At 43.9% G+C, this 71,337-nt stretch overlaps 5 protein-coding genes and 2 pseudogenes across 5 annotated transcripts in view; 2 read left to right on the top strand and 5 right to left on the bottom strand.

Moving 5' to 3' along the window:
• Nucleotides 1–408, bottom strand: part of LOC147957207 (putative F-box protein At3g25750) — a 1,182-nt gene extending 774 nt beyond the window's left edge. Inside the window, exon 1 of the mRNA XM_087534785.1 lies at nt 1–408. This exon is cut by the window's left edge and continues 774 nt beyond it. Coding sequence (XP_087390911.1) covers nt 1–405 — 405 coding nt within the window. The 5' untranslated portion in view covers nt 406–408.
• A 16,543-nt stretch (nt 409–16,951) lies between these two features.
• On the top strand, nt 16,952–18,643 carry LOC147957206 (uncharacterized; annotated as a pseudogene).
• An 854-nt stretch (nt 18,644–19,497) lies between these two features.
• On the bottom strand, nt 19,498–22,110 carry LOC147957205 (putative F-box protein At5g55150). Its single transcript, XM_087534789.1, has 2 exons — nt 21,890–22,110; nt 19,498–20,913 (listed from the first exon to the last, which is right to left on the bottom strand). Exon 2 carries the CDS (start codon nt 20,898–20,900, stop codon nt 19,734–19,736), a length of 1,167 nt encoding a protein of 388 aa, XP_087390915.1. The 5' UTR covers nt 20,901–20,913; nt 21,890–22,110; the 3' UTR covers nt 19,498–19,733.
• A 3,200-nt stretch (nt 22,111–25,310) lies between these two features.
• LOC147957204 (putative F-box protein At3g25750) lies at nt 25,311–26,492 on the bottom strand. The gene has a single exon (XM_087534790.1). The coding sequence runs from the start codon at nt 26,487–26,489 to the stop codon at nt 25,311–25,313; it is 1,179 nt and encodes a 392-aa protein (XP_087390916.1). The 5' UTR covers nt 26,490–26,492.
• A 16,541-nt stretch (nt 26,493–43,033) lies between these two features.
• On the top strand, nt 43,034–44,725 carry LOC125518150 (uncharacterized; annotated as a pseudogene).
• Nucleotides 44,726–45,579: 854 nt separating this feature from the next.
• Nucleotides 45,580–48,192, bottom strand: LOC147957203 (putative F-box protein At5g55150). The gene is made up of 2 exons (XM_087534775.1): nt 47,972–48,192; nt 45,580–46,995 (listed from the first exon to the last, which is right to left on the bottom strand). Exon 2 carries the CDS (start codon nt 46,980–46,982, stop codon nt 45,816–45,818), a length of 1,167 nt encoding a protein of 388 aa, XP_087390901.1. The 5' UTR covers nt 46,983–46,995; nt 47,972–48,192; the 3' UTR covers nt 45,580–45,815.
• Nucleotides 48,193–51,392: 3,200 nt separating this feature from the next.
• On the bottom strand, nt 51,393–52,574 carry LOC147957202 (putative F-box protein At3g25750). Its single transcript, XM_087534776.1, has one exon. It carries the CDS (start codon nt 52,569–52,571, stop codon nt 51,393–51,395), a length of 1,179 nt encoding a protein of 392 aa, XP_087390902.1. The 5' UTR covers nt 52,572–52,574.
• Between the last annotated feature and the right edge of the window lie 18,763 nt (nt 52,575–71,337).

Here is a 71,337-nt window from a genome sequence, read left to right as displayed (position 1 = left end):
GATGAGATGCCCATAGGAAGAGCCAACAAACCACATGTTCTCAAAAGTCTTTCGAGGAATCTGGCAGCAATGGGATATGTTCTGCTTGGCTAGATCGATGAGCTTACAATTGCGTAGCTCATGGCGACCATTGCTAGAAGGGAGATGGCGAGATAGGTCAAGGAGATTGGGTTGGACAAGGAGAGGCGGGAGTACCGTGCATAAGGTTGATTTGGATGGGTATGACAAGAAAGCAACACGCCAAGAACGACATGTGCTAACGAACACAAATAGGTCGACATATGATCGCAACAGAGGAACGATGGAATGCAACAGGTCAACTGGAATGTCAGTCCAACCTTGGAGCCCCGACACACCAGAGGGAGTAGAAACAAAGGGGCCAGACAATTTGCTCGAGCTTTGCATCGTGGTAAACTCTCTACAAAACACAATATATGAAAGGTTAGAGATAATATGAGTTGATAAATAAATGACAGGCTAGAAACAAAACGAGTTGACTAAATGGGAATTGTAGGTAGCATGCTAGTAGAATGGATAAGCACATTTAAATATTCTTCATATCTTGTATATGACTCACACAGTAACATGTAAGAAAATTTTGCTAAACACTTGCACGGACAAAGAATTTGATTCAGTTGATTCTGCAGTGTTATATGAAGACAAGATGAACTGATTTCTACATGATAATGAGACTCATCAATATATAGAAGATGATAATAACAGTGCCGCAAGTTACTACCTTTTTTTCTGCTTGGTGCATAGACCGAACAGAACAACTGCCATTCTAGCCCTGTCGATAACCGACACGGGGATATGCTGAAATTCTTCTAGTGTAGTTGAACGACTTAGGCAGTTCTAAACTTCTAATCCCCCTGTCCACTTGCAGACTCGAGATAATTTCTGCACGGACGACTCAGACTATATCATGTATATGACTTACTTGTTACATGTAAAACATTGTTACACTTGGCATCTTACTAGTTACATGTACAAACATTGTTAAAACACTTGGACAGACGAGGAATTTGATTCTCGGCAGAGTTATATCAGGAAATAGAAAATGAACTTCCATTGCAAATGCTCCACTGAAGTTAAAACGTGTTCATGACAGTGAGACCATCTATCTGTATCTTAAGATGATGATACTAAAATGGTGCCACGAATATAGAACAGGTGCAGTCCTAGCTCTGTTGATGCCCAATACAGGTGGCGGTGCGGATACGCGGGCTAAAATTCTTACAGAGACTTAGGCAGTTGTAATCCTCTTGTCCAGTTTGCAAATCACCCAAACCAGTTTCTCCTCAGAACCACCAAATCTGGTGATTTATATAGGGTTCTGATACTTGGGAGGAAGAGGAACCACGACGCACCTACAGTACAGGCTACAGCGATAGGCACAGGAGAGATTGAAGAAAACTGGGGTTCCACTCATGAGATGAGGGAGAGAGGGAGAAGGGAGGGGGCGGAACAAACCAGACCTTGTAGAGCAGGATGGGATGCAGGCGGTCGGAGATGACAAGGCGGTGGAAGTCTGGTGCCGGCGGCGTCTTCTCCGGCGGTGTCGCCGCGCTATCTCTCTCTCCGACCTGGCCCGATATGGGCTTCTTTTTTTCTCTTTTTCCTTTTATTATCAGCCCCATATGGGATTCTTCTCGCCACTGAACTTTTTGTGTTCGGCCCGGCTGAAAAAACAGAGCATAGCAGAACAGCGGCCCCTGCTGACTCCTTTCCTAGTAAACGTGGTAACACCCATAAAAAATATCCTAAATGCTAAAAAGTGCATGGATGCTGGTTGTCACGTTCGAGCACACACCCTTGAGAACCGTCGGATCGCGTCCGCGCCTGCGCGGTCGAGGCCAGGTTTTTTCCTGTTGGGATGGACGTTTCGTGGCTTCACCAGGACAACTGTTCACCTGGCAGGGCCCACCACTACCCCCACGTCCTACCGTTGGCGCAGATTTCGAAACTGCTAGGCACCGCTATTCCACGGTTCTCTCCGCTCTCTATTCCCCAACCCAATCCTCTCCCTCCTCGTCGCCATTCTCGCAAGTTCGACCGCCCCCCTCCCCTCCCCCCCCCCCTGACGGTTGCCGGAGAGCGGAGGACGTGCGCGGTGGCGGTATGCGTTGTGGCTGTGTTTGAGCGGCAGAGCTGCGCGAGGGCGCGGTGGTGCGCACGAGCCCCGCAGAATAAGGCGGAACGGGGCCAATCTCGGCACCGAAGGGCAAAAGGGGCGCGCGGTGAAGGTCGCCGGCGGCGCTACGTGTTCGGCGGCCGAGTCGTTCTTCTGGAATCCCGAGGTAAGCACCAGATGGACCCATCACCACCGTTTTTTCTGCTCCCGCGGTATGGATCTAGGTACTCGATGTTGCGGGGGGATTGGGATTCATGCGAGCAGGGAGATGGATGTAATCACGCGTTTATAGATGGTAGTGGTTTGCTTCACGTTTCACGGCAGGGACGAATCGCGGTTCCTCGTGGTGGGGATTCATGCCGTGGGGATGTCCTGAGGATATTGGTGGTTGGTGGTGTGTTGTTAGATTTGTTTGGTCTGAGATGGGGATGGACAGGTATGGGGATTTGCTTGGCAGTTCATGTGTATGTTTTTGGGATTTTTTGTGGAGTTGCTTCGATATTGTGTAGGAGTTGCCTGATTGAAGCTGGATGAGTTGGTGAATTAGAGCTGTATTTTGTACTAGTCGTAGGGGGCGTCCACCGTGTTGCTTCGATATTGTGTGGGAGTAGCCTGATCAACGTTGATTGAGTTGCCGAAACTTAGAACTGTCTGATCAGTTTCAGGGTGTTCGCCGATTTTTTTTGCTTTGACATTGTGTGGGAGTTGCTTGATTGATTCTGGATGAGTTGCCGAAACGAAGAGCTGTCTGATCTACGAGTAGTAGGGCGTTTCGCTGAGTTGCTTCGATTTTTTTGTGAAGGAGTTGCCTTAGCAATGTCGGTGTTTGAAACAGAAATTGCCTGGACTTGTTTTTTTTCATAGTTGCTAGTACCATGTAGATTTTTGAGGTTATTTTTCTTAATAACTTGCCAGAAATCAGTATACAAGTTGCGCGTGACTACGAACCACAGTTGCCTTTCATCAGGAGTTGTGTGTGTTCGTTTCATGCATTGCTATAATGGTTCATCAGCAAGCTCTAGGAAATGCCTTTTTTTCATGTTTTGCTAGCAACCTATAGTGTTACAAGTAGTAAAGTTCTTTTTTTCTGTAACCTGAAAATATCGTACTATGTGTTTGCAGTGTCGAAAATGTCCGAGGCAAGGAACAAAAGTGATGGTCAGGATTTACAAGCAAACCCAGATGGTGTACGAGAAACAGAGGTAAGAGCTTGAGTGTGGCACGGGGTGGCGGTGGTGCTGTTGCCATGTTTGAGTTTTTTCTGCTTTTTTCAATGCGAAACAGATGAACTCATTTTCCCCCAATGCAGGCACACTCATCAGAGCAACAGAACCCAACAAAGATTGGCTACAAGCGTAGGCGCACTAAAGAAATAATTTGACGTGGGAAGCGCCCGTCAGACATAGCTAGCAACGCCAGTGCACAAGATGATGATTTAGAAGGCAAGGATGTCACACAAGAGGAGGAATCGAAGCCAAAACGCTAGAGAACAGGCGGAAATGAGGTATTTACGCATCATGATTTGTCATTTCCAGACTACATTTTTAAGGCTGTATGATTTATGTGTTCTTTTCGAAGTTGAGTGATGATTGTGCCAATTTTGAGTAATGAGTGTATGTTTTTTTGGACTAGCTGTTTAATCATCGTGTGTAAGCAAGGCCACTAGCACTATTGAGCATGTTGAAGTTATAAGAAAAAATTATACTCTTCTGGATGGGACGAAACAATTTTGATACTTGCTAATTTTTGTCACACAGAGATTAGACTTAGCCCATATTTCTTGCTTGTAGGGTCGTAGGAATAGGGCATCACCAGCAAGGTTGTTCAAGCAAAGATCTAGTGCAATGTCAGAAGGATGAGGTAATTCGAATAGAGTTTGGAGGTCTGTTGCATATTGCAACATGTAGCATGCCAGGAGACTTGAGTCAGTGGGTTATGAAGCATTACGACCCTGAAATTTCCCAACTTGTCATCCCAGAGAGGGGCAAGATTCCAGTAGATGCAGCAAGTGTTCACAGGATATGGGGTCTGCCAAACAGGGGGAGGAAGGTTTGCTATGAGAATAGAGCAGATTACACATCCAAAATGTACACAATCTTCAAGATCAATACCAAAGGCTCACCAACACAAACATCTTGGTGCAAAATGATTAAGGAAATGGATGGTGCAGCAGATAACAATTTCTTGCGTGCTTGGTTGGCGGTCGCCTTCTCCTGTTTCCTTGCTCCTACCACAAGTTTGAACATATCCCCACGGTGTTTTCCTGCTGTGATGCATGTGGATGCGATAACAAAGACCAATGTATGCCAGTTTGTAGTTGATCAATTAAAATTGGCATTCGCGGGAGCAGGTGATAAAAACGCAGTCTGCTATTGCGTCATGCATTTACACTAGTAGAAAACCGGCCTTTTGTCCCGGTTCATAAGGGCCTTTAGTCCCGGTTCCCGAACCGGGACTAAAGGGTCGTTACTAATACCCTCACCCTTTAGTCCCGGTTCAAACCAGAACCGGGACAGATGGGCCTCCACGTGGCCTGTGCGCCGAGCCCAGGCAGGAGGGCCTTTGGTCCCGGTTGGTGGCACCAACCGGGACCAATAGACCTCCACGCGTCAGCATTTCTGTGGCTGGGGTTTTTGGTTTTTTTTAAAGGGGGGGGGTTGGGGGTTTTGGGGGGTTAATTTAGGTATTTCATATATTGTGTTAGATAGCTAATTAATAGAGAGAAGTGTCTTCTCTTATGTCCGTGCTTGGTCGACGCTACGTACTATACATACGTATAGAGAGGACTAGGCACGCTAACTAGGTAGTAAGCAAACGAAGGAAACAGAAGATCGTCATGAACATATATGCATACAGAGAGAAGTGATATCGACCACCTCTCCTTCTCCGAGAGATTGGTCGAACAACAAGTTCTCGTATATCTATCGTCCGACACTACCGGCTACATATATACAATAATTATCTTTTACAAATATAATCTCCTACATTATGGACGCATGGTCCACATAGTATTCTCCGTCTTCAGCGATCACGTGGTCAAGAAAGAATGCCGCCAATTCCTCTTGAATTGCTCGCATGCGATCTGGTTCTAGGAGTTCATCCTGCTGCCGAAACATCTAATTTGAAGAAGGGGTCAATACATATATATATGAATGAATGAAACTCAACACAAATGATGGTAATAAAAAAAAATTGTGAATATTATTTCTTACGCACTTCATATTGTTTGTCAGAGTAGCCCCGCTCACAGGTCGTGTGGCGGATGGACTCGCAAACGTAGTATCCACAGAAATCATTCCCTTGCTCCTGCCACAACCACTTTACAAGAAATAGAGGTCAATCAAACAGATAAGCAAGAATGCCAAATGGTATTGATGAAACTAGTGCTTGAATCAATAGCTAGGAGACGCGCGGAACATGGTACTATAGTACTTACTTTCGGGTATCTAAATTGCAGCTACTTCGGCAGTCCCGAGGATTTTGTGGTGAATTTTCTCCAAACCCTGCCAGACAAAAGAAAACAATTACTTGATATCAGGAAATGAACAAATTTGCTGATATGGTGGATAATGATCGATTTAACTTACTTCTCGAGGATTGCAGTCATGTCCGCATACTCCTGGGGATCTTTTCGTCTCGAGTCCAAGACAGTTACTACTCCCTGCTCAAGCCTAATCTCCAGGAGAATATAGTGGAAACTGCACACGCATGCATAACTCATCAATTACATTACTATAACCTGGACTAATATATAAGGGAAACCGAATATGCACAAGACAGCACTCACTTGAAGTTGTAAGGAAAGAGTATTATATCTTTGTGTTCATTTATTTGGAATGATCGTAGCAAGCTGGCCTCGGTTTGTGCGGCATGATGTTTAACCTGAACTGCATCTATGAGATTTGTGTTAACGAACCCAATATCACCGATTTGTCTTTTCTTCAATTCGGCGATCTTCAATCTGCATAATATAGTGAGGATAATTATAAATACATGCAATGAAAGAGCTGAGCTATATAGAGAGACTTAATGACAGAAGTAGTAGTACTTATAGACAGTAGCAGGTGACCGTTGCTTTATCGAGGGCCAATTGATTGAAAAACTGTAGGATAGGAAGTACGTCTAGAGGGGGGGTGATTAGACTACTTGACCAAATAAAAACTTAACCTTTTCCCAATTTTAGTTCTTGGCAGATTTTAGCAACTTTAGAACAAGTCAAGCAATCATCACACAATTCAAGCAAGCATGCAAAGAGTATATAGGCAGCGGAAAGTAAAGCATGCAACTTGCAAGAATGTAAAGGGAAGGGTTTGGAGAATTCAAACGCAATTGGAGACACGGATGTTTTTCCCGTGGTTCGGATAGGTGGTGCTATCCTACATCCATGTTGATGGAGACCTCAACCCACGAAGGGTAACGGTTGCGCGAGTCCACGGAGGGCTCCACCCACGAAGGGTCCACGAAGAAGCAACCTTGTCTATCCCACCATGGCCATCACCCACGAAGGACTTGCCTCACTAGCGGTAGATCTTCACGAAGTAGGCGATCTCCTTGCCCTTACAAACTCCTTGGTTCAAGTCCACAATCTTGTCGGAGGCTCCCAAGTGACACCTAGCCAATCTAGGAGACACCACTTTCCAAGAAGTAACAAATGGTGTGTTGATGATGAACTCCTTGCTCTTGTGCTTCAAATGATAGTCTCCCCAACACTCAACTCTCTCTCACAGGATTTGAATTTGGTGGAAAGAAGATTTGAGTGGAAAGCAACTTGGGGAAGGCTAGAGATCAAGATTCATGTGGTCGGAATGGAATATCTTGGCCTCAACACAAGGGTAGGAAGTTCTCTCTCAGAACATATGAGTTGGAAGTGTAGATGTGTTCTGATGGCTCTCTCCACGAATGAAGAGGAGGTGGAGGGGTATATATAGCCTCCACACAAAATCCAACCGTTACACACAATTTACCAATCTCGGTGGGACCGAATCAACAAACTCGGTCGGACCGAAATAGTAAACCTAGTGACCGTTAGAGATTTTCGGTGGGACTGACATGCAACTCGGTAGGACCGATATGGTTAGGGTTTGGGCATAACGTAATCTCGGTGAGACCGATTACACAAACTCGGTGAGACCGATTTGGTAATTAGCTAACCAGAGAGTTGGTCAGGTAAACTCGGTGGGACCGATTTGCTCTTTCGGTGAGACCGAAAAGTTACAAAAGGGAAACAGAGAGTTTACATTGCAATCTCGGTGGGACCGATCTGCTCTTTCGGTGTGACTGAAAAGTTACGAAAAGGAAACAGAGAGATTGCAATCCCATCTCGGTGAGACCGAGATCCCTATCGGTAGAACCAATTTGCTAGGGTTTGGCAGTGGCTTATGACATGTGAAACTCGGTGGCGCCGGATAGAAAGAATCGGTAGGACCGAGTTTGGTTTAGGGTTTAGGTCATATGAGGATATGGGAAAGTAGCTGAGGATTTTGGAGCATATCATTAAGCACATGAAGCAAAAGGCTCATTATGCAACACCTCATCCCTCCTTGATAGTATTGGCTTTTCCTATGGACTCAATGTGATCTTGGATCACTAAAATGTAAAATGAAGAGTCTTGAGCTTTTGAGCTTGAGCCAATCCTTTGTCCTTAGCATTTTGAGGGTTCCACTTTCACCATCCATGCCATGCCAATCATTGAGCTTTCCTGAAATAATTGTCTTGGAATAGCATTAGCTCAATGAGCTATATGTTGTTATGAATTACCAAAACCACCTAGGGATAGTTGCACTTTCAATCTCCCCCCTTTTGGTAATTGATGACAACATATAGATCAAAGTTTCGACAAATGATAATAAGAATGAATTATATCGTCGCTTTGAGAAGTATGTGATAAGTAAGAGCTCCCCCTAAATTTGTGCATATTTAAAATTTGCTTTGGACTGCAAATGCACAAAGAGTTAGAATTATGGGTTACTCTTCCATGTCACATACATCTTGGTGGAGCGCTCAAAATGATAATAATGAAATACATGCACTCATCACCAAGGAAAAGTGAATGATCACATAAGATAGATAAGATATATCAAGCATGCATAAGTGTAGCTTATGATCAAACACATGATCATCAATGTCTCACAAGCATATCAAAGTATCTCAACCAAAAGCAAACAATGTTTGAAAAACCACCAAATAAAGCAAGAGAGAAAAAAAACAACACTCTCTCTCTCGAAGCCTATGATCTATACATTTTTCTCCCCCTTTGGCAACAAGTTACCAAAAAGTTCCTAGAAAATGCATAGTGCTAAATCGACACTCAGGCTTGATCTTCTGGTGGTGGTGGAGTCTGGATCACTCCAAGGACGAAGGCTTCCGTAGACGTGGTTGGAGCTGGAGCTGAAGTAGATGCTGGAGCTGGTTGGGCTGGTGCTGTGGCTGGAGCTGAGGCGGTGGCTCTTGTGTCAGGAACTGGCACTGCACTGGACCTCTGAGCTCGTGGCACTCTAGCAAATGCATCAGTGGTAGTCTTCCCTTTCCTCTCCTGCATGTCATCTTGAAGCTGCTCCACTGCAGACTGAATCTCTGTCACTTTGACATCCAAGTCATAGAACTTTTGTTCTACGATCCTCTCTAAGCTCTCCTAATTCTGATTGAGGGTGGCCAGTCCTTTCTCTATCCTCAGGGTGGATGCAATCATGTAACTGAGCTGCTCTTGCTTGGTTTTCAAGAAGTATTCAGATGCCTCCTCTTGAGTTGGCATCTTTGCAGCTTTCTCCTTCCTTGCCTTCTCCTTCTGTGCTTGTGCATGGGCTGAAGATGGTTCATCCTTGTTCATCACAACTTCATTATCTTCAAAATCAGGATGAATAGGCAGATGTTCCTTATCCAAAAGATATATGCCTGTGCCCATCTTGGAGTTGATCAGCTCCTGGATCTGAGGGGCATATCCACAGCTCCTCTTCTAGTCTGCTGCAGTCCTCTTAATCGTTTCTATCATAAGGCTCATGACTTTGAATTTCTGTGGCACATCAAAGATATGAAGCAAGTTGATTGCATGACCTCTGATCATCTTGTGATCACCTGACTTGGGCAACAAGGTGTGCCTCAGTATCCAGTTTATGGTAGGCAGCCCTGACAGAAGATAGTGTACAGATCCAAACTTGAAAGTGTCAAGTGCCTTGTTTGGGATCTCTTTGTACATGTTAGACATGGAGTTGTGGTCCATCTTCTTCTTGGCATATATGTCCAAGTCATCCTCATTTTCCTCTGGGGCATTGATAAGCTGTGCCCACTCAGCAACTGTTGATTGGTACCTCGTACCTTCAGACATCCATACAATTCTGCCATCTGGATAAAAATGTGCTGTGGAGTAAAACTGCATGATCAACTCTTCATTCCACTTTGTGAGCTTTTGCCCAACAAAGTCAGCTACTCCACATGCCTTGAAGCTGTCTTGCACTCCAGGGTAGTGCTCTTCATTGTCTTTGATGTATTCCCAGTCGACCCATCTCATATCACACACGATTGGCTTCTTGTCCAATAAGACTGTCTCATAGAAGTCCTGCTGTTCCTTAGTGTGGAACCTGTAGTCAACAGCAGTCCTCCTCCTGGTAGCATAGGGATCCTCTGCTCTCCATTTTCTAAGCCCAGAGTCTCTTCTGATCTTCATATCCTCAGCCACAGGATGAGCATCATTGTGGTCTGGGATCTTGGGCTTCAACTTTCTCAGAACTTGGCCTTCCTCTTCTTCTGCAATGTCAGGCACTGGGGCCTTGTTCTTCTCAGCAGCTGGGATGCTCCTGGTATTCCTCTTTGGAGCTGTCTTGGCCTTTGATGCAGCTTTAGGTGCTTCCTTGGGCTTAGATGCAGTTTCCCCTGATCTTATAGCATCACCCATTAGCTTGGGTGCCTTAGGTGCTGGTGCAGCAACCTCTTCTTCTTCTTCCTCATCAGAAGAATGTTGTTCAAATTCAGCCATGGGATCAACTTTCTTGCACCATCTGCCTCTCTTCCTTTCCTTCTTCCCTTTAGCAGCTACTGGCTCTTTGGGTGCAGGCTTCTCTGGAATCTTTGTTGAGGCTCTGGCCTTTGGCATAGGCTGCCTGCCTGCTGGCCTTTTGACCTTTAAGCCTGGTTTAGTGCTTTGCCTTGAGCCATGCTCTTTCTTGAGTTCAACTTTCTTGGAAGTTGCTTCCTCCTCTGCCACATAGTCCTCATCCTCTGATTCTGAGGTTCTTTTCTTTCTTTGTCTTGTGGCAGCTTTTGGCAGGTTGCTAGGGGTGCTCCTGCTGCCTTCATCTGAAGAACTGGAGGGACTAGTGCCCTCACTCATCTGCACTGGCTGTTCTGACATGTTCTGGCTATCACTTTGATCTGACATGATGAACAAGCTGACTGCTGACCCTGTAAATAGTTTATAGATGAGGTAGAGTGGATGAGCTTCACAAAATGCAGAGATTTTTGCAAAAGAATGATTCAAAAACTTAGTTTTAGTTTCCCACAGAAAGCATTTCGGATCTACCGATTTTTAAACTCGGTGATACCGAAGCAGTTTTTGGAACCTAAACTAGTGAACTCGGTCAGACCGAGTCACAGTTCGGTGGCACCGAGACTGCTAGGGTTTCACAAAGTTCCAAAATCGGTCACACCGATTAGTAATACTCGGTCAGACCGAGTCTCACTTGTGCAATGGCATAAGCCAAATCGGTAGATATGATAAAGGGGTTGTCAATCCCATCACGATCACTTACGAAAGTGAGATCTGATAGATATGATAAGATAATATTTTTGGTATTTTTATGATAAAGACTAAAAGTAAAGAAAGCAAAATAAACGGCGCCAGAAATAATTAACTAGTTGACGGGAGATTAATATTATGGAAAATAGACCCGGGGGCCATAGGTTTCACTAGTGGCTTCTCTCGAGAGCATAAGTATTACGGTGGGTGAACAAATTACTGTTGAGCAATTGATAGAACTGAGCATAGTTATGAGAATATCTAGGTATGATCATGTATATAGGCATCACATCCGAGACAACTAGACCGACTCCTGCCTGCATCTACTACTATTACTCCACACATCGACCGCTATCCAGCATGCATCTAGAGTATTAAGTTCATAAGAACGGAGTAACGCTTTAAGCAAGATGACATGATGTGAAGGGATAAACTCATGCAATATGATATAAACCTCATCTTGTTATCCTTGATGGCAACAATACAATACGTGCCTTGTTGCCCCTACTGTCACTGGGAAAGGACACCGCAAGATTGAACCCAAAGCTAAGCACTTCTCCCGTTGCAAGAAAGATCAATCTAGTAGGCCAAACCAAACTGATAATTTGAAGAGACTTGCAAACATAACCAATCATACATAAAAGAATTCAGAGAAGATTCAAATATTGTTCATAGATAAACTTGATCATAAACACACAATTCATCGGTCCCAACAAACACACCGCAAAAGAAGATTACATCGAATAGATCTCCACGAGAATCGTGGAGAACTTTGTATTCGGATCCAAAGAGAGAGAAGAAGCCATCTAGCTAATAACTATGGACCCGAAGGTCTGAGGTAAACTACTCACACATAATGGAGAGGCTATGGTGTTGATGTAGAAGCCCTCCGTGATCAATGCCCCCTCCGGCAGGACGCCGGAAAAGGCCCCAAGATGGGATCTCACAGGTACAGAAGGTTGCGGCGGTGGAATTAGGTTTTCGTGGATGCTTCTGTTGGTTTGGGGGTACGTAGGTATATATAGGAGGAAGAAGTACATCGGTAGAGCAACGTGGGCCCCACGAGGGTGGAGGGCGCACCTAGGGGGGTAGGCGCGCCCCCCTACCTCGTGCCCTCCTGGTTGCTTTCTTGACGTAGGGTCCAAGTCCCCTGGATCATGTTTGTTCCAAAAATAATGTTCCCGAAGGTTTCATTCCGTTTGGACTCCGTTTGATATTCTGCGAAACACTGAAATAGGCAAAAACAGCAATTCTGGGCTAGGCCTTCGTTTAATAGGTTAGTCCCAAAAATAATATAAAAGTGTAAAATAAAACTCATTAACATCCAAAACAGAATATAATATAGCATGAAGCAATCAAAAATTATAGATACGTTGGAGACGTATCACACCCCTGCCCTGACGTGGCCGCCCTCTGCCCCCGGCCTCGCCGTCGCTGCCCTCTGCCGTGCCTCGTCGTCGCCGCCCAGTGAGCCCTCCCTTCCCCCGCGCCGCCGCCCCTTCTTGTCTGCTTGCCGCTCGCTGCCGCCACCGCCCCGGCCTGCTCTGCTTTGCCGCGTGCCGCCCCGGCCTGCTCTGCTTTGTCGCGCACCGCCGCCGCCGCCCCGGCCTGCTCTCTGGTGCTTTTTTTCATACACTTTTTTGTTCATTGATGTATGTATGTTGTATGTATATGTATATATATGCGGATGTATGTATGATCCATGGATATGTATGCATTGACGTATGATTTTTTTTGTTCATAGAATTTTTGTTGTCAATTTATGTATATGTTCATATATATATATGTGCATATTTAGAAAAAATTGTGTTGCAAAAGTTACATTTAAGGTTAGTTGATTTAGTGCATTTTAGGTTATTAGTTGTACTGTTAGTGCATTTAGGATAGTAGATTCTAGGTTAGTGGATCGGAGAGGAAAAAGTAAAATAATGAAAAGGAAGAAAAGAGGAAGAAGGAAGAAGGAAGAAGAAGAAAAGGAAGGAGAGGAAAAAGGAAAATAAGAAGAGGAAGAAGGAGAAGAAGAAGGAGAAGAAGAGGACAGGAAGAAGTGGAGAAATAAATAAGAGGAGGAAAAAAGAAGAAGAAAATATATTATTCTATTTTTTCTTCTTCTCCTCTATTCCTTTCTTCTTCTCCTCTTTTTTTCTTCTTTTTTTTCTTCGATCTTCTCCTCTATTCCTTTCTTCTTCTCCTCTTTTTTTCTTCTTCTTCCTCTTCTTATTTTTTATTGGGTATGTCGTTGTCGATATACCCCCTCCCCGATAATTTCGACATGAGGGGGAGGGGGGTCGATAAATAATAGAACTAGTTAAGCTAATTTATTTTATTTCTAGTAAGTGCTTAGTAGTTGAACTAGTTGATTTAATAAAACTAGTTTATTTTACTATAGAAGTAGCTTATTTTTAGTAAGTACTACTTTATTTTATTTATAGTAATTAAGTACTTAGTAGTTGAACTAGTTGATTTAATAAAACTACTTTATTTTACTATAGAAGTAGTTTATTTTTAGTAAGTACTACTTTATTTTATTTATAGTAAGTGCTTAGTAGTTGAACTAGTTGATTTAATAAAACTACTTTATTTTACTATAGAAGTAGTTTATTTTTAATAAGTACTAGTTTATTTTATTTATAGTAAGTGCTTAGTAGTTGAACTAGTTGATTTAATAAATTTTACTATAGAAGTAGTTTATTTTTAGCAAGAAAACTAATAGAACTAGTTTATTTTTTAGTTCAAGCAATTATTCCCGCATCGACGTCGACGATGCCTATCCCGCATCCTCGCCGTCAACTCAGCGGAGGAGGCCTGCTTCATCAGAGGGGCCATGTCCGGGACTGGGCTCCGCCGGGCTGGTATTGGGAGGTGCTACCTTCCGGGGGGCGTAGGTTGGTGAGGAGCCAGCCCGTCGTTGACCCGATCCTTGTTTGGTGGCGGTCGCATGGGCCAGTGACGATGCCGAGGCTTCCGGACACCGCGGAGGTGGTACATCACCGTGTCAGCTAGGAGGACGAGCACGTTCGTCGCTACGTGGTTGCGTTGGAGGGCAGGTTCGACAATACCTGGCAGGTTCTTCAAGGATCTCACTGGAGTGATCTTGTGATGGTTCCTTCTCTTTGGGTGTCCACCGACCGCACCGATACCCGTCAGGCGCTACGGTTCTAGCTGTATTAGCGATACTATATGTATGATAGTATTCGAGGTGTATTAGTGATAATATTCGACGATGTATGGACGCAAGAGATGATGTAGTTTTGCTTATAATTGAATGCATGCTAATTGGAATACTACTTTATTTTACGATTTGGTTTTGCTTATTGAATGCTCAGAGTGGAACTTTGAATGCTAAAATTGGAGAGCACTATGCAAGCGTATGCATTTGATTAGTTGATAGCTTATAGGGTTTTTGTTTTTGCAGAAATCTAGGAGCCCCCTCCATCATCCCCGCTGCCGTCCCCATCACCGACCCCCCTCCGACCTCGAGGTGAGACCAGCCAAATCTCCATGTCAATATGAGTCCTATAGGATATTTTGAAATGTTTTTGCTCATATTTTCAACCACTGAAATGTAATGGCCATCAAGTTTGAATGCGCATATGATGTAGATAAAAACATGTATATTTCCATTCCGGCGAATTTTAGGCTCTCGATATGTCCTTTTTTAGAAAGATAATTAAACGATATTTCGGGTTGACTTTAAGTCTGTCGAGTCTCCACCATATATGAGAGGACGAAGAATCCCGACTGTTGTCGTGGGGGTAGCTTCTCCTTCGTTCCCGTGTGCTAGACAATTTGGTGTAATGCACTCGGGAACGAAAGGAGGAGCTACTATCACCGACGGTCGCAAATGTCAGAGAGGAATCAGTGAGGGAGAGTCTCCACCATATATATATATGAGAGGACGAAGAATCCCAACTGTTGTCGTGGCGGTAGCTTCTCCTTCATTCCCGTGTGCTAGACAATTTGGTGTAATGCACTCGGGAATGAAAGGAGGAGCTACGCCATCACCGACGGTCGAATATGTACACCACGTGAGCTGGGAGTTTTCAAGAAAAGACTCGACAGACCGATAGTCAGCCCGTGATGAATAATAATGATCTAATTTAGGTTTTTAGTACATATATTTAATTGTACAAGTTTAATATTTGAATTATGAACATAGGAAATGTCATACTCGGACGACGAAAGTCTCCCGGGGGAGTGCTACTGGTGCCACGACAACCGAGGTCTGTGCGACAGGCCTCACCTAGACGAAGATCGGCGCTTCAGCATTAAGCTTGAGGAGATCTTCAATATTAAAACGGTACGCAACGACGACAAGTGTTTTTTTCATAATTAAGCATGACTTCAACTATTTCAACGTGTAATTTTCATCTTTTACAATTCGAATAGCTTATCCCATGCCATGCAAGACGCTATGTCTTGGAGAGGATGGGTTTTGAAGACCATGAAAGGATGGAAACACAGAAAATTCACCTAAGGACCCATCATGGTATGGATTTCGAAGTAAAAATGTATAATTCTGAGAGCGTAACCCATTTTGGTTGCAAAAAATAGGAAGCACTTTGCAAGATTTATGGTTTTCATGATGATATACTTGTCACCATGGATCTTGATGATCCTAAAATCGAGCAAGACAATATGGACATTTGGGTCCTTGTTGATACGCCTCCAATTCTACCGCTATGTGAGTTTCTCAAACATAGTTATTAACTAATTTATATTGTTTATTTCAAAATAGTTGACAGCTTATTTCCATTGACAGCTTATTCTCATTCTTCAAAGAATGTGCGGAAGATGGTAGACAAAACCCACTACACGGATGGCTCCGAATTAACTTATCAGGAGAAAAATCATCTGATTGCATTTTGTACTGATATTGAGAATTACAATATCTACAATCAAACTCCTCAACATTATGGTCAATACGTGCCACTAGTGCACATGTTGAACTACGGTAACTACCATGGAGATACCCTGGTAAGATTTTTTTACTATTACGACATCCGTGCATCTTTTGCGTACTTCTAAAACTAGTACATCATTGCTAACTATGAAGTTATTACTATGTTTTTCAACAGAGAATCCCGATGGATTGCGTGCCTCATTTGATGTATCAAAATGGTAGCCTTGATGTTTTGAACATACATCCAGGTCATCCTACGAATCTGAACTGTCCATACCGGATTTCTAAAAGAAGTGGAGACATGCCAATCAAAAAATGGAAAAAATGTATGGACAGTCGTAAGGAAGTTCTTGGAAGCAAAAGGAAGCGAAGCGCAAGAATTGGAGACAGGATGATCTCCATTCTCCATAATGGAGAGTCAGGGTCTATATTGTTTTATGCTATTTTACCTTAAAAAGGGTATTTAGGTCCTACCTAATACTGATGATCATGTGCTAAGAACAATTAAGTAGGGTTGGTTCGATGACTATGAGGATAATGATCGTATGACTTGTTATTAATAACGAGTAGAAGTTGTATGATGATGATTAGTAGGACTTGTTATTATGATGATGCATGATGCGAGCACGAAGAGTTATTATATATCAGTGGGTGAAATGAACATGGATTGGATTGAAGTGAAGGCAACATGCATGTGGTGCATGTCGAAAGTAGTACAATCCAAACTTGATCAAGTTAGGATTAGTATTACTTTGGACATGAACCACATGTTGCCTTCACATCAATCTAAGCCATGTTTAGGCATAGCAGTAGCGTTGGTAAACCAAGCACGGAGATAAGAGAGGACAATTCTCTATGTTAGCTAGCTAACAAACTAAATTAACCCCCAGAACCCCTAAACCACCCCCTTTAAAAAAAAACTCAACTCCTGCCAGCTGCTGACACGTGGATGTCTTTTGGTCCCGGTTGGTGCCACCAACCGGGACCAAAGGCCCTCTTGCCTGGTCTTGCCGGAGCGGCCACGTGGAGGCCCATCTGTTCCAGTTCGTGTAAGAACCGGGACTAAAGGCCTAGGGCATTAGTAACTACCTTTTAGTCTTGGTTTCAGAACCAGGACAGATGGGCCTTACGAACCGGGACAAATGGCCCTTTTTCTACAAGTGGTGGTACGTACGTACAGGCGACCATGGCCGGCAGCAGCCGCGGAAGAGCGCCGGTCGACCACTCACCGCGGGCGCTGCCCACCGCTCTCAGCGCTACTAGGTCTGCACGTTCACCCTTGATTACCCCACCTTCTTTGTTGCTCGAGTCTTTGTCCAACTCCGTTTGGTACTTCTGATTTCATCTCAAGTTTATCTAGTTAATTATGATGGATTTTCCAAACTGAGATCCAGTACAAGGCTAGACGATGAACTCAACGTTGTTCAACTCTGATGTGGCTTGTCGTAGGCATTAAAAATCATGAAGCTTGATTATTTTCTCAATAAATCTAATTGGTCCTTCTTGTTTGCCTCACACAGCATTTCTGTATGAATTCTTTCTTCTGCTCTACTAACCTTAAATTTTTCACATTGAAAGAAAAGTCGCTGTTGCTGCTGGCAGGCCATCCGCTTCAGGCTCTCCCTCACCTCCTTTGCATGAACACCGTGATTGGACAGACCTCCTCGACGTCATGCTTCACCAAGTGATTGTTCTCCTGAGTTCATTCCATGACTTCCTCGCCTTCGCTGGCACCTGCAAATCTTGGCGCTCCACGGGCTCTTCTTTTCCATCTATATATACATCCACCTTTCCCCCGCCCCACCTCAAACCTGATGCCCGTTATGCTCGTCGACCGCGGCGCAGTGCCACGCGCATCCTTTTGTCGCAATGCAAATGGGAGCTTGTTGATCCTTCTAGGACAGCTTTGTCCCCTCGATGTTTGGCCCCGCGAAATGCTCAGCGGGTGTTAGGTTCCTCATACGGGTATCTTATATTCCCCATACCCGTACCCGCCCCGCAAAATGATCATGCGGGGATGAGCGGCAAAAAGTTCAGCGCGCTATTTAGGTTCCTCATACGGGTATGTTATATTCTTTGATCAGACACACTGCCTACTTGTCAATGCGTACACTGGCACTAAAACGAAATCTCCCAAACTCCAACGTGGCAACAAATTTGAGAACTACTATTATGGGATTCTTACGGCTCCACTCAATTCGTCCAACTCGTGTCTTCTCTCCTTTGTTCGAACACCTCTATGGTCCAGTGGAAGTCTGGAACACACTCATGGGTTGAGCAGCCAATTGCTTCTTGTGGTGCTTGCATCCTTCAGATCGTGTTCTTCAAAGGTCAGATGTTTGCCATCGGTTTTCTTCAGAGGATCCACATTATGCAATTTTTGCCTCAACTTGCCATGCATGAAGTAGCAGTTGTGAGGGGAGGGGACATGGTTACTGGCCACCATTTCAAGCCATGGTTGGTGGTATGTGGCGAGAGGCTTCTCCTGGTTGACCTATTGGTAGTCTCTGACGAACTATATGGCATCCAAGCGAAGTTTCGAGTCTTTCACCTTGACATGTCAACGGAACCAGCCAAGTGGGTGGAGATAGAGAAGTTGGAGAATTGGACACTCTTTATTACCTTTGATAGGAGGAACCCTACATTTTCTTGCATGAGCCCCGAGAGGTGGGGAGGAAAGAGCAACTGCATTTATGTTGCGAGACCTATTGAAGGTTTGGATGAACCTTGGACTGCGATCGAGCTTGGTCAACCAGTGCCGAGCAGAACCAGAGCCATTTCATCCAGTCTAATGAGACCGCCGGGGGATGATGGCCATTACAGTCAACTGGAGAACCTATGGGTGCTCCGGGGCTCTGTTTATGATTTTGGACAGTGAGCCATTATTGTTGAGAAATGATATTATCACACATATTATCACACACTTCATATAACGTGTATGCACCCGTCGTCCAACATTGCTTTGAGATTCCTGCTACATTTTGTTGTTTGGGCAAAGTTTGTCTTATTTCAGAGTATTACGTAATGTTTTATCAGCACTGCTATACACACGATGTCCTCTGGCCGATTTATGCACGATGTTATTAATCAAGCTGTTGGTGTTAGGAAGCAGCATCCACAACCTCATCCGATCCGATAATGCATCGTGCAGAAATCGGTCATGCACGTGGTGCACAAAGTAGTTTCGATGTTTTGATTAATTTCTTTCTTGTTTCAAAATGTATCATAATGCTTTGTTGTGTGCCGGCAAATCCACTTTGAAAAAAAGGTGGCACTTCCCATTACTGTTGCCAATCTTGGTGTTTCATGACCTGGCACCAATGGATTTGATACAATATTGTAATCTATGGTTTAAAAAACTCATCCTCGAATTTATGATACATCTTAAAGTTGGGCCAGTTTCTGCATCACAGTTGTTTTAGATTTGTCTAGATACGGATGCATCTAGCGTACTAAGCAGGAGGCAGTTACATGCAAGATGAACCAAGAGAACAGGTGAAACCTTACCAGGGTGGAGGGAGAGAGAGCCTGCCTTGGAGACAACGGCGATGCGGCGGGCGGTGCTTCTCATGAGTCCTTCTCCGGTGGTGTCGCCGCGGCGGTTTCCTCTTCCATGCTGCAAAATTAGACTGACTCTGAAGAGTCCGAGCATGTTCTGGACCCAACTATGATTCAGCAAAACTGCAATATGTCAAAGAAGATTTACGACAACAGCAGATGTATGCAGGCGAATCTGATGCTTTCTGGCAACAAAGTCAATTGGTGTGCAAGCAAAGCTGATTACTAAGTACATCTTTCTGTGCTTTACACTTCTCTTACAACAAAGTAAAATTTGGCAAGTGCTAATGCTACATGGCATCTCCTGTTTCTTATCCAACTTGCAAAAATCCATGCTCTGTGCTGCAAGGGGAAATTTTCGTCAGAGCTTGTAGTCTTGTAGAGCAGCAAGCCATAGTTGCACGCGATGATCACTCGCCATCTGAGTAGAATATGCTCGGATACACCCAGAGGGGTTGCAGATTGGGGCACCAGCTTCTATTGTATTCCATCATAGGACTGCCAGTTGGATCTTCCTCATCGCACACCCCATGCACAATAAAAGAGCGAAGGCCCGCATAGTACAGCGACTTGCTTCTTCCTCCCCAACGTTCTGGGCTCAAGCAAGAAAATGGCCGGCTCCTCACATCACCCCCAACAAATAGTGACCAATTGTCCAGCTGCTTTACCTCCACCCATTTTGCAGGTTTGGTTGACATGTCAAGGTGGTGTATTACAAATACTGTCCGGCCTGAAACATATGTGCTAAAACAGAAAACCATCATAAGCATGTCACCACAGACCACCAGCCAAGGTTTCTCATATGAGCTTGGGGTCAGGTCGCTGACAAACTCAGCTGTTATCTTCTGCAGACCAAGTTGGGGCGACAGCTGCAAAGTGTATATCTCATAGCAATCATCCATTGCGATGAACTGACCATTGAATTCCACAATTTGTTCTATCCATGCATGAGAAAGTTGGAGTTCAGACCAAAAGTCACTTCTGACCGGCCAGTCAAACAAAGATGTTGTAGTGCTGACAAGGAGGTGTGAGTTGGATGATCCAAGGGGAGCTGTCAGGGTGCCACTGAAGTAGATCTCCCTCTCAAATTCGCCGTTGAATGGGAGACGTGGAGGTGAAACCTTCGCACCGCTGAATACATCAACAACAAGACAATGTCCACCACGACAAAAAATTAGTTGACCATAGGAAGTGCCAGCAAAATGCATCTCCTGATAAATTTCTCGAGGAATCTGGCAGCGAAGGGGGACTATCTTGTTGGTCGGATCAATGACTTTGCATGTGTGCAGGTCTTGACGACCATTGTTAGAAGAAAGGTTGGCAGCTTGAACACTGGCATTCAGTTGGACGAGGAGAGGCGGGAATTTGGAGCAGAAGGTATATTTGGATGGGTATGAGCAGAATGCAGCACGCCAAGAGCGGCATGTTGCAGCAAAGGCAAGAATGTCACCGAAGGATCGTGACAAAGCAAGAACGGTGTGAAGTGGGTCATCTGGGAGGTCTGCCCAACAACGGAGCATGGACGGAGCAGGTTGTGTGGACACAGAGGCGGCACGCAGTTTGCTAGGGCTTTGCATTATGGCAAACTCTCTGCAAAACATAACAAGTTGAAGGGCAACGAATTAGAAAGACAAGGCAATGACGAAATGAAAACTGAAAACATAGATAGCCTGTTAGAAGTTAGAACCATGGATAAACATGTGTTGTTCTTTGGGTCTAATGTATGCCCTGTATCAAGACTTGTTATGCACATGTAAAAATATGTGTAATTTTAATGGTTGGTTTTGGGTGGATTCTTCCTTATATTATGGGATTCATTAGGAAAGCCCCCGATTTCATTAGGGAAAACTGTTGAAACTACAAAAGAGAAGCAAAAACAAAAACTTCCAAAAAAAGTGTAAAACACCAAGGGACCATGACTGACCATGGGGTAACGGTCCTTGCTCACAGAGAAAACATATCAGCATCCAACTCATCGGTAGGATTTCACGTTCAAGAATTGATACAATAACAAGAAAAAAAAACATTAATTTCCACTGAAAAAACATATCAGGAAACCATCACCTGAAAGGCTAAAACTCCGTCGCAAGACACCTATGCATCTTCAGACCATGAGATTATAAATGTGACAGTAATGCAAATATGCAACTGCCCGGTACACCGACATATTAATGTATTCTATCTTCCCACTCCATCTAAAGATCGTTCTGTGGTACGCGAAACACACTAATTTTTCCTCAAAACACCGGCCCAAATCAAATTCCGGTCTTCTATAAGTATCAATCAGAGTTTTTTTCTTGATTGGGTATGCGAGATACACAAATTTCTTCTTCTCTGAAAACCACTGTTACTAATCAGAGTTTTGGTACTAAACTGTACACACCTACTGTATATTTTGCCCCAAAATCTTGTGACCCTGGTAACGATAATCAGAGTTCTGTGCTAAGCGATAGGGCTGGATTTAGAGGCAGAAACCAAGATGAACTCAGAATTCAGGGGAAATGAAACTAGGGCTTAGGCCAGAGAGGGAGGCGGGAGGAGGGAGGGGAGAGAGCGCAGGCCTTACAGGGGGGAGGAGGTAGAGGTCGGCCATGACGGCGCTACGGCTGGCTGACGAACGCCGGCGTCTTCTCCGGCGGCAGGTGGTGGCTCCGGCAGACCTCGCCTTCCCTTACGCTTTCACACTGGTCTCTGCTTCTGGTGCTGCTGCTTCCAGAAGCTCTCGTGTCGTCTCCTCTAGCTTATCTGGGTGTGGGCTAACCCTGGGTCGTGCTTGGGCAGCCCATGCTAACGAGTTGAAGTCCTAGACGTTGGCCCACACTTAAAGTCTCCTTCATGTCTCAAAAAAAAAAACTTAAAAAACGAAGACTTAATGGTCTCCCTACATTCAAATTAATTCTAATTTATGTTTTTCCTAAATGTAACCTTTAAAGTTTGACCAAGTTTTATTTATCCGGGTTACTTTGATTCTAGTTTTCTTTTAGTGCTTCTCTCTTTTTCTCTTTTTTTTCTTTTTGTCCTTTTTTCTATTTTCTTTCTTTAAAAAAAATCTTTGTAACACATGAATATTTTTTATGAGGCACATGAACACTTGTAGTTTTTGATATTCTTTTGCATAAACTTTATCAAAATTTCCATTGTTTGACTTGAAACCAAATTTGTTTGCTTTTTTTTCAAGCACGGAGAGACTACAACACTGCTCTTAAAAAACAGAGCTTACACAAGTACTCCCTCCGTTCCAAAATAAGAGACTCAACTTTGTATTAATTTTAGTACAAAGTTCAGTCGCTTATTTTTGAGACGGAGGGAGTAGTATACTTGGAATTGGATTTTTTTTTCTTCGCACTTTATATTTGGTCTCCATGTAGCAATCATGGGACAGGCTATACATCAGTCGATTGAAAACCAATTTATGGTCAGTAAAATTTTTTTCCTGTTGCTCTATTGCATGTGAATTAATCTCACTAGTTTCACAAAAAAAAAAATTAATCTCGCTCGAGGTGATTGACATGGGGAATATATCCGGTGCACCCGCACTTGTGGTGCTACCGGTGCAGCTCCGGTGCACCAGATATTTTACCGATTGACGTGCCGATGGCTGCACTGTTTGCCGCCCCGGATTGAGGTGTCCAGGGCTGCACTGTTGCATGTGATTGATGTGTATCTCATGCAAGCATGGTCCATCACAAATTATGCATGTGATTGGTACCCCAGCGGCCCAGCCTACTCATCGTTGTTTATCCTACAACAGCCCGTTGATGAATAAAACAAAAATAAAGGAAAACAACAAATGAAAATTTTCAAGTGGAGAAAGAATTAGTTAATACACAAAATGATGAAAAACCATAGCACACAATTTACACAAAAACCGTGCTTTTGTACAATATGCAAGAATAAGCATATAGGAGTTGAATTTACGCAAAATCCCTAAGAAGAAATTGGTATTACCCTTTTAAGAAAAAATAAAATAAAATAAAACAAGTATTAAAAAAATTTGCACACAAGTTTTGAAAAAACAAACATATAATAGTGAAAGTTTCAGAAAACAATCTTTTCTAAGAAGTAAAGGGTTAGTGCCACTTGTACTACCATTAGAAAAGAAAATGAAATGAAATGAAAACTAAAAGTAAAACAAAATAAAAAATAAAGTTTTTCCAAGGAAGAATGAATTAGTGGAGTTTGTATTACCCTATCAAAAGAAAAAAAAACAAGATAATGAAGTTTTCTAAGAAGTAATGAACCTTTAAGAAGAACAAAAAACTTTCAAAACTTGCACACAACTTTACACTAAAATTGCACATTTCGGAATATGCAAGAATAAGCATATAATAGTGCACTTTTCACATTCTACGATAATATACGCACATATTATTAGTACCTGCATGTATACTTAAACACACAAAAATTAAAAAATATCTTCTAAGAAGGAATGAATTAGTGATATTAGTATTACCCACTATGAAGAAATAAAGTGAAAACAATAAAAATAACAAAATGTGCACATAATTTAAACAAAAATTATGCTTTTTTATAATATGAAAGCATAGACACGTAATAGTGAAATTTTGCAAAAGAAGATGTTACTAAGAAGTAATGAATTAGTGGTATTGGTATTACCCTTACAGAAGAAATAAATTATATAAAAAACTAAAAAAAATACTTATTTACATTCCATAAATATAAAATAAAAATAAAGAAATAATAAAGAAAGCAAAAAACAAAAGCAAAAAAAAGCATAAAAACAGAAACAACAAAGGGGAAGAGAGGAAGGCTATGTCTCACAGTAATGGGCTTTGGCCCATTAACAAACTGACTGACGGAAATATGAGGTCAGTCAAAAAAACAGCCCAAAACAACGCACAGACCATCCCAGAAAAAATAGATACACAAATCTTAAAGCAGAAATGAACAGCTCAAAAATCAACTGACCCAAAATTAATTTTCAGGCGACTTGCATATAACTAAACTGAGCAATTTTTGGGATTCCTAAAGCTGTAGGCGACTAGGAACAAAGCTTGAGGGATGAAAACTGCAGCTTTAATACTGCAACATAATTCTCGTTGGACTAATTTTTTTTGTACAAAAAACAAATTCTATCGTCCCAAGATCATTCGTGAGGAAAAACATTTTTTCTCCATCGGGAGCTCTGCCGACGCCATATGTTCATGTAGGCTATTCTCTGAACATAAGATGAAACTGAAGATACAGGACACAGGAGGAAGAGCTGTCAATCAACAACACAAGAGCGTACGCATCTGATGTTCTCAGGAGTATATTTGGTGCTCTTCACCTTCCTATATTACGACCAAGCAAAATCTGGTGCGAACTTGAATTTCATCCATTTAGCAATCAGAGAAAATATTCCCGATGAATATACTCCGCCCAAGCATCTGATTAGATACATATGTGCTCTCAGGAGTGCATTTTTCTACTACAAGTACGCGGCCATTTCGATGCACGCAATCTGAAACCAAAGCGTGCACCTGAAGAAGAATCCCTTTCTCATACACTGCCTAATGGGATCCCTTGATTAATTCACAAGGCCCCACTATTCCTCTTGAGGCAAAGCTACACCTGAAACTTGTGAGTTCCAGCAAATAGTTAAACAGCACACCTAATAACTGATAAAAGGAACACACACCTCTTTCTAAGGTCTAAGCACTTCCGTGCATGCTGAACTAAGCGGCTAGAAACCTACCTATTCCAGCACAAATAAGCAAAACGTGGTACTTTTCTTAATGCAAAACGTATTACATATTCGTCTATTGTAATGTAAAGATTAAACAGAAAACGGAATGGCAAACTAACTGAAAAATCTTGAGTAAAAGTCTCCCACAGTGTTCTGAAAACAGAAGGATGGAACTAACAGCAAAAATCTTTGGCCCTCCTTCCACCATGAAAATCACCCATCCAAAGCTGTAGACGTCTTTAATGTTTTTCAGAAGAAGATTGTAGAGCAGCAAGCCGTAGTTGCACACTGACGATCACTAGCCATCGGAACTGAACATGCTCGGATACACCCAGAAGGCCTGCACCTTCTTGTACCTCTTCCTCCCATAGAAAAGATTGGGGTCATTGGAAGGATCCCACACAGCCTCTGCATCGTCACCCAACCCATGTATGGTCAAAGGCTGAAAGTTATGGGCGTAGTATAGCCGGTTACTCCACCCTCCCCATTGTTCCGGGCTCGAGCAAGAAAACGACGGGCTCCTGAAATCACGCCCTACAAAGAGTGCCCAGTTGTCCAGCTTCTTCACCTCCACCCATTTTGCAGGTCTGGTCGACATATCAAGACGGTATGGTTTATATAGGACTGGTGCTTTAGATGACATCAAGCTCTCGTAATGGCCAACGATGAGAAGCATGTCACCACATACTACTAGCCATCGGCTTTGTGGGCATTTGGCCATGCCGTCGAAAAACCTGCTGGTTGTTATCTGCTCCAGACCAAGCTGGGGGGCCAACTTCAGAATGTGGATCCTCCAATGGCAATCCAGTGCGATGAACTGACCGGTGAATTCCACAATCTGATCTATGCGTGAATAGGGAAGGTTGAGTTGAGACCAAGAGTCACTTCCAATGGGCCAATCAAACAGGGAGTGATGGGTGCTGACAAGTAGATGGCAGTTTGGTGATGCAGGGCGCGCTGTCAGAGTGCCATAGTAGTAGAAGTCAAAGTCGCAACTCAATGGAAGAGATGGAGGTGAAAATTCGACACCAGTGAACACATCAACAATAAATAAATTCCCTTTGAGGCAGCAGATGAGATGCCCATAGGAAGAGCCAACAAACCACATGTTCTCAAAAGTCTTTCGAGGAATCTGGCAGCAATGGGATATGTTCTGCTTGGCTAGATCGATGAGCTTACAATTGCGTAGCTCATGGCGACCATTGCTAGAAGGGAGATGGCGAGATAGGTCAAGGAGATTGGGTTGGACAAGGAGAGGCGGGAGTACCGTGCATAAGGTTGATTTGGATGGGTATGACAAGAAAGCAACACGCCAAGAACGACATGTGCTAACGAACACAAATAGGTCGACATATGATCGCAACAGAGGAACGATGGAATGCAACAGGTCAACTGGAATGTCAGTCCAACCTTGGAGCCCCGACACACCAGAGGGAGTAGAAACAAAGGGGCCAGACAATTTGCTCGAGCTTTGCATCGTGGTAAACTCTCTACAAAACACAATATATGAAAGGTTAGAGATAATATGAGTTGATAAATAAATGACAGGCTAGAAACAAAACGAGTTGACTAAATGGGAATTGTAGGTAGCATGCTAGTAGAATGGATAAGCACATTTAAATATTCTTCATATCTTGTATATGACTCACACAGTAACATGTAAGAAAATTTTGCTAAACACTTGCACGGACAAAGAATTTGATTCAGTTGATTCTGCAGTGTTATATGAAGACAAGATGAACTGATTTCTACATGATAATGAGACTCATCAATATATAGAAGATGATAATAACAGTGCCGCAAGTTACTACCTTTTTTTCTGCTTGGTGCATAGACCGAACAGAACAACTGCCATTCTAGCCCTGTCGATAACCGACACGGGGATATGCTGAAATTCTTCTAGTGTAGTTGAACGACTTAGGCAGTTCTAAACTTCTAATCCCCCTGTCCACTTGCAGACTCGAGATAATTTCTGCACGGACGACTCAGACTATATCATGTATATGACTTACTTGTTACATGTAAAACATTGTTACACTTGGCATCTTACTAGTTACATGTACAAACATTGTTAAAACACTTGGACAGACGAGGAATTTGATTCTCGGCAGAGTTATATCAGGAAATAGAAAATGAACTTCCATTGCAAATGCTCCACTGAAGTTAAAACGTGTTCATGACAGTGAGACCATCTATCTGTATCTTAAGATGATGATACTAAAATGGTGCCACGAATATAGAACAGGTGCAGTCCTAGCTCTGTTGATGCCCAATACAGGTGGCGGTGCGGATACGCGGGCTAAAATTCTTACAGAGACTTAGGCAGTTGTAATCCTCTTGTCCAGTTTGCAAATCACCCAAACCAGTTTCTCCTCAGAACCACCAAATCTGGTGATTTATATAGGGTTCTGATACTTGGGAGGAAGAGGAACCACGACGCACCTACAGTACAGGCTACAGCGATAGGCACAGGAGAGATTGAAGAAAACTGGGGTTCCACTCATGAGATGAGGGAGAGAGGGAGAAGGGAGGGGGCGGAACAAACCAGACCTTGTAGAGCAGGATGGGATGCAGGCGGTCGGAGATGACAAGGCGGTGGAAGTCTGGTGCCGGCGGCGTCTTCTCCGGCGGTGTCGCCGCGCTATCTCTCTCTCCGACCTGGCCCGATATGGGCTTCTTTTTTTCTCTTTTTCCTTTTATTATCAGCCCCATATGGGATTCTTCTCGCCACTGAACTTTTTGTGTTCGGCCCGGCTGAAAAAACAGAGCATAGCAGAACAGCGGCCCCTGCTGACTCCTTTCCTAGTAAACGTGGTAACACCCATAAAAAATATCCTAAATGCTAAAAAGTGCATGGATGCTGGTTGTCACGTTCGAGCACACACCCTTGAGAACCGTCGGATCGCGTCCGCGCCTGCGCGGTCGAGGCCAGGTTTTTTCCTGTTGGGATGGACGTTTCGTGGCTTCACCAGGACAACTGTTCACCTGGCAGGGCCCACCACTACCCCCACGTCCTACCGTTGGCGCAGATTTCGAAACTGCTAGGCACCGCTATTCCACGGTTCTCTCCGCTCTCTATTCCCCAACCCAATCCTCTCCCTCCTCGTCGCCATTCTCGCAAGTTCGACCGCCCCCCTCCCCTCCCCCCCCCTGACGGTTGCCGGAGAGCGGAGGACGTGCGCGGTGGCGGTATGCGTTGTGGCTGTGTTTGAGCGGCAGAGCTGCGCGAGGGCGCGGTGGTGCGCACGAGCCCCGCAGAATAAGGCGGAACGGGGCCAATCTCGGCACCGAAGGGCAAAAGGGGCGCGCGGTGAAGGTCGCCGGCGGCGCTACGTGTTCGGCGGCCGAGTCGTTCTTCTGGAATCCCGAGGTAAGCACCAGATGGACCCATCACCACCGTTTTTTCTGCTCCCGCGGTATGGATCTAGGTACTCGATGTTGCGGGGGGATTGGGATTCATGCGAGCAGGGAGATGGATGTAATCACGCGTTTATAGATGGTAGTGGTTTGCTTCACGTTTCACGGCAGGGACGAATCGCGGTTCCTCGTGGTGGGGATTCATGCCGTGGGGATGTCCTGAGGATATTGGTGGTTGGTGGTGTGTTGTTAGATTTGTTTGGTCTGAGATGGGGATGGACAGGTATGGGGATTTGCTTGGCAGTTCATGTGTATGTTTTTGGGATTTTTTGTGGAGTTGCTTCGATATTGTGTAGGAGTTGCCTGATTGAAGCTGGATGAGTTGGTGAATTAGAGCTGTATTTTGTACTAGTCGTAGGGGGCGTCCACCGTGTTGCTTCGATATTGTGTGGGAGTAGCCTGATCAACGTTGATTGAGTTGCCGAAACTTAGAACTGTCTGATCAGTTTCAGGGTGTTCGCCGATTTTTTTTGCTTTGACATTGTGTGGGAGTTGCTTGATTGATTCTGGATGAGTTGCCGAAACGAAGAGCTGTCTGATCTACGAGTAGTAGGGCGTTTCGCTGAGTTGCTTCGATTTTTTTGTGAAGGAGTTGCCTTAGCAATGTCGGTGTTTGAAACAGAAATTGCCTGGACTTGTTTTTTTTCATAGTTGCTAGTACCATGTAGATTTTTGAGGTTATTTTTCTTAATAACTTGCCAGAAATCAGTATACAAGTTGCGCGTGACTACGAACCACAGTTGCCTTTCATCAGGAGTTGTGTGTGTTCGTTTCATGCATTGCTATAATGGTTCATCAGCAAGCTCTAGGAAATGCCTTTTTTTCATGTTTTGCTAGCAACCTATAGTGTTACAAGTAGTAAAGTTCTTTTTTTCTGTAACCTGAAAATATCGTACTATGTGTTTGCAGTGTCGAAAATGTCCGAGGCAAGGAACAAAAGTGATGGTCAGGATTTACAAGCAAACCCAGATGGTGTACGAGAAACAGAGGTAAGAGCTTGAGTGTGGCACGGGGTGGCGGTGGTGCTGTTGCCATGTTTGAGTTTTTTCTGCTTTTTTCAATGCGAAACAGATGAACTCATTTTCCCCCAATGCAGGCACACTCATCAGAGCAACAGAACCCAACAAAGATTGGCTACAAGCGTAGGCGCACTAAAGAAATAATTTGACGTGGGAAGCGCCCGTCAGACATAGCTAGCAACGCCAGTGCACAAGATGATGATTTAGAAGGCAAGGATGTCACACAAGAGGAGGAATCGAAGCCAAAACGCTAGAGAACAGGCGGAAATGAGGTATTTACGCATCATGATTTGTCATTTCCAGACTACATTTTTAAGGCTGTATGATTTATGTGTTCTTTTCGAAGTTGAGTGATGATTGTGCCAATTTTGAGTAATGAGTGTATGTTTTTTTGGACTAGCTGTTTAATCATCGTGTGTAAGCAAGGCCACTAGCACTATTGAGCATGTTGAAGTTATAAGAAAAAATTATACTCTTCTGGATGGGACGAAACAATTTTGATACTTGCTAATTTTTGTCACACAGAGATTAGACTTAGCCCATATTTCTTGCTTGTAGGGTCGTAGGAATAGGGCATCACCAGCAAGGTTGTTCAAGCAAAGATCTAGTGCAATGTCAGAAGGATGAGGTAATTCGAATAGAGTTTGGAGGTCTGTTGCATATTGCAACATGTAGCATGCCAGGAGACTTGAGTCAGTGGGTTATGAAGCATTACGACCCTGAAATTTCCCAACTTGTCATCCCAGAGAGGGGCAAGATTCCAGTAGATGCAGCAAGTGTTCACAGGATATGGGGTCTGCCAAACAGGGGGAGGAAGGTTTGCTATGAGAATAGAGCAGATTACACATCCAAAATGTACACAATCTTCAAGATCAATACCAAAGGCTCACCAACACAAACATCTTGGTGCAAAATGATTAAGGAAATGGATGGTGCAGCAGATAACAATTTCTTGCGTGCTTGGTTGGCGGTCGCCTTCTCCTGTTTCCTTGCTCCTACCACAAGTTTGAACATATCCCCACGGTGTTTTCCTGCTGTGATGCATGTGGATGCGATAACAAAGACCAATGTATGCCAGTTTGTAGTTGATCAATTAAAATTGGCATTCGCGGGAGCAGGTGATAAAAACGCAGTCTGCTATTGCGTCATGCATTTACACTAGTAGAAAACCGGCCTTTTGTCCCGGTTCATAAGGGCCTTTAGTCCCGGTTCCCGAACCGGGACTAAAGGGTCGTTACTAATACCCTCACCCTTTAGTCCCGGTTCAAACCAGAACCGGGACAGATGGGCCTCCACGTGGCCTGTGCGCCGAGCCCAGGCAGGAGGGCCTTTGGTCCCGGTTGGTGGCACCAACCGGGACCAATAGACCTCCACGCGTCAGCATTTCTGTGGCTGGGGTTTTTGGTTTTTTTTAAAGGGGGGGGGTTGGGGGTTTTGGGGGGTTAATTTAGGTATTTCATATATTGTGTTAGATAGCTAATTAATAGAGAGAAGTGTCTTCTCTTATGTCCGTGCTTGGTCGACGCTACGTACTATACATACGTATAGAGAGGACTAGGCACGCTAACTAGGTAGTAAGCAAACGAAGGAAACAGAAGATCGTCATGAACATATATGCATACAGAGAGAAGTGATATCGACCACCTCTCCTTCTCCGAGAGATTGGTCGAACAACAAGTTCTCGTATATCTATCGTCCGACACTACCGGCTACATATATACAATAATTATCTTTTACAAATATAATCTCCTACATTATGGACGCATGGTCCACATAGTATTCTCCGTCTTCAGCGATCACGTGGTCAAGAAAGAATGCCGCCAATTCCTCTTGAATTGCTCGCATGCGATCTGGTTCTAGGAGTTCATCCTGCTGCCGAAACATCTAATTTGAAGAAGGGGTCAATACATATATATATGAATGAATGAAACTCAACACAAATGATGGTAATAAAAAAAAATTGTGAATATTATTTCTTACGCACTTCATATTGTTTGTCAGAGTAGCCCCGCTCACAGGTCGTGTGGCGGATGGACTCGCAAACGTAGTATCCACAGAAATCATTCCCTTGCTCCTGCCACAACCACTTTACAAGAAATAGAGGTCAATCAAACAGATAAGCAAGAATGCCAAATGGTATTGATGAAACTAGTGCTTGAATCAATAGCTAGGAGACGCGCGGAACATGGTACTATAGTACTTACTTTCGGGTATCTAAATTGCAGCTACTTCGGCAGTCCCGAGGATTTTGTGGTGAATTTTCTCCAAACCCTGCCAGACAAAAGAAAACAATTACTTGATATCAGGAAATGAACAAATTTGCTGATATGGTGGATAATGATCGATTTAACTTACTTCTCGAGGATTGCAGTCATGTCCGCATACTCCTGGGGATCTTTTCGTCTCGAGTCCAAGACAGTTACTACTCCCTGCTCAAGCCTAATCTCCAGGAGAATATAGTGGAAACTGCACACGCATGCATAACTCATCAATTACATTACTATAACCTGGACTAATATATAAGGGAAACCGAATATGCACAAGACAGCACTCACTTGAAGTTGTAAGGAAAGAGTATTATATCTTTGTGTTCATTTATTTGGAATGATCGTAGCAAGCTGGCCTCGGTTTGTGCGGCATGATGTTTAACCTGAACTGCATCTATGAGATTTGTGTTAACGAACCCAATATCACCGATTTGTCTTTTCTTCAATTCGGCGATCTTCAATCTGCATAATATAGTGAGGATAATTATAAATACATGCAATGAAAGAGCTGAGCTATATAGAGAGACTTAATGACAGAAGTAGTAGTACTTATAGACAGTAGCAGGTGACCGTTGCTTTATCGAGGGCCAATTGATTGAAAAACTGTAGGATAGGAAGTACGTCTAGAGGGGGGGTGATTAGACTACTTGACCAAATAAAAACTTAACCTTTTCCCAATTTTAGTTCTTGGCAGATTTTAGCAACTTTAGAACAAGTCAAGCAATCATCACACAATTCAAGCAAGCATGCAAAGAGTATATAGGCAGCGGAAAGTAAAGCATGCAACTTGCAAGAATGTAAAGGGAAGGGTTTGGAGAATTCAAACGCAATTGGAGACACGGATGTTTTTCCCGTGGTTCGGATAGGTGGTGCTATCCTACATCCATGTTGATGGAGACCTCAACCCACGAAGGGTAACGGTTGCGCGAGTCCACGGAGGGCTCCACCCACGAAGGGTCCACGAAGAAGCAACCTTGTCTATCCCACCATGGCCATCACCCACGAAGGACTTGCCTCACTAGCGGTAGATCTTCACGAAGTAGGCGATCTCCTTGCCCTTACAAACTCCTTGGTTCAAGTCCACAATCTTGTCGGAGGCTCCCAAGTGACACCTAGCCAATCTAGGAGACACCACTTTCCAAGAAGTAACAAATGGTGTGTTGATGATGAACTCCTTGCTCTTGTGCTTCAAATGATAGTCTCCCCAACACTCAACTCTCTCTCACAGGATTTGAATTTGGTGGAAAGAAGATTTGAGTGGAAAGCAACTTGGGGAAGGCTAGAGATCAAGATTCATGTGGTCGGAATGGAATATCTTGGCCTCAACACAAGGGTAGGAAGTTCTCTCTCAGAACATATGAGTTGGAAGTGTAGATGTGTTCTGATGGCTCTCTCCACGAATGAAGAGGAGGTGGAGGGGTATATATAGCCTCCACACAAAATCCAACCGTTACACACAATTTACCAATCTCGGTGGGACCGAATCAACAAACTCGGTCGGACCGAAATAGTAAACCTAGTGACCGTTAGAGATTTTCGGTGGGACTGACATGCAACTCGGTAGGACCGATATGGTTAGGGTTTGGGCATAACGTAATCTCGGTGAGACCGATTACACAAACTCGGTGAGACCGATTTGGTAATTAGCTAACCAGAGAGTTGGTCAGGTAAACTCGGTGGGACCGATTTGCTCTTTCGGTGAGACCGAAAAGTTACAAAAGGGAAACAGAGAGTTTACATTGCAATCTCGGTGGGACCGATCTGCTCTTTCGGTGTGACTGAAAAGTTACGAAAAGGAAACAGAGAGATTGCAATCCCATCTCGGTGAGACCGAGATCCCTATCGGTAGAACCAATTTGCTAGGGTTTGGCAGTGGCTTATGACATGTGAAACTCGGTGGCGCCGGATAGAAAGAATCGGTAGGACCGAGTTTGGTTTAGGGTTTAGGTCATATGAGGATATGGGAAAGTAGCTGAGGATTTTGGAGCATATCATTAAGCACATGAAGCAAAAGGCTCATTATGCAACACCTCATCCCTCCTTGATAGTATTGGCTTTTCCTATGGACTCAATGTGATCTTGGATCACTAAAATGTAAAATGAAGAGTCTTGAGCTTTTGAGCTTGAGCCAATCCTTTGTCCTTAGCATTTTGAGGGTTCCACTTTCACCATCCATGCCATGCCAATCATTGAGCTTTCCTGAAATAATTGTCTTGGAATAGCATTAGCTCAATGAGCTATATGTTGTTATGAATTACCAAAACCACCTAGGGATAGTTGCACTTTCAATCTCCCCCCTTTTGGTAATTGATGACAACATATAGATCAAAGTTTCGACAAATGATAATAAGAATGAATTATATCGTCGCTTTGAGAAGTATGTGATAAGTAAGAGCTCCCCCTAAATTTGTGCATATTTAAAATTTGCTTTGGACTGCAAATGCACAAAGAGTTAGAATTATGGGTTACTCTTCCATGTCACATACATCTTGGTGGAGCGCTCAAAATGATAATAATGAAATACATGCACTCATCACCAAGGAAAAGTGAATGATCACATAAGATAGATAAGATATATCAAGCATGCATAAGTGTAGCTTATGATCAAACACATGATCATCAATGTCTCACAAGCATATCAAAGTATCTCAACCAAAAGCAAACAATGTTTGAAAAACCACCAAATAAAGCAAGAGAGAAAAAAAACAACACTCTCTCTCTCGAAGCCTATGATCTATACATTTTTCTCCCCCTTTGGCAACAAGTTACCAAAAAGTTCCTAGAAAATGCATAGTGCTAAATCGACACTCAGGCTTGATCTTCTGGTGGTGGTGGAGTCTGGATCACTCCAAGGACGAAGGCTTCCGTAGACGTGGTTGGAGCTGGAGCTGAAGTAGATGCTGGAGCTGGTTGGGCTGGTGCTGTGGCTGGAGCTGAGGCGGTGGCTCTTGTGTCAGGAACTGGCACTGCACTGGACCTCTGAGCTCGTGGCACTCTAGCAAATGCATCAGTGGTAGTCTTCCCTTTCCTCTCCTGCATGTCATCTTGAAGCTGCTCCACTGCAGACTGAATCTCTGTCACTTTGACATCCAAGTCATAGAACTTTTGTTCTACGATCCTCTCTAAGCTCTCCTAATTCTGATTGAGGGTGGCCAGTCCTTTCTCTATCCTCAGGGTGGATGCAATCATGTAACTGAGCTGCTCTTGCTTGGTTTTCAAGAAGTATTCAGATGCCTCCTCTTGAGTTGGCATCTTTGCAGCTTTCTCCTTCCTTGCCTTCTCCTTCTGTGCTTGTGCATGGGCTGAAGATGGTTCATCCTTGTTCATCACAACTTCATTATCTTCAAAATCAGGATGAATAGGCAGATGTTCCTTATCCAAAAGATATATGCCTGTGCCCATCTTGGAGTTGATCAGCTCCTGGATCTGAGGGGCATATCCACAGCTCCTCTTCTAGTCTGCTGCAGTCCTCTTAATCGTTTCTATCATAAGGCTCATGACTTTGAATTTCTGTGGCACATCAAAGATATGAAGCAAGTTGATTGCATGACCTCTGATCATCTTGTGATCACCTGACTTGGGCAACAAGGTGTGCCTCAGTATCCAGTTTATGGTAGGCAGCCCTGACAGAAGATAGTGTACAGATCCAAACTTGAAAGTGTCAAGTGCCTTGTTTGGGATCTCTTTGTACATGTTAGACATGGAGTTGTGGTCCATCTTCTTCTTGGCATATATGTCCAAGTCATCCTCATTTTCCTCTGGGGCATTGATAAGCTGTGCCCACTCAGCAACTGTTGATTGGTACCTCGTACCTTCAGACATCCATACAATTCTGCCATCTGGATAAAAATGTGCTGTGGAGTAAAACTGCATGATCAACTCTTCATTCCACTTTGTGAGCTTTTGCCCAACAAAGTCAGCTACTCCACATGCCTTGAAGCTGTCTTGCACTCCAGGGTAGTGCTCTTCATTGTCTTTGATGTATTCCCAGTCGACCCATCTCATATCACACACGATTGGCTTCTTGTCCAATAAGACTGTCTCATAGAAGTCCTGCTGTTCCTTAGTGTGGAACCTGTAGTCAACAGCAGTCCTCCTCCTGGTAGCATAGGGATCCTCTGCTCTCCATTTTCTAAGCCCAGAGTCTCTTCTGATCTTCATATCCTCAGCCACAGGATGAGCATCATTGTGGTCTGGGATCTTGGGCTTCAACTTTCTCAGAACTTGGCCTTCCTCTTCTTCTGCAATGTCAGGCACTGGGGCCTTGTTCTTCTCAGCAGCTGGGATGCTCCTGGTATTCCTCTTTGGAGCTGTCTTGGCCTTTGATGCAGCTTTAGGTGCTTCCTTGGGCTTAGATGCAGTTTCCCCTGATCTTATAGCATCACCCATTAGCTTGGGTGCCTTAGGTGCTGGTGCAGCAACCTCTTCTTCTTCTTCCTCATCAGAAGAATGTTGTTCAAATTCAGCCATGGGATCAACTTTCTTGCACCATCTGCCTCTCTTCCTTTCCTTCTTCCCTTTAGCAGCTACTGGCTCTTTGGGTGCAGGCTTCTCTGGAATCTTTGTTGAGGCTCTGGCCTTTGGCATAGGCTGCCTGCCTGCTGGCCTTTTGACCTTTAAGCCTGGTTTAGTGCTTTGCCTTGAGCCATGCTCTTTCTTGAGTTCAACTTTCTTGGAAGTTGCTTCCTCCTCTGCCACATAGTCCTCATCCTCTGATTCTGAGGTTCTTTTCTTTCTTTGTCTTGTGGCAGCTTTTGGCAGGTTGCTAGGGGTGCTCCTGCTGCCTTCATCTGAAGAACTGGAGGGACTAGTGCCCTCACTCATCTGCACTGGCTGTTCTGACATGTTCTGGCTATCACTTTGATCTGACATGATGAACAAGCTGACTGCTGACCCTGTAAATAGTTTATAGATGAGGTAGAGTGGATGAGCTTCACAAAATGCAGAGATTTTTGCAAAAGAATGATTCAAAAACTTAGTTTTAGTTTCCCACAGAAAGCATTTCGGATCTACCGATTTTTAAACTCGGTGATACCGAAGCAGTTTTTGGAACCTAAACTAGTGAACTCGGTCAGACCGAGTCACAGTTCGGTGGCACCGAGACTGCTAGGGTTTCACAAAGTTCCAAAATCGGTCACACCGATTAGTAATACTCGGTCAGACCGAGTCTCACTTGTGCAATGGCATAAGCCAAATCGGTAGATATGATAAAGGGGTTGTCAATCCCATCACGATCACTTACGAAAGTGAGATCTGATAGATATGATAAGATAATATTTTTGGTATTTTTATGATAAAGACTAAAAGTAAAGAAAGCAAAATAAACGGCGCCAGAAATAATTAACTAGTTGACGGGAGATTAATATTATGGAAAATAGACCCGGGGGCCATAGGTTTCACTAGTGGCTTCTCTCGAGAGCATAAGTATTACGGTGGGTGAACAAATTACTGTTGAGCAATTGATAGAACTGAGCATAGTTATGAGAATATCTAGGTATGATCATGTATATAGGCATCACATCCGAGACAACTAGACCGACTCCTGCCTGCATCTACTACTATTACTCCACACATCGACCGCTATCCAGCATGCATCTAGAGTATTAAGTTCATAAGAACGGAGTAACGCTTTAAGCAAGATGACATGATGTGAAGGGATAAACTCATGCAATATGATATAAACCTCATCTTGTTATCCTTGATGGCAACAATACAATACGTGCCTTGTTGCCCCTACTGTCACTGGGAAAGGACACCGCAAGATTGAACCCAAAGCTAAGCACTTCTCCCGTTGCAAGAAAGATCAATCTAGTAGGCCAAACCAAACTGATAATTTGAAGAGACTTGCAAACATAACCAATCATACATAAAAGAATTCAGAGAAGATTCAAATATTGTTCATAGATAAACTTGATCATAAACACACAATTCATCGGTCCCAACAAACACACCGCAAAAGAAGATTACATCGAATAGATCTCCACGAGAATCGTGGAGAACTTTGTATTCGGATCCAAAGAGAGAGAAGAAGCCATCTAGCTAATAACTATGGACCCGAAGGTCTGAGGTAAACTACTCACACATAATGGAGAGGCTATGGTGTTGATGTAGAAGCCCTCCGTGATCAATGCCCCCTCCGGCAGGACGCCGGAAAAGGCCCCAAGATGGGATCTCACAGGTACAGAAGGTTGCGGCGGTGGAATTAGGTTTTCGTGGATGCTTCTGTTGGTTTGGGGGTACGTAGGTATATATAGGAGGAAGAAGTACATCGGTAGAGCAACGTGGGCCCCACGAGGGTGGAGGGCGCACCTAGGGGGGTAGGCGCGCCCCCCTACCTCGTGCCCTCCTGGTTGCTTTCTTGACGTAGGGTCCAAGTCCCCTGGATCATGTTTGTTCCAAAAATAATGTTCCCGAAGGTTTCATTCCGTTTGGACTCCGTTTGATATTCTGCGAAACACTGAAATAGGCAAAAACAGCAATTCTGGGCTAGGCCTTCGTTTAATAGGTTAGTCCCAAAAATAATATAAAAGTGTAAAATAAAACTCATTAACATCCAAAACAGAATATAATATAGCATGAAGCAATCAAAAATTATAGATACGTTGGAGACGTATCACACCCCTGCCCTGACGTGGCCGCCCTCTGCCCCCGGCCTCGCCGTCGCTGCCCTCTGCCGTGCCTCGTCGTCGCCGCCCAGTGAGCCCTCCCTTCCCCCGCGCCGCCGCCCCTTCTTGTCTGCTTGCCGCTCGCTGCCGCCACCGCCCCGGCCTGCTCTGCTTTGCCGCGTGCCGCCCCGGCCTGCTCTGCTTTGTCGCGCACCGCCGCCGCCGCCCCGGCCTGCTCTCTGGTGCTTTTTTTCATACACTTTTTTGTTCATTGATGTATGTATGTTGTATGTATATGTATATATATGCGGATGTATGTATGATCCATGGATATGTATGCATTGACGTATGATTTTTTTTGTTCATAGAATTTTTGTTGTCAATTTATGTATATGTTCATATATATATATGTGCATATTTAGAAAAAATTGTGTTGCAAAAGTTACATTTAAGGTTAGTTGATTTAGTGCATTTTAGGTTATTAGTTGTACTGTTAGTGCATTTAGGATAGTAGATTCTAGGTTAGTGGATCGGAGAGGAAAAAGTAAAATAATGAAAAGGAAGAAAAGAGGAAGAAGGAAGAAGGAAGAAGAAGAAAAGGAAGGAGAGGAAAAAGGAAAATAAGAAGAGGAAGAAGGAGAAGAAGAAGGAGAAGAAGAGGACAGGAAGAAGTGGAGAAATAAATAAGAGGAGGAAAAAAGAAGAAGAAAATATATTATTCTATTTTTTCTTCTTCTCCTCTATTCCTTTCTTCTTCTCCTCTTTTTTTCTTCTTTTTTTTCTTCGATCTTCTCCTCTATTCCTTTCTTCTTCTCCTCTTTTTTTCTTCTTCTTCCTCTTCTTATTTTTTATTGGGTATGTCGTTGTCGATATACCCCCTCCCCGATAATTTCGACATGAGGGGGAGGGGGGTCGATAAATAATAGAACTAGTTAAGCTAATTTATTTTATTTCTAGTAAGTGCTTAGTAGTTGAACTAGTTGATTTAATAAAACTAGTTTATTTTACTATAGAAGTAGCTTATTTTTAGTAAGTACTACTTTATTTTATTTATAGTAATTAAGTACTTAGTAGTTGAACTAGTTGATTTAATAAAACTACTTTATTTTACTATAGAAGTAGTTTATTTTTAGTAAGTACTACTTTATTTTATTTATAGTAAGTGCTTAGTAGTTGAACTAGTTGATTTAATAAAACTACTTTATTTTACTATAGAAGTAGTTTATTTTTAATAAGTACTAGTTTATTTTATTTATAGTAAGTGCTTAGTAGTTGAACTAGTTGATTTAATAAATTTTACTATAGAAGTAGTTTATTTTTAGCAAGAAAACTAATAGAACTAGTTTATTTTTTAGTTCAAGCAATTATTCCCGCATCGACGTCGACGATGCCTATCCCGCATCCTCGCCGTCAACTCAGCGGAGGAGGCCTGCTTCATCAGAGGGGCCATGTCCGGGACTGGGCTCCGCCGGGCTGGTATTGGGAGGTGCTACCTTCCGGGGGGCGTAGGTTGGTGAGGAGCCAGCCCGTCGTTGACCCGATCCTTGTTTGGTGGCGGTCGCATGGGCCAGTGACGATGCCGAGGCTTCCGGACACCGCGGAGGTGGTACATCACCGTGTCAGCTAGGAGGACGAGCACGTTCGTCGCTACGTGGTTGCGTTGGAGGGCAGGTTCGACAATACCTGGCAGGTTCTTCAAGGATCTCACTGGAGTGATCTTGTGATGGTTCCTTCTCTTTGGGTGTCCACCGACCGCACCGATACCCGTCAGGCGCTACGGTTCTAGCTGTATTAGCGATACTATATGTATGATAGTATTCGAGGTGTATTAGTGATAATATTCGACGATGTATGGACGCAAGAGATGATGTAGTTTTGCTTATAATTGAATGCATGCTAATTGGAATACTACTTTATTTTACGATTTGGTTTTGCTTATTGAATGCTCAGAGTGGAACTTTGAATGCTAAAATTGGAGAGCACTATGCAAGCGTATGCATTTGATTAGTTGATAGCTTATAGGGTTTTTGTTTTTGCAGAAATCTAGGAGCCCCCTCCATCATCCCCGCTGCCGTCCCCATCACCGACCCCCCTCCGACCTCGAGGTGAGACCAGCCAAATCTCCATGTCAATATGAGTCCTATAGGATATTTTGAAATGTTTTTGCTCATATTTTCAACCACTGAAATGTAATGGCCATCAAGTTTGAATGCGCATATGATGTAGATAAAAACATGTATATTTCCATTCCGGCGAATTTTAGGCTCTCGATATGTCCTTTTTTAGAAAGATAATTAAACGATATTTCGGGTTGACTTTAAGTCTGTCGAGTCTCCACCATATATGAGAGGACGAAGAATCCCGACTGTTGTCGTGGGGGTAGCTTCTCCTTCGTTCCCGTGTGCTAGACAATTTGGTGTAATGCACTCGGGAACGAAAGGAGGAGCTACTATCACCGACGGTCGCAAATGTCAGAGAGGAATCAGTGAGGGAGAGTCTCCACCATATATATATATGAGAGGACGAAGAATCCCAACTGTTGTCGTGGCGGTAGCTTCTCCTTCATTCCCGTGTGCTAGACAATTTGGTGTAATGCACTCGGGAATGAAAGGAGGAGCTACGCCATCACCGACGGTCGAATATGTACACCACGTGAGCTGGGAGTTTTCAAGAAAAGACTCGACAGACCGATAGTCAGCCCGTGATGAATAATAATGATCTAATTTAGGTTTTTAGTACATATATTTAATTGTACAAGTTTAATATTTGAATTATGAACATAGGAAATGTCATACTCGGACGACGAAAGTCTCCCGGGGGAGTGCTACTGGTGCCACGACAACCGAGGTCTGTGCGACAGGCCTCACCTAGACGAAGATCGGCGCTTCAGCATTAAGCTTGAGGAGATCTTCAATATTAAAACGGTACGCAACGACGACAAGTGTTTTTTTCATAATTAAGCATGACTTCAACTATTTCAACGTGTAATTTTCATCTTTTACAATTCGAATAGCTTATCCCATGCCATGCAAGACGCTATGTCTTGGAGAGGATGGGTTTTGAAGACCATGAAAGGATGGAAACACAGAAAATTCACCTAAGGACCCATCATGGTATGGATTTCGAAGTAAAAATGTATAATTCTGAGAGCGTAACCCATTTTGGTTGCAAAAAATAGGAAGCACTTTGCAAGATTTATGGTTTTCATGATGATATACTTGTCACCATGGATCTTGATGATCCTAAAATCGAGCAAGACAATATGGACATTTGGGTCCTTGTTGATACGCCTCCAATTCTACCGCTATGTGAGTTTCTCAAACATAGTTATTAACTAATTTATATTGTTTATTTCAAAATAGTTGACAGCTTATTTCCATTGACAGCTTATTCTCATTCTTCAAAGAATGTGCGGAAGATGGTAGACAAAACCCACTACACGGATGGCTCCGAATTAACTTATCAGGAGAAAAATCATCTGATTGCATTTTGTACTGATATTGAGAATTACAATATCTACAATCAAACTCCTCAACATTATGGTCAATACGTGCCACTAGTGCACATGTTGAACTACGGTAACTACCATGGAGATACCCTGGTAAGATTTTTTTACTATTACGACATCCGTGCATCTTTTGCGTACTTCTAAAACTAGTACATCATTGCTAACTATGAAGTTATTACTATGTTTTTCAACAGAGAATCCCGATGGATTGCGTGCCTCATTTGATGTATCAAAATGGTAGCCTTGATGTTTTGAACATACATCCAGGTCATCCTACGAATCTGAACTGTCCATACCGGATTTCTAAAAGAAGTGGAGACATGCCAATCAAAAAATGGAAAAAATGTATGGACAGTCGTAAGGAAGTTCTTGGAAGCAAAAGGAAGCGAAGCGCAAGAATTGGAGACAGGATGATCTCCATTCTCCATAATGGAGAGTCAGGGTCTATATTGTTTTATGCTATTTTACCTTAAAAAGGGTATTTAGGTCCTACCTAATACTGATGATCATGTGCTAAGAACAATTAAGTAGGGTTGGTTCGATGACTATGAGGATAATGATCGTATGACTTGTTATTAATAACGAGTAGAAGTTGTATGATGATGATTAGTAGGACTTGTTATTATGATGATGCATGATGCGAGCACGAAGAGTTATTATATATCAGTGGGTGAAATGAACATGGATTGGATTGAAGTGAAGGCAACATGCATGTGGTGCATGTCGAAAGTAGTACAATCCAAACTTGATCAAGTTAGGATTAGTATTACTTTGGACATGAACCACATGTTGCCTTCACATCAATCTAAGCCATGTTTAGGCATAGCAGTAGCGTTGGTAAACCAAGCACGGAGATAAGAGAGGACAATTCTCTATGTTAGCTAGCTAACAAACTAAATTAACCCCCAGAACCCCTAAACCACCCCCTTTAAAAAAAAACTCAACTCCTGCCAGCTGCTGACACGTGGATGTCTTTTGGTCCCGGTTGGTGCCACCAACCGGGACCAAAGGCCCTCTTGCCTGGTCTTGCCGGAGCGGCCACGTGGAGGCCCATCTGTTCCAGTTCGTGTAAGAACCGGGACTAAAGGCCTAGGGCATTAGTAACTACCTTTTAGTCTTGGTTTCAGAACCAGGACAGATGGGCCTTACGAACCGGGACAAATGGCCCTTTTTCTACAAGTGGTGGTACGTACGTACAGGCGACCATGGCCGGCAGCAGCCGCGGAAGAGCGCCGGTCGACCACTCACCGCGGGCGCTGCCCACCGCTCTCAGCGCTACTAGGTCTGCACGTTCACCCTTGATTACCCCACCTTCTTTGTTGCTCGAGTCTTTGTCCAACTCCGTTTGGTACTTCTGATTTCATCTCAAGTTTATCTAGTTAATTATGATGGATTTTCCAAACTGAGATCCAGTACAAGGCTAGACGATGAACTCAACGTTGTTCAACTCTGATGTGGCTTGTCGTAGGCATTAAAAATCATGAAGCTTGATTATTTTCTCAATAAATCTAATTGGTCCTTCTTGTTTGCCTCACACAGCATTTCTGTATGAATTCTTTCTTCTGCTCTACTAACCTTAAATTTTTCACATTGAAAGAAAAGTCGCTGTTGCTGCTGGCAGGCCATCCGCTTCAGGCTCTCCCTCACCTCCTTTGCATGAACACCGTGATTGGACAGACCTCCTCGACGTCATGCTTCACCAAGTGATTGTTCTCCTGAGTTCATTCCATGACTTCCTCGCCTTCGCTGGCACCTGCAAATCTTGGCGCTCCACGGGCTCTTCTTTTCCATCTATATATACATCCACCTTTCCCCCGCCCCACCTCAAACCTGATGCCCGTTATGCTCGTCGACCGCGGCGCAGTGCCACGCGCATCCTTTTGTCGCAATGCAAATGGGAGCTTGTTGATCCTTCTAGGACAGCTTTGTCCCCTCGATGTTTGGCCCCGCGAAATGCTCAGCGGGTGTTAGGTTCCTCATACGGGTATCTTATATTCCCCATACCCGTACCCGCCCCGCAAAATGATCATGCGGGGATGAGCGGCAAAAAGTTCAGCGCGCTATTTAGGTTCCTCATACGGGTATGTTATATTCTTTGATCAGACACACTGCCTACTTGTCAATGCGTACACTGGCACTAAAACGAAATCTCCCAAACTCCAACGTGGCAACAAATTTGAGAACTACTATTATGGGATTCTTACGGCTCCACTCAATTCGTCCAACTCGTGTCTTCTCTCCTTTGTTCGAACACCTCTATGGTCCAGTGGAAGTCTGGAACACACTCATGGGTTGAGCAGCCAATTGCTTCTTGTGGTGCTTGCATCCTTCAGATCGTGTTCTTCAAAGGTCAGATGTTTGCCATCGGTTTTCTTCAGAGGATCCACATTATGCAATTTTTGCCTCAACTTGCCATGCATGAAGTAGCAGTTGTGAGGGGAGGGGACATGGTTACTGGCCACCATTTCAAGCCATGGTTGGTGGTATGTGGCGAGAGGCTTCTCCTGGTTGACCTATTGGTAGTCTCTGACGAACTATATGGCATCCAAGCGAAGTTTCGAGTCTTTCACCTTGACATGTCAACGGAACCAGCCAAGTGGGTGGAGATAGAGAAGTTGGAGAATTGGACACTCTTTATTACCTTTGATAGGAGGAACCCTACATTTTCTTGCATGAGCCCCGAGAGGTGGGGAGGAAAGAGCAACTGCATTTATGTTGCGAGACCTATTGAAGGTTTGGATGAACCTTGGACTGCGATCGAGCTTGGTCAACCAGTGCCGAGCAGAACCAGAGCCATTTCATCCAGTCTAATGAGACCGCCGGGGGATGATGGCCATTACAGTCAACTGGAGAACCTATGGGTGCTCCGGGGCTCTGTTTATGATTTTGGACAGTGAGCCATTATTGTTGAGAAATGATATTATCACACATATTATCACACACTTCATATAACGTGTATGCACCCGTCGTCCAACATTGCTTTGAGATTCCTGCTACATTTTGTTGTTTGGGCAAAGTTTGTCTTATTTCAGAGTATTACGTAATGTTTTATCAGCACTGCTATACACACGATGTCCTCTGGCCGATTTATGCACGATGTTATTAATCAAGCTGTTGGTGTTAGGAAGCAGCATCCACAACCTCATCCGATCCGATAATGCATCGTGCAGAAATCGGTCATGCACGTGGTGCACAAAGTAGTTTCGATGTTTTGATTAATTTCTTTCTTGTTTCAAAATGTATCATAATGCTTTGTTGTGTGCCGGCAAATCCACTTTGAAAAAAAGGTGGCACTTCCCATTACTGTTGCCAATCTTGGTGTTTCATGACCTGGCACCAATGGATTTGATACAATATTGTAATCTATGGTTTAAAAAACTCATCCTCGAATTTATGATACATCTTAAAGTTGGGCCAGTTTCTGCATCACAGTTGTTTTAGATTTGTCTAGATACGGATGCATCTAGCGTACTAAGCAGGAGGCAGTTACATGCAAGATGAACCAAGAGAACAGGTGAAACCTTACCAGGGTGGAGGGAGAGAGAGCCTGCCTTGGAGACAACGGCGATGCGGCGGGCGGTGCTTCTCATGAGTCCTTCTCCGGTGGTGTCGCCGCGGCGGTTTCCTCTTCCATGCTGCAAAATTAGACTGACTCTGAAGAGTCCGAGCATGTTCTGGACCCAACTATGATTCAGCAAAACTGCAATATGTCAAAGAAGATTTACGACAACAGCAGATGTATGCAGGCGAATCTGATGCTTTCTGGCAACAAAGTCAATTGGTGTGCAAGCAAAGCTGATTACTAAGTACATCTTTCTGTGCTTTACACTTCTCTTACAACAAAGTAAAATTTGGCAAGTGCTAATGCTACATGGCATCTCCTGTTTCTTATCCAACTTGCAAAAATCCATGCTCTGTGCTGCAAGGGGAAATTTTCGTCAGAGCTTGTAGTCTTGTAGAGCAGCAAGCCATAGTTGCACGCGATGATCACTCGCCATCTGAGTAGAATATGCTCGGATACACCCAGAGGGGTTGCAGATTGGGGCACCAGCTTCTATTGTATTCCATCATAGGACTGCCAGTTGGATCTTCCTCATCGCACACCCCATGCACAATAAAAGAGCGAAGGCCCGCATAGTACAGCGACTTGCTTCTTCCTCCCCAACGTTCTGGGCTCAAGCAAGAAAATGGCCGGCTCCTCACATCACCCCCAACAAATAGTGACCAATTGTCCAGCTGCTTTACCTCCACCCATTTTGCAGGTTTGGTTGACATGTCAAGGTGGTGTATTACAAATACTGTCCGGCCTGAAACATATGTGCTAAAACAGAAAACCATCATAAGCATGTCACCACAGACCACCAGCCAAGGTTTCTCATATGAGCTTGGGGTCAGGTCGCTGACAAACTCAGCTGTTATCTTCTGCAGACCAAGTTGGGGCGACAGCTGCAAAGTGTATATCTCATAGCAATCATCCATTGCGATGAACTGACCATTGAATTCCACAATTTGTTCTATCCATGCATGAGAAAGTTGGAGTTCAGACCAAAAGTCACTTCTGACCGGCCAGTCAAACAAAGATGTTGTAGTGCTGACAAGGAGGTGTGAGTTGGATGATCCAAGGGGAGCTGTCAGGGTGCCACTGAAGTAGATCTCCCTCTCAAATTCGCCGTTGAATGGGAGACGTGGAGGTGAAACCTTCGCACCGCTGAATACATCAACAACAAGACAATGTCCACCACGACAAAAAATTAGTTGACCATAGGAAGTGCCAGCAAAATGCATCTCCTGATAAATTTCTCGAGGAATCTGGCAGCGAAGGGGGACTATCTTGTTGGTCGGATCAATGACTTTGCATGTGTGCAGGTCTTGACGACCATTGTTAGAAGAAAGGTTGGCAGCTTGAACACTGGCATTCAGTTGGACGAGGAGAGGCGGGAATTTGGAGCAGAAGGTATATTTGGATGGGTATGAGCAGAATGCAGCACGCCAAGAGCGGCATGTTGCAGCAAAGGCAAGAATGTCACCGAAGGATCGTGACAAAGCAAGAACGGTGTGAAGTGGGTCATCTGGGAGGTCTGCCCAACAACGGAGCATGGACGGAGCAGGTTGTGTGGACACAGAGGCGGCACGCAGTTTGCTAGGGCTTTGCATTATGGCAAACTCTCTGCAAAACATAACAAGTTGAAGGGCAACGAATTAGAAAGACAAGGCAATGACGAAATGAAAACTGAAAACATAGATAGCCTGTTAGAAGTTAGAACCATGGATAAACATGTGTTGTTCTTTGGGTCTAATGTATGCCCTGTATCAAGACTTGTTATGCACATGTAAAAATATGTGTAATTTTAATGGTTGGTTTTGGGTGGATTCTTCCTTATATTATGGGATTCATTAGGAAAGCCCCCGATTTCATTAGGGAAAACTGTTGAAACTACAAAAGAGAAGCAAAAACAAAAACTTCCAAAAAAAGTGTAAAACACCAAGGGACCATGACTGACCATGGGGTAACGGTCCTTGCTCACAGAGAAAACATATCAGCATCCAACTCATCGGTAGGATTTCACGTTCAAGAATTGATACAATAACAAGAAAAAAAAACATTAATTTCCACTGAAAAAACATATCAGGAAACCATCACCTGAAAGGCTAAAACTCCGTCGCAAGACACCTATGCATCTTCAGACCATGAGATTATAAATGTGACAGTAATGCAAATATGCAACTGCCCGGTACACCGACATATTAATGTATTCTATCTTCCCACTCCATCTAAAGATCGTTCTGTGGTACGCGAAACACACTAATTTTTCCTCAAAACACCGGCCCAAATCAAATTCCGGTCTTCTATAAGTATCAATCAGAGTTTTTTTCTTGATTGGGTATGCGAGATACACAAATTTCTTCTTCTCTGAAAACCACTGTTACTAATCAGAGTTTTGGTACTAAACTGTACACACCTACTGTATATTTTGCCCCAAAATCTTGTGACCCTGGTAACGATAATCAGAGTTCTGTGCTAAGCGATAGGGCTGGATTTAGAGGCAGAAACCAAGATGAACTCAGAATTCAGGGGAAATGAAACTAGGGCTTAGGCCAGAGAGGGAGGCGGGAGGAGGGAGGGGAGAGAGCGCAGGCCTTACAGGGGGGAGGAGGTAGAGGTCGGCCATGACGGCGCTACGGCTGGCTGACGAACGCCGGCGTCTTCTCCGGCGGCAGGTGGTGGCTCCGGCAGACCTCGCCTTCCCTTACGCTTTCACACTGGTCTCTGCTTCTGGTGCTGCTGCTTCCAGAAGCTCTCGTGTCGTCTCCTCTAGCTTATCTGGGTGTGGGCTAACCCTGGGTCGTGCTTGGGCAGCCCATGCTAACGAGTTGAAGTCCTAGACGTTGGCCCACACTTAAAGTCTCCTTCATGTCTCAAAAAAAAAAACTTAAAAAACGAAGACTTAATGGTCTCCCTACATTCAAATTAATTCTAATTTATGTTTTTCCTAAATGTAACCTTTAAAGTTTGACCAAGTTTTATTTATCCGGGTTACTTTGATTCTAGTTTTCTTTTAGTGCTTCTCTCTTTTTCTCTTTTTTTTCTTTTTGTCCTTTTTTCTATTTTCTTTCTTTAAAAAAAATCTTTGTAACACATGAATATTTTTTATGAGGCACATGAACACTTGTAGTTTTTGATATTCTTTTGCATAAACTTTATCAAAATTTCCATTGTTTGACTTGAAACCAAATTTGTTTGCTTTTTTTTCAAGCACGGAGAGACTACAACACTGCTCTTAAAAAACAGAGCTTACACAAGTACTCCCTCCGTTCCAAAATAAGAGACTCAACTTTGTATTAATTTTAGTACAAAGTTCAGTCGCTTATTTTTGAGACGGAGGGAGTAGTATACTTGGAATTGGATTTTTTTTTCTTCGCACTTTATATTTGGTCTCCATGTAGCAATCATGGGACAGGCTATACATCAGTCGATTGAAAACCAATTTATGGTCAGTAAAATTTTTTTCCTGTTGCTCTATTGCATGTGAATTAATCTCACTAGTTTCACAAAAAAAAAAATTAATCTCGCTCGAGGTGATTGACATGGGGAATATATCCGGTGCACCCGCACTTGTGGTGCTACCGGTGCAGCTCCGGTGCACCAGATATTTTACCGATTGACGTGCCGATGGCTGCACTGTTTGCCGCCCCGGATTGAGGTGTCCAGGGCTGCACTGTTGCATGTGATTGATGTGTATCTCATGCAAGCATGGTCCATCACAAATTATGCATGTGATTGGTACCCCAGCGGCCCAGCCTACTCATCGTTGTTTATCCTACAACAGCCCGTTGATGAATAAAACAAAAATAAAGGAAAACAACAAATGAAAATTTTCAAGTGGAGAAAGAATTAGTTAATACACAAAATGATGAAAAACCATAGCACACAATTTACACAAAAACCGTGCTTTTGTACAATATGCAAGAATAAGCATATAGGAGTTGAATTTACGCAAAATCCCTAAGAAGAAATTGGTATTACCCTTTTAAGAAAAAATAAAATAAAATAAAACAAGTATTAAAAAAATTTGCACACAAGTTTTGAAAAAACAAACATATAATAGTGAAAGTTTCAGAAAACAATCTTTTCTAAGAAGTAAAGGGTTAGTGCCACTTGTACTACCATTAGAAAAGAAAATGAAATGAAATGAAAACTAAAAGTAAAACAAAATAAAAAATAAAGTTTTTCCAAGGAAGAATGAATTAGTGGAGTTTGTATTACCCTATCAAAAGAAAAAAAAACAAGATAATGAAGTTTTCTAAGAAGTAATGAACCTTTAAGAAGAACAAAAAACTTTCAAAACTTGCACACAACTTTACACTAAAATTGCACATTTCGGAATATGCAAGAATAAGCATATAATAGTGCACTTTTCACATTCTACGATAATATACGCACATATTATTAGTACCTGCATGTATACTTAAACACACAAAAATTAAAAAATATCTTCTAAGAAGGAATGAATTAGTGATATTAGTATTACCCACTATGAAGAAATAAAGTGAAAACAATAAAAATAACAAAATGTGCACATAATTTAAACAAAAATTATGCTTTTTTATAATATGAAAGCATAGACACGTAATAGTGAAATTTTGCAAAAGAAGATGTTACTAAGAAGTAATGAATTAGTGGTATTGGTATTACCCTTACAGAAGAAATAAATTATATAAAAAACTAAAAAAAATACTTATTTACATTCCATAAATATAAAATAAAAATAAAGAAATAATAAAGAAAGCAAAAAACAAAAGCAAAAAAAAGCATAAAAACAGAAACAACAAAGGGGAAGAGAGGAAGGCTATGTCTCACAGTAATGGGCTTTGGCCCATTAACAAACTGACTGACGGAAATATGAGGTCAGTCAAAAAAACAGCCCAAAACAACGCACAGACCATCCCAGAAAAAATAGATACACAAATCTTAAAGCAGAAATGAACAGCTCAAAAATCAACTGACCCAAAATTAATTTTCAGGCGACTTGCATATAACTAAACTGAGCAATTTTTGGGATTCCTAAAGCTGTAGGCGACTAGGAACAAAGCTTGAGGGATGAAAACTGCAGCTTTAATACTGCAACATAATTCTCGTTGGACTAATTTTTTTTGTACAAAAAACAAATTCTATCGTCCCAAGATCATTCGTGAGGAAAAACATTTTTTCTCCATCGGGAGCTCTGCCGACGCCATATGTTCATGTAGGCTATTCTCTGAACATAAGATGAAACTGAAGATACAGGACACAGGAGGAAGAGCTGTCAATCAACAACACAAGAGCGTACGCATCTGATGTTCTCAGGAGTATATTTGGTGCTCTTCACCTTCCTATATTACGACCAAGCAAAATCTGGTGCGAACTTGAATTTCATCCATTTAGCAATCAGAGAAAATATTCCCGATGAATATACTCCGCCCAAGCATCTGATTAGATACATATGTGCTCTCAGGAGTGCATTTTTCTACTACAAGTACGCGGCCATTTCGATGCACGCAATCTGAAACCAAAGCGTGCACCTGAAGAAGAATCCCTTTCTCATACACTGCCTAATGGGATCCCTTGATTAATTCACAAGGCCCCACTATTCCTCTTGAGGCAAAGCTACACCTGAAACTTGTGAGTTCCAGCAAATAGTTAAACAGCACACCTAATAACTGATAAAAGGAACACACACCTCTTTCTAAGGTCTAAGCACTTCCGTGCATGCTGAACTAAGCGGCTAGAAACCTACCTATTCCAGCACAAATAAGCAAAACGTGGTACTTTTCTTAATGCAAAACGTATTACATATTCGTCTATTGTAATGTAAAGATTAAACAGAAAACGGAATGGCAAACTAACTGAAAAATCTTGAGTAAAAGTCTCCCACAGTGTTCTGAAAACAGAAGGATGGAACTAACAGCAAAAATCTTTGGCCCTCCTTCCACCATGAAAATCACCCATCCAAAGCTGTAGACGTCTTTAATGTTTTTCAGAAGAAGATTGTAGAGCAGCAAGCCGTAGTTGCACACTGACGATCACTAGCCATCGGAACTGAACATGCTCGGATACACCCAGAAGGCCTGCACCTTCTTGTACCTCTTCCTCCCATAGAAAAGATTGGGGTCATTGGAAGGATCCCACACAGCCTCTGCATCGTCACCCAACCCATGTATGGTCAAAGGCTGAAAGTTATGGGCGTAGTATAGCCGGTTACTCCACCCTCCCCATTGTTCCGGGCTCGAGCAAGAAAACGACGGGCTCCTGAAATCACGCCCTACAAAGAGTGCCCAGTTGTCCAGCTTCTTCACCTCCACCCATTTTGCAGGTCTGGTCGACATATCAAGACGGTATGGTTTATATAGGACTGGTGCTTTAGATGACATCAAGCTCTCGTAATGGCCAACGATGAGAAGCATGTCACCACATACTACTAGCCATCGGCTTTGTGGGCATTTGGCCATGCCGTCGAAAAACCTGCTGGTTGTTATCTGCTCCAGACCAAGCTGGGGGGCCAACTTCAGAATGTGGATCCTCCAATGGCAATCCAGTGCGATGAACTGACCGGTGAATTCCACAATCTGATCTATGCGTGAATAGGGAAGGTTGAGTTGAGACCAAGAGTCACTTCCAATGGGCCAATCAAACAGGGAGTGATGGGTGCTGACAAGTAGATGGCAGTTTGGTGATGCAGGGCGCGCTGTCAGAGTGCCATAGTAGTAGAAGTCAAAGTCGCAACTCAATGGAAGAGATGGAGGTGAAAATTCGACACCAGTGAACACATCAACAATAAATAAATTCCCTTTGAGGCAGCAGATGAGATGCCCATAGGAAGAGCCAACAAACCACATGTTCTCAAAAGTCTTTCGAGGAATCTGGCAGCAATGGGATATGTTCTGCTTGGCTAGATCGATGAGCTTACAATTGCGTAGCTCATGGCGACCATTGCTAGAAGGGAGATGGCGAGATAGGTCAAGGAGATTGGGTTGGACAAGGAGAGGCGGGAGTACCGTGCATAAGGTTGATTTGGATGGGTATGACAAGAAAGCAACACGCCAAGAACGACATGTGCTAACGAACACAAATAGGTCGACATATGATCGCAACAGAGGAACGATGGAATGCAACAGGTCAACTGGAATGTCAGTCCAACCTTGGAGCCCCGACACACCAGAGGGAGTAGAAACAAAGGGGCCAGACAATTTGCTCGAGCTTTGCATCGTGGTAAACTCTCTACAAAACACAATATATGAAAGGTTAGAGATAATATGAGTTGATAAATAAATGACAGGCTAGAAACAAAACGAGTTGACTAAATGGGAATTGTAGGTAGCATGCTAGTAGAATGGATAAGCACATTTAAATATTCTTCATATCTTGTATATGACTCACACAGTAACATGTAAGAAAATTTTGCTAAACACTTGCACGGACAAAGAATTTGATTCAGTTGATTCTGCAGTGTTATATGAAGACAAGATGAACTGATTTCTACATGATAATGAGACTCATCAATATATAGAAGATGATAATAACAGTGCCGCAAGTTACTACCTTTTTTTCTGCTTGGTGCATAGACCGAACAGAACAACTGCCATTCTAGCCCTGTCGATAACCGACACGGGGATATGCTGAAATTCTTCTAGTGTAGTTGAACGACTTAGGCAGTTCTAAACTTCTAATCCCCCTGTCCACTTGCAGACTCGAGATAATTTCTGCACGGACGACTCAGACTATATCATGTATATGACTTACTTGTTACATGTAAAACATTGTTACACTTGGCATCTTACTAGTTACATGTACAAACATTGTTAAAACACTTGGACAGACGAGGAATTTGATTCTCGGCAGAGTTATATCAGGAAATAGAAAATGAACTTCCATTGCAAATGCTCCACTGAAGTTAAAACGTGTTCATGACAGTGAGACCATCTATCTGTATCTTAAGATGATGATACTAAAATGGTGCCACGAATATAGAACAGGTGCAGTCCTAGCTCTGTTGATGCCCAATACAGGTGGCGGTGCGGATACGCGGGCTAAAATTCTTACAGAGACTTAGGCAGTTGTAATCCTCTTGTCCAGTTTGCAAATCACCCAAACCAGTTTCTCCTCAGAACCACCAAATCTGGTGATTTATATAGGGTTCTGATACTTGGGAGGAAGAGGAACCACGACGCACCTACAGTACAGGCTACAGCGATAGGCACAGGAGAGATTGAAGAAAACTGGGGTTCCACTCATGAGATGAGGGAGAGAGGGAGAAGGGAGGGGGCGGAACAAACCAGACCTTGTAGAGCAGGATGGGATGCAGGCGGTCGGAGATGACAAGGCGGTGGAAGTCTGGTGCCGGCGGCGTCTTCTCCGGCGGTGTCGCCGCGCTATCTCTCTCTCCGACCTGGCCCGATATGGGCTTCTTTTTTTCTCTTTTTCCTTTTATTATCAGCCCCATATGGGATTCTTCTCGCCACTGAACTTTTTGTGTTCGGCCCGGCTGAAAAAACAGAGCATAGCAGAACAGCGGCCCCTGCTGACTCCTTTCCTAGTAAACGTGGTAACACCCATAAAAAATATCCTAAATGCTAAAAAGTGCATGGATGCTGGTTGTCACGTTCGAGCACACACCCTTGAGAACCGTCGGATCGCGTCCGCGCCTGCGCGGTCGAGGCCAGGTTTTTTCCTGTTGGGATGGACGTTTCGTGGCTTCACCAGGACAACTGTTCACCTGGCAGGGCCCACCACTACCCCCACGTCCTACCGTTGGCGCAGATTTCGAAACTGCTAGGCACCGCTATTCCACGGTTCTCTCCGCTCTCTATTCCCCAACCCAATCCTCTCCCTCCTCGTCGCCATTCTCGCAAGTTCGACCGCCCCCCTCCCCTCCCCCCCCCCCTGACGGTTGCCGGAGAGCGGAGGACGTGCGCGGTGGCGGTATGCGTTGTGGCTGTGTTTGAGCGGCAGAGCTGCGCGAGGGCGCGGTGGTGCGCACGAGCCCCGCAGAATAAGGCGGAACGGGGCCAATCTCGGCACCGAAGGGCAAAAGGGGCGCGCGGTGAAGGTCGCCGGCGGCGCTACGTGTTCGGCGGCCGAGTCGTTCTTCTGGAATCCCGAGGTAAGCACCAGATGGACCCATCACCACCGTTTTTTCTGCTCCCGCGGTATGGATCTAGGTACTCGATGTTGCGGGGGGATTGGGATTCATGCGAGCAGGGAGATGGATGTAATCACGCGTTTATAGATGGTAGTGGTTTGCTTCACGTTTCACGGCAGGGACGAATCGCGGTTCCTCGTGGTGGGGATTCATGCCGTGGGGATGTCCTGAGGATATTGGTGGTTGGTGGTGTGTTGTTAGATTTGTTTGGTCTGAGATGGGGATGGACAGGTATGGGGATTTGCTTGGCAGTTCATGTGTATGTTTTTGGGATTTTTTGTGGAGTTGCTTCGATATTGTGTAGGAGTTGCCTGATTGAAGCTGGATGAGTTGGTGAATTAGAGCTGTATTTTGTACTAGTCGTAGGGGGCGTCCACCGTGTTGCTTCGATATTGTGTGGGAGTAGCCTGATCAACGTTGATTGAGTTGCCGAAACTTAGAACTGTCTGATCAGTTTCAGGGTGTTCGCCGATTTTTTTTGCTTTGACATTGTGTGGGAGTTGCTTGATTGATTCTGGATGAGTTGCCGAAACGAAGAGCTGTCTGATCTACGAGTAGTAGGGCGTTTCGCTGAGTTGCTTCGATTTTTTTGTGAAGGAGTTGCCTTAGCAATGTCGGTGTTTGAAACAGAAATTGCCTGGACTTGTTTTTTTTCATAGTTGCTAGTACCATGTAGATTTTTGAGGTTATTTTTCTTAATAACTTGCCAGAAATCAGTATACAAGTTGCGCGTGACTACGAACCACAGTTGCCTTTCATCAGGAGTTGTGTGTGTTCGTTTCATGCATTGCTATAATGGTTCATCAGCAAGCTCTAGGAAATGCCTTTTTTTCATGTTTTGCTAGCAACCTATAGTGTTACAAGTAGTAAAGTTCTTTTTTTCTGTAACCTGAAAATATCGTACTATGTGTTTGCAGTGTCGAAAATGTCCGAGGCAAGGAACAAAAGTGATGGTCAGGATTTACAAGCAAACCCAGATGGTGTACGAGAAACAGAGGTAAGAGCTTGAGTGTGGCACGGGGTGGCGGTGGTGCTGTTGCCATGTTTGAGTTTTTTCTGCTTTTTTCAATGCGAAACAGATGAACTCATTTTCCCCCAATGCAGGCACACTCATCAGAGCAACAGAACCCAACAAAGATTGGCTACAAGCGTAGGCGCACTAAAGAAATAATTTGACGTGGGAAGCGCCCGTCAGACATAGCTAGCAACGCCAGTGCACAAGATGATGATTTAGAAGGCAAGGATGTCACACAAGAGGAGGAATCGAAGCCAAAACGCTAGAGAACAGGCGGAAATGAGGTATTTACGCATCATGATTTGTCATTTCCAGACTACATTTTTAAGGCTGTATGATTTATGTGTTCTTTTCGAAGTTGAGTGATGATTGTGCCAATTTTGAGTAATGAGTGTATGTTTTTTTGGACTAGCTGTTTAATCATCGTGTGTAAGCAAGGCCACTAGCACTATTGAGCATGTTGAAGTTATAAGAAAAAATTATACTCTTCTGGATGGGACGAAACAATTTTGATACTTGCTAATTTTTGTCACACAGAGATTAGACTTAGCCCATATTTCTTGCTTGTAGGGTCGTAGGAATAGGGCATCACCAGCAAGGTTGTTCAAGCAAAGATCTAGTGCAATGTCAGAAGGATGAGGTAATTCGAATAGAGTTTGGAGGTCTGTTGCATATTGCAACATGTAGCATGCCAGGAGACTTGAGTCAGTGGGTTATGAAGCATTACGACCCTGAAATTTCCCAACTTGTCATCCCAGAGAGGGGCAAGATTCCAGTAGATGCAGCAAGTGTTCACAGGATATGGGGTCTGCCAAACAGGGGGAGGAAGGTTTGCTATGAGAATAGAGCAGATTACACATCCAAAATGTACACAATCTTCAAGATCAATACCAAAGGCTCACCAACACAAACATCTTGGTGCAAAATGATTAAGGAAATGGATGGTGCAGCAGATAACAATTTCTTGCGTGCTTGGTTGGCGGTCGCCTTCTCCTGTTTCCTTGCTCCTACCACAAGTTTGAACATATCCCCACGGTGTTTTCCTGCTGTGATGCATGTGGATGCGATAACAAAGACCAATGTATGCCAGTTTGTAGTTGATCAATTAAAATTGGCATTCGCGGGAGCAGGTGATAAAAACGCAGTCTGCTATTGCGTCATGCATTTACACTAGTAGAAAACCGGCCTTTTGTCCCGGTTCATAAGGGCCTTTAGTCCCGGTTCCCGAACCGGGACTAAAGGGTCGTTACTAATACCCTCACCCTTTAGTCCCGGTTCAAACCAGAACCGGGACAGATGGGCCTCCACGTGGCCTGTGCGCCGAGCCCAGGCAGGAGGGCCTTTGGTCCCGGTTGGTGGCACCAACCGGGACCAATAGACCTCCACGCGTCAGCATTTCTGTGGCTGGGGTTTTTGGTTTTTTTTAAAGGGGGGGGGGTTGGGGGTTTTGGGGGGTTAATTTAGGTATTTCATATATTGTGTTAGATAGCTAATTAATAGAGAGAAGTGTCTTCTCTTATGTCCGTGCTTGGTCGACGCTACGTACTATACATACGTATAGAGAGGACTAGGCACGCTAACTAGGTAGTAAGCAAACGAAGGAAACAGAAGATCGTCATGAACATATATGCATACAGAGAGAAGTGATATCGACCACCTCTCCTTCTCCGAGAGATTGGTCGAACAACAAGTTCTCGTATATCTATCGTCCGACACTACCGGCTACATATATACAATAATTATCTTTTACAAATATAATCTCCTACATTATGGACGCATGGTCCACATAGTATTCTCCGTCTTCAGCGATCACGTGGTCAAGAAAGAATGCCGCCAATTCCTCTTGAATTGCTCGCATGCGATCTGGTTCTAGGAGTTCATCCCGCTGCCGAAACATCTAATTTGAAGAAGGGGTCAATACATATATATATGAATGAATGAAACTCAACACAAATGATGGTAATAAAAAAAAATTGTGAATATTATTTCTTACGCACTTCATATTGTTTGTCAGAGTAGCCCCGCTCACAGGTCGTGTGGCGGATGGACTCGCAAACGTAGTATCCACAGAAATCATTCCCTTGCTCCTGCCACAACCACTTTACAAGAAATAGAGGTCAATCAAACAGATAAGCAAGAATGCCAAATGGTATTGATGAAACTAGTGCTTGAATCAATAGCTAGGAGACGCGCGGAACATGGTACTATAGTACTTACTTTCGGGTATCTAAATTGCAGCTACTTCGGCAGTCCCGAGGATTTTGTGGTGAATTTTCTCCAAACCCTGCCAGACAAAAGAAAACAATTACTTGATATCAGGAAATGAACAAATTTGCTGATATGGTGGATAATGATCGATTTAACTTACTTCTCGAGGATTGCAGTCATGTCCGCATACTCCTGGGGATCTTTTCGTCTCGAGTCCAAGACAGTTACTACTCCCTGCTCAAGCCTAATCTCCAGGAGAATATAGTGGAAACTGCACACGCATGCATAACTCATCAATTACATTACTATAACCTGGACTAATATATAAGGGAAACCGAATATGCACAAGACAGCACTCACTTGAAGTTGTAAGGAAAGAGTATTATATCTTTGTGTTCATTTATTTGGAATGATCGTAGCAAGCTGGCCTCGGTTTGTGCGGCATGATGTTTAACCTGAACTGCATCTATGAGATTTGTGTTAACGAACCCAATATCACCGATTTGTCTTTTCTTCAATTCGGCGATCTTCAATCTGCATAATATAGTGAGGATAATTATAAATACATGCAATGAAAGAGCTGAGCTATATAGAGAGACTTAATGACAGAAGTAGTAGTACTTATAGACAGTAGCAGGTGACCGTTGCTTTATCGAGGGCCAATTGATTGAAAAACTGTAGGATAGGAAGTACGTCTAGAGGGGGGGTGATTAGACTACTTGACCAAATAAAAACTTAACCTTTTCCCAATTTTAGTTCTTGGCAGATTTTAGCAACTTTAGAACAAGTCAAGCAATCATCACACAATTCAAGCAAGCATGCAAAGAGTATATAGGCAGCGGAAAGTAAAGCATGCAACTTGCAAGAATGTAAAGGGAAGGGTTTGGAGAATTCAAACGCAATTGGAGACACGGATGTTTTTCCCGTGGTTCGGATAGGTGGTGCTATCCTACATCCATGTTGATGGAGACCTCAACCCACGAAGGGTAACGGTTGCGCGAGTCCACGGAGGGCTCCACCCACGAAGGGTCCACGAAGAAGCAACCTTGTCTATCCCACCATGGCCATCACCCACGAAGGACTTGCCTCACTAGCGGTAGATCTTCACGAAGTAGGCGATCTCCTTGCCCTTACAAACTCCTTGGTTCAAGTCCACAATCTTGTCGGAGGCTCCCAAGTGACACCTAGCCAATCTAGGAGACACCACTTTCCAAGAAGTAACAAATGGTGTGTTGATGATGAACTCCTTGCTCTTGTGCTTCAAATGATAGTCTCCCCAACACTCAACTCTCTCTCACAGGATTTGAATTTGGTGGAAAGAAGATTTGAGTGGAAAGCAACTTGGGGAAGGCTAGAGATCAAGATTCATGTGGTCGGAATGGAATATCTTGGCCTCAACACAAGGGTAGGAAGTTCTCTCTCAGAACATATGAGTTGGAAGTGTAGATGTGTTCTGATGGCTCTCTCCACGAATGAAGAGGAGGTGGAGGGGTATATATAGCCTCCACACAAAATCCAACCGTTACACACAATTTACCAATCTCGGTGGGACCGAATCAACAAACTCGGTCGGACCGAAATAGTAAACCTAGTGACCGTTAGAGATTTTCGGTGGGACTGACATGCAACTCGGTAGGACCGATATGGTTAGGGTTTGGGCATAACGTAATCTCGGTGAGACCGATTACACAAACTCGGTGAGACCGATTTGGTAATTAGCTAACCAGAGAGTTGGTCAGGTAAACTCGGTGGGACCGATTTGCTCTTTCGGTGAGACCGAAAAGTTACAAAAGGGAAACAGAGAGTTTACATTGCAATCTCGGTGGGACCGATCTGCTCTTTCGGTGTGACTGAAAAGTTACGAAAAGGAAACAGAGAGATTGCAATCCCATCTCGGTGAGACCGAGATCCCTATCGGTAGAACCAATTTGCTAGGGTTTGGCAGTGGCTTATGACATGTGAAACTCGGTGGCGCCGGATAGAAAGAATCGGTAGGACCGAGTTTGGTTTAGGGTTTAGGTCATATGAGGATATGGGAAAGTAGCTGAGGATTTTGGAGCATATCATTAAGCACATGAAGCAAAAGGCTCATTATGCAACACCTCATCCCTCCTTGATAGTATTGGCTTTTCCTATGGACTCAATGTGATCTTGGATCACTAAAATGTAAAATGAAGAGTCTTGAGCTTTTGAGCTTGAGCCAATCCTTTGTCCTTAGCATTTTGAGGGTTCCACTTTCACCATCCATGCCATGCCAATCATTGAGCTTTCCTGAAATAATTGTCTTGGAATAGCATTAGCTCAATGAGCTATATGTTGTTATGAATTACCAAAACCACCTAGGGATAGTTGCACTTTCAATCTCCCCCCTTTTGGTAATTGATGACAACATATAGATCAAAGTTTCGACAAATGATAATAAGAATGAATTATATCGTCGCTTTGAGAAGTATGTGATAAGTAAGAGCTCCCCCTAAATTTGTGCATATTTAAAATTTGCTTTGGACTGCAAATGCACAAAGAGTTAGAATTATGGGTTACTCTTCCATGTCACATACATCTTGGTGGAGCGCTCAAAATGATAATAATGAAATACATGCACTCATCACCAAGGAAAAGTGAATGATCACATAAGATAGATAAGATATATCAAGCATGCATAAGTGTAGCTTATGATCAAACACATGATCATCAATGTCTCACAAGCATATCAAAGTATCTCAACCAAAAGCAAACAATGTTTGAAAAACCACCAAATAAAGCAAGAGAGAAAAAAAACAACACTCTCTCTCTCGAAGCCTATGATCTATACATTTTTCTCCCCCTTTGGCAACAAGTTACCAAAAAGTTCCTAGAAAATGCATAGTGCTAAATCGACACTCAGGCTTGATCTTCTGGTGGTGGTGGAGTCTGGATCACTCCAAGGACGAAGGCTTCCGTAGACGTGGTTGGAGCTGGAGCTGAAGTAGATGCTGGAGCTGGTTGGGCTGGTGCTGTGGCTGGAGCTGAGGCGGTGGCTCTTGTGTCAGGAACTGGCACTGCACTGGACCTCTGAGCTCGTGGCACTCTAGCAAATGCATCAGTGGTAGTCTTCCCTTTCCTCTCCTGCATGTCATCTTGAAGCTGCTCCACTGCAGACTGAATCTCTGTCACTTTGACATCCAAGTCATAGAACTTTTGTTCTACGATCCTCTCTAAGCTCTCCTAATTCTGATTGAGGGTGGCCAGTCCTTTCTCTATCCTCAGGGTGGATGCAATCATGTAACTGAGCTGCTCTTGCTTGGTTTTCAAGAAGTATTCAGATGCCTCCTCTTGAGTTGGCATCTTTGCAGCTTTCTCCTTCCTTGCCTTCTCCTTCTGTGCTTGTGCATGGGCTGAAGATGGTTCATCCTTGTTCATCACAACTTCATTATCTTCAAAATCAGGATGAATAGGCAGATGTTCCTTATCCAAAAGATATATGCCTGTGCCCATCTTGGAGTTGATCAGCTCCTGGATCTGAGGGGCATATCCACAGCTCCTCTTCTAGTCTGCTGCAGTCCTCTTAATCGTTTCTATCATAAGGCTCATGACTTTGAATTTCTGTGGCACATCAAAGATATGAAGCAAGTTGATTGCATGACCTCTGATCATCTTGTGATCACCTGACTTGGGCAACAAGGTGTGCCTCAGTATCCAGTTTATGGTAGGCAGCCCTGACAGAAGATAGTGTACAGATCCAAACTTGAAAGTGTCAAGTGCCTTGTTTGGGATCTCTTTGTACATGTTAGACATGGAGTTGTGGTCCATCTTCTTCTTGGCATATATGTCCAAGTCATCCTCATTTTCCTCTGGGGCATTGATAAGCTGTGCCCACTCAGCAACTGTTGATTGGTACCTCGTACCTTCAGACATCCATACAATTCTGCCATCTGGATAAAAATGTGCTGTGGAGTAAAACTGCATGATCAACTCTTCATTCCACTTTGTGAGCTTTTGCCCAACAAAGTCAGCTACTCCACATGCCTTGAAGCTGTCTTGCACTCCAGGGTAGTGCTCTTCATTGTCTTTGATGTATTCCCAGTCGACCCATCTCATATCACACACGATTGGCTTCTTGTCCAATAAGACTGTCTCATAGAAGTCCTGCTGTTCCTTAGTGTGGAACCTGTAGTCAACAGCAGTCCTCCTCCTGGTAGCATAGGGATCCTCTGCTCTCCATTTTCTAAGCCCAGAGTCTCTTCTGATCTTCATATCCTCAGCCACAGGATGAGCATCATTGTGGTCTGGGATCTTGGGCTTCAACTTTCTCAGAACTTGGCCTTCCTCTTCTTCTGCAATGTCAGGCACTGGGGCCTTGTTCTTCTCAGCAGCTGGGATGCTCCTGGTATTCCTCTTTGGAGCTGTCTTGGCCTTTGATGCAGCTTTAGGTGCTTCCTTGGGCTTAGATGCAGTTTCCCCTGATCTTATAGCATCACCCATTAGCTTGGGTGCCTTAGGTGCTGGTGCAGCAACCTCTTCTTCTTCTTCCTCATCAGAAGAATGTTGTTCAAATTCAGCCATGGGATCAACTTTCTTGCACCATCTGCCTCTCTTCCTTTCCTTCTTCCCTTTAGCAGCTACTGGCTCTTTGGGTGCAGGCTTCTCTGGAATCTTTGTTGAGGCTCTGGCCTTTGGCATAGGCTGCCTGCCTGCTGGCCTTTTGACCTTTAAGCCTGGTTTAGTGCTTTGCCTTGAGCCATGCTCTTTCTTGAGTTCAACTTTCTTGGAAGTTGCTTCCTCCTCTGCCACATAGTCCTCATCCTCTGATTCTGAGGTTCTTTTCTTTCTTTGTCTTGTGGCAGCTTTTGGCAGGTTGCTAGGGGTGCTCCTGCTGCCTTCATCTGAAGAACTGGAGGGACTAGTGCCCTCACTCATCTGCACTGGCTGTTCTGACATGTTCTGGCTATCACTTTGATCTGACATGATGAACAAGCTGACTGCTGACCCTGTAAATAGTTTATAGATGAGGTAGAGTGGATGAGCTTCACAAAATGCAGAGATTTTTGCAAAAGAATGATTCAAAAACTTAGTTTTAGTTTCCCACAGAAAGCATTTCGGATCTACCGATTTTTAAACTCGGTGATACCGAAGCAGTTTTTGGAACCTAAACTAGTGAACTCGGTCAGACCGAGTCACAGTTCGGTGGCACCGAGACTGCTAGGGTTTCACAAAGTTCCAAAATCGGTCACACCGATTAGTAATACTCGGTCAGACCGAGTCTCACTTGTGCAATGGCATAAGCCAAATCGGTGGGACTGAGTTTTTCAACTCGGTGGGTCCGAGATGGTTTCGGCGGAAACCTAACCCTAAAATTTTCGAATCAAATCTATTCTACGAGTTCATTGACTGGACAGGAGTATATCAAACGTGGCTAGAATCAATATGATCACAATGTGCTAGGAATCGGATTGGGGAATAGCACAAAGATCGAGTCCATACCCTAGTTCGACGGAGACTCGCTACGGCGGCAACGGCGGGGTTGATTCCCGTTGACGGCGACGGAGACCAGCGACTGGAGGCGGCTGGCAGCGAGGAGACGATCCGGAGACCACGTTGGCAGAGCGAGCTATCGCGCGGGCGAAGGGGTTCGGAGAAATTTCCAATTTTTTTTCCCGTGTCTATATATAGCCCGACCCTGTCGGTGTGACCGAGTGGAACAACTCGGTGGCACCGAGATGCAAAACTGTATACAGTTATTGCAACTCGGTGAGACCGAATGGTTCAAATCGGTTGCACCGAGATCGAAAACATAGATCAACTTAATGATCTCGGTAAGACCGAAAGTGGGGTATCGGTCAGACCGAGAATCACAAAGAGGTTTTGGAAGTTTAAGTCTATGACGAATCGGGGACTCCGAGTGCTCCTCACACAGAGTGGTTCGAATCTGACTTGATCAATTTTGTGATGTAGCATGAATAGAGTTTGAGACGAGAAAAGCATAGATAGCTAGAGAAGGTTCTTAGGCATTCTTGTCCATCCACTTGGCAAAGGAAAAGATAAAGCCAAACAATCAAAACAACAAGTGGATGTTCTCGAATGAGTAAAATATGCATCCAACATGCTCACACAATAAAATAGCAATTTAAATATGTGACAAAGCATGCACAACCAATTCTAGCATCTATCAAGCAATTGGCGATGACTAGGTCATCTATGTATGAGTATATTGACTTAGGAGTCAAATGAGAACATTTGATCATAGGTCATACTCATCGTTTAAGCTCAAGTGGGGTTACCACTTTTACATAAAGCATTGTTGTGTTCACATCATTAGAGTTGCTTTAACTCAAGTCTTAGAGTAAAGCTCCCCCTAGATGTGATATCCCCCCTAAGAGGGATGAACTAACCTTGGGTTTTGTCGATGATGACTTCATGTAGATGTTGAAGATGTGGATGCTCAATGTTGATGTAGATCACTTGGAGCTATCCTTTTGAGTGAATTGCACTTTCAATACCTACATGGGTTAGTCCCACAAGGAACAAACAAGAATATCCATAGACATAGAGTGATGCACACACAAGATGATGTCTATGAAAGCTTTTAGGTTACCTTGTCCCTTGACTTACAAACAAGAGGGTTTGTGACTCCTTGAACTAGTGCAAGATGTGGAAGTTGATTGCACTTGTTCTTGCCAAAATGATAAGAGTGAAGTATGTTGGCGGAGTCACCCTCAAGAACTCTCTAGTTCTTCTTCTTTTGGATCCACACCATCTTTATGGGAATCCTTGGAGTTGTAGTCATACTTGATGAAGTGGAACTTGAAGTAGTCTTGGGAATCCACTTGACTAAGGTCTTAGGAGCTTCTTCAAATGCATCAATTTCCTCTTGAAGCTTGTCTTTGCCATTTTGCTTGTAGTCTTGTGGTGGAAGATCGTCTTGAGTTTGTGTCCCCTTGAAAGAAGTAGGATCATACTTCTCTTGTTGAGGAACAAACTTCGTCTTGGGGTATTGATCTTCTTCCCACTCAACTCCATTGGCGTTGAACTTTCGTTCAAAACCAACACCTTGATTCTTCCGGTGCCTTCCTTGCTTGCGTACAATCTCCTCGAATTGCTTACTTCCGGCAAGGCTTTTGTACACTCCTTTCTCTATGATTTCCTTCAATATGCTATTTTCTTGCTCAAGTGTAACTTGGCTAAGAGAATCATTAGTGGAATCAAGAGAACTACTAGAAGCAACAATATTGGATTTAACATGATCATTGATACTACTAGAGGAAGAATCTTTCTTGTTCTTGTTACTAGACTTGACTTGAGGCATGTAAGTGGATAAGAGTAAAAGTTTGGCAATGTAAGAAGAACTTTTCTTGCGGAGATCATCATTGATTGCCTTTAAAAGTTCATGCTCTTGCTCAAGATTGAGCTTTTCAAAGCGTAACTTCTCATGAGCTCTTAAAAGTTCTCGATGATCTTCGAAGATAGTTTCATGAGCTAACTTAAGAGTGTTTAGTTCTTTAGTTAGAGCCTCAATTTTCTCCTTATCATTGTCATTCATTTTAGCATGATTAATTGACGTTTCATGATATTATTCATCACTAGAGTTGTCAACAAGTAAATCATCATCACCTAACAAGTCATCTTCATCACTATTCAAATCAACATACTCAGGGTGAGTTACCTTAGGACCTTTGGCCATGAAGCATCTTCCAATTCCTTCATTTGGTGAGTCAAATATGTCGTAGGAGTTGGTTGACACAAGTGCTAGTCCAGCAACACCTTCATCTTGTGTATATTCGGAATCGGAGTGATAACTTCTCTCGGAGTGGTTGTCGGAGTCGGAGTCGGATACCCATTCACCAACATGAGCTTGATGTCTTCGTTTTGTGTAGCTCCTTGATGATTTTTCCTTTCTTTCCGAGTCCTTGCTTCTCCGTGAGTATCTTCGTTCATAACAGTCATCTCTACTCCTTCTCTCTCTTGATGGTGATTCTTCTCTTTTGCTTCTTCTTTTTGGAGAATCTTCTCTTCTTTTGTAGGGAGCCGTACACTCATTGGAATAGTGTCCGGGTCTTCCACAATTGTAGCAGTTTCGCTCTAGACTAGAAGATCTTTTGTCATTGTAGGACCTTGACTTGGAGCTTCTATCTTTGCTTCTACTCTTGTAGAACTTGTTGAAGTTCTTCACCATTAAGCTCAATTCTTCATTGAAGTTTTGTTTCTCACTTGATGATGTGGGGGCTTCACATGAGGCTTTGTAAGCACCACTTGATTTGTTGTGAAGTTCCTCTTTATCCTTGAGCGACATCTCATGAGCAACAATTCTTCCAATAACCTCGGTTGGCTTGAGATCTTTGTAGTTGGGCATCATTTGGATCAATGTGCACACGGTATCATATTTTCCATCCAAGGCTCTTAGGATCTTCTTGATGATGAATCTGTCGGTCATGTCTTCACTCCCTAAGACGGCAATCTCGTTTGTGATGAGAGCAAGCCTAGAGTACATTTCAGCGACACCTTCACCATCCTTCATTTTCAACTTGTCAAGTTGACTTTGAAGCACATCCAATTTGGATTCCTTGACGGAGTCGGTACCTTCGTGCATATCAATCAAAGTATCCCAAATTTCCTTTGCATTCTCAAGACGGCTGATTTTGTTGAATTCTTTGGGGCACAATCCGTTGAAGAGAATATCACAAGCTTGAGCGTTGTATTGTAGCATCTTCAACTCATCCGCGGTAGCTTCACGGTTTGGTTCTTTCCCATCGAAGAAGTCACCTTGCAAACCAACACACACAATAGCCCAAACGGCGGGGTTATGTCCAAGAATAGGCATTTTCATTTTATGCTTCCAACTAGCAAAGTTAGTACCATCAAAGTAAGGACCTCTACGGTGATAATTTCCCTCACTAGACGCCATACTCTCCTAGGTTGTGAAACCAAGGCTATGACCACCAAAAGCTATGGAAATCAAAGCAAATGGAGACCAAAGCTCTGATACCACTTGTAGGATCAGAAGTATGTCTAGAGGGGGGGTGATTAGACTACTTGACCAAATAAAAACTTAACCTTTTCCCAATTTTAGTTCTTGGCAGATTTTAGCAACTTTAGAACAAGTCAAGCAATCATCACACAATTCAAGCAAGCATGCAAAGAGTATATAGGCAGCGGAAAGTAAAGCATGCAACTTGCAAGAATATAAAGGGAAGGGTTTGGAGAATTCAAACGCAATTGGAGACACGGATGTTTTTCCCGTGGTTCGGATAGGTGGTGCTATCCTACATCCACGTTGATGGAGACTTCAACCCACGAAGGGTAACAGTTGCGCGAGTCCACGGAGGGCTCCACCCACGAAGGGTCCACGAAGAAGCAACCTTGTCTATCCCACCATGGCCATCGCCCACGAAGGACTTGCCTCACTAGCGGTAGATCTTCAGGAAGTAGGCGATCTCCTTGTCCTTACAAACTCCTTGGTTCAACTCCACAATCTTGTCGGAGGCTCCCAAGTGACACCTAGCCAATCTAGGAGACACCACTCTCCAAGAAGTAACAAATGGTGTGTTGATGATGAACTCCTTGCTCTTGTGCTTCAAATGATAGTCTCCCCAACACTCAACTCTCTCACAGGATTTGGATTTGGTGGAAAGAAGATTTGAGTGGAAAGCAACTTGGGGAAGGCTAGAGATCAAGATTCATGTGGTAGGAATGGAATATCTTGGCCTCAACACAAGGGTAGGAAGTTCTCTCTCAGAACATATGAGTTGGAAGTGTAGATGTGTTCTGATGGCTCTCTCCACGAATGAAGAGGAGGTGGAGGGGTATATATAGCCTCCACACAAAATCCAACCGTTACACACAATTTACCAATCTCGGTGGGACCGAATCAACAAACTCGGTCGGACCGAAATAGTAAACCTAGTGACCATTAGAGATTTTCGGTGGGACTGACATGCAACTCGGTAGGACCGATATGGTTAGGGTTTGGGCATAACGTAATCTCGGTGAGACCGATTTAGTAATTAGCTAACCAGAGAGTTGGTCAGGTAAACTCGGTGGGACCGATTTGCTCTTTCGGTGAGACCGAAAAGTTACAAAAGGGAAACAGAGAGTTTACATTGCAATCTCAGTGGGACCGATCCGCTCTTTCGGTGTGACTGAAAAGTTACGAAAAGGAAACAGAGAGATTGCAATCCCATCTCGGTGAGACCGAGATCCCTATCGGTAGAACCGATTTGCTAGGGTTTGGCAGTGGCTTATGACATGTGAAACTCGGTGGCGCCGGATAGAAAGAATCAGTAGGACCGAGTTTGGTTTAGGGTTTAGGTCATATGAGGATATGGGAAAGTAGTTGAGGATTTTGGAGCATATCATTAAGCACATGAAGCAAAAGGCTCATTAAGCAACACCTCATCCCTCCTTGATAGTATTGGCTTTTCCTATGGACTCAATGTGATCTTGGATCACTAAAATGTAAAATGAAGAGTCTTGAGCTTTTGAGCTTGAGCCAATCCTTTGTCCTTAGCATTTTGAGGGTTCCACTTTCACCATCCATGCCATGCCAATCATTGAGCTTTCCTGAAATAATTGTCTTGGAATAGCATTAGCTCAATGAGCTATATGTTGTTATGAATTACCAAAACCACCTAGGGATAGTTGCACTTTCAAAAACTGATAGAACTCCTCAAATGGAATAGGCAACAGATCAATTCCAACAAGGTCATGCTCCGGTTTAACTCTCGCATACAAAGTACTCCTGCCCCCAGACTCTCTGCAGATTTTCAAGTACCAATCATGCAATCTTCGCATCATCGTTGATAGAGATCTTTCATCCTTGATGAGAGGCTTCCCGTACTCGTATCTGTGTATCTGCACGTCCAGGAAATCATAATGTACATCGTCGGGCAGGTAATCGTCAAGATTGTTATAACCAGGCACCATCCTCGGATCGACGCTAGGCACGTTGAGCGGGGGGCATGATTGCCTTGCTTCTTCGCCGAGCTGGGCAATTTGTTTCCCAGCTCGTCGTTCTTTCATCCTTTGATCACTGACAGTACTTCCCGACCGCTCCGCTTCGGCAAATGCCTTTCCAATAATGCGCTCATAGTTGCCTTTCGGTGGAGACTTGGGTGGTTTTGCCAGGGCAGCCAGAGTGCGCTTCACTTTCACCGGATCTACCTTCTCCTCCGGAGGTGGATGTCTCTTTGCTTTCAACCCTTGAAACCAGTCATCCACCTCGGTTCGCGCGATCCTCGCGTTCTCCTCCGGGGTCCTCTCGTATGGTAACTTCTCTGGAGTCTTCAGAGAAAGACCGAATCTGTATTTCCTCCCGCCTCTGGCTGTACTGCTAGACGCCGGCCGAACAGATGGAGCGGCCGTCTTCTTTACTTGCTTACGAGGCGGAGGAGAAGGACTACGACGCGCCGGAGCAGCTGCCGGAGCGGCGGCGGGTCTCTTCCGCCCTTGCTGACGAGGCGGAGAAGGAGGAGGCTGGCTGCTCGGGCGCGTCGGCGCAGGCGGAGAAGGAGGCGGAGTGCCGCCACGCGCCGGAGAAGGAGCCGGCTGAGGGCCCTGATCGCCACTCGCCAGAGGAGGAGGCGGTGGAGGAGGCGGAGTGCCCTGACTCGCCGGAGGAGGAGGAGGAGGCAGAGGCGTCCAGTTCGGAAGGTTGATGAGCTCGTTCCGCCATAGGCATGGAGTCTTCAGAGCAGAACCTAGCCGAGTCTCCCCTTCTCCGGTAGGGTGGTCAAGCGGGAGGTCCTCAAATCCCTCCGTTATTTCATCCACCATCACCTTAGCATATCCTTCTGGAATCGGCCGGCAGTGAAAAGTTGCGCCGGGTTCATTAGGAAAAACAGAGCCAACAGCCGCCTTGACCTTCATATTCATCCATTGCGCCATAAGGTGGCAATTTTGAGCCTCCGTGATAGCATCCACGGGATAGCTGGCAGGAGCCGTCAAGACAAGCTCCGGCTGAAGCAGCTCGGTGGAAGCCACGCTGCTTCTCCGCTGAGATGGCGGGGTAGCTTCAGGGGAAGCTTCGGCAGTTCGTTTGTTGCGATTTGCTTCTCGTTCCTCTATGTCGAGTACCCTTGCTTTAAGCGCCTGCAGTTCGGACTGCTGCACTTTCTTCCTCCTCTCCTGGCTTTTGTAACCGCCTGCGTACGGAAACCCAGCCTTCCACGGAATGGAGCCTGGCGTGCCTCGTGTCCGTCCAGGGTGCTCAGGATTCCCGAGGGCCTTTGTGAGCTCGTCATTCTCTCTGTCTGGAAGGAACGTCCCTTTCTGCGCTGCAGCGATATAGTACCGAAGCTTCTTCAAGGGTATGTCAAGGTGCTCGTCCTTCCAAATGCACTTCCCTGTTACAGGGTCCAAGGTTCCGCCAGCCCCGAAGAACCAAGTCCGGCAACGGTCTGGCCAGCTCATTGTCTCTGGTTCGATCCCTTTTGCAACCAGATCATTCTCAGCCTTGGCCCACTTAGGCCGGGCTACGAGGTAGCCACCTGACCCCGTGCGATGGTGAAGCTTCTTCTTCGCAGCATTTTTCTTGTTTGTCGCCGACATCTTCTTACTCTTTTCCGATGTCTTGTAAGCCACAAATGTAGGCCAGTCATCTCTGATCTTCTCATATATGCCCTTGAATTCTGGTGTCTCTTTTTTCTCGACAAACCTATTCAGGTCATTCTTCCACCTCCTGAATAGGTCTGCCATCCTCTTAAGAGCAAAAGACTTGATTAATTGCTCTTTAATTGGCTTCTCCGGATCATCCTCTGGCGGTAGGGTGAAATTTGTCTTCAGCTCAGTCCAAAGATCATTTTTCTGCATATCATTGACGTAAGACACCTCAGGGTCTTCTGTAGCCGGCTTGAACCATTGCTGGATGCTGATCGGGATCTTGTCCCTAACCAGAACCCCGCACTGAGCAACAAATGCCTTCTTTGTTCGGATGGGTTCAATAGGTTGGCCATCGGGCGCGATTGCTATGATCTCAAACCTTTCATCCGAGCTCAACTTTTTCTTCGGGCCTCGTCTCTTTACCTCAGTTGTGCTCGATCCGGAGGGCTAGAAAAAAGAGCAAAGACTTAATTAATATGTGTACATACCAAAACAATGAATGCATCAATTAGCTAGTCAGCACAGGCTTAACTAATATATATACCTGGCCGGACTCGGTTTGGTCACCGGAGCCGTCATCACGGTCTCCTTCTTGCGCCGGCATTGGGTCACTGGAGCCGTCCTCACGTTCTTCTTCTTGCACCGGCATTAGGTCACCAGAGCCAGCTTCTTCACCCTCTCCTTCCAGAGTACCATCGGTGTCGTTGAGATACAACGAGACGGCATCACTTCCTTGTGCGATTATGTCCCTCAACATCGCTTCGTTTGCTTCGTCTCGGGCGGTGTCCATAGTTTCTACAAATATTTACAACATGGCAATTATTATTCAAACATGACAGATGGATATATTAGTGGCAAACGTAGTAAGGAATCATATATATTAATTAGTGGCCTCGACGCTGCTTCTCTAGGGTTTGGGGTGGCCTTGACAACGCTTCAAGGGTTTGGGGTGGCCTCGAGAATGCTTCAAGGAGGGGGTAATATCGACCCCCCCCCACGTGTTGAAGCTATCGGGAGGGGGTATATTGACAATGACGAC

This window comes from Triticum urartu, chromosome 7A (genome assembly GCF_056163025.1).
Source record: "Triticum urartu cultivar PI428250 chromosome 7A, HENAU_Tu73, whole genome shotgun sequence".
In the NCBI taxonomy this organism is placed as follows: domain Eukaryota; kingdom Viridiplantae; phylum Streptophyta; class Magnoliopsida; order Poales; family Poaceae; genus Triticum; species Triticum urartu.
This window is presented reverse-complemented; position numbering and strand designations above follow the sequence as displayed.

Bases quoted from the DNA above. Each gene is read 5' to 3' on its own strand.
- LOC147957203 (XM_087534775.1), bottom strand. From the start codon at position 46,982: ATGCAAAGCCCTAGCAAACTGCGTGCCGCCTCTGTGTCCACACAACCT.
- LOC147957205 (XM_087534789.1), bottom strand. From the start codon at position 20,900: ATGCAAAGCCCTAGCAAACTGCGTGCCGCCTCTGTGTCCACACAACCT.
- LOC147957202 (XM_087534776.1), bottom strand. From the start codon at position 52,571: ATGCAAAGCTCGAGCAAATTGTCTGGCCCCTTTGTTTCTACTCCCTCT.
- LOC147957204 (XM_087534790.1), bottom strand. From the start codon at position 26,489: ATGCAAAGCTCGAGCAAATTGTCTGGCCCCTTTGTTTCTACTCCCTCT.